General features: G+C 43.0%; 1 protein-coding gene across 1 annotated transcript; it reads right to left on the bottom strand.

Annotated features, from left to right (window-relative positions):
* Positions 1 to 22,895: 22,895 nt before the first annotated feature.
* Positions 22,896 to 63,277, bottom strand: LOC126146949 (invertebrate-type lysozyme 2-like). Its single transcript, XM_049915654.1, has 4 exons — positions 63,187 to 63,277; positions 35,541 to 35,720; positions 27,410 to 27,483; positions 22,896 to 23,237 (listed from the first exon to the last, which is right to left on the bottom strand). Exons 1-4 carry the CDS (start codon positions 63,257 to 63,259, stop codon positions 23,064 to 23,066), a joined length of 501 nt encoding a protein of 166 aa, XP_049771611.1. The 5' UTR covers positions 63,260 to 63,277; the 3' UTR covers positions 22,896 to 23,063.
* Between the last annotated feature and the right edge of the window lie 8,812 nt (positions 63,278 to 72,089).

Raw genomic sequence — 72,089 nt, 5'->3', positions numbered from 1 at the left:
AATTTCCTGAAAATTACCTAGAAACAGGAAAATAACATTGCTTCTGAAGGCAGTTTCTGGAAATGCTGTCTCCGCTGAGGGCAGATCAACAAATGTTTCAAATAGATTGCACCTGAACAACCAGCATTCGTAAACAAAACATGATTGAGCATATGTGCTAATGAAAATCAAACACTGTAAGATTAAAAAATTATTTTGTAGAAAAAGAATTCGTGAAGGTATAGAATTTAAACTTTTATTGTTCATAAGTAAGGCACAAAATCCCATGAATAAGACACAAAACGTCCGCTTACGAGCCATTTCGCTGTACTGAATCACACTTTTATAAAGGACTTAAAAATAGCTCCACATTCGTAATAATTGCCTTATTATTACTTAAAGAGTGGGAAATTAATGTGCAAAGCGACCAAGATGCTCAGATGATCCTGTGAAAAATAGATATTGATCTTCACGTATTCTACCAAAGACATGAATCGAACAAAGAGCTGTTATGGTTCAAGGGAATTCACAATTGAAAAGCGCGTCCTGTAAATGAAACTGAAAAATCATGTAACATAGAATTACGCCGATGCAGTACGAGCGAGCAACAGTCTCACCAAAAATTCTAGACTACATAGCTTTAAAATGCCCATCTCAATGTCACAAGACAAATGTTTATACTTTAAAAGCCGGCGCTAGCAGGGCAACGTTCATTGTTTCAGACGGAAATTAAGTGCTTTGTTTGCCCCCCAGGCTGCCCTATCGAACTCGAAACTCGGCGACAAACAATACAATTGACCAGCTAGACCTCACGTTCAAAATACTGTCTATATACACTGATCAGCTGAAACGTTATAACCCACCTAACGAATAGCCTGTTTGTCCACATTTGACACGGATAACACGGGCGACGCGTCGTGGCATGGAAGCAATGAGGCCTTGGTAGGTAGCTGCGTCTGCACATACAACTCACCTTATTGCCGTAAATTCCAGGGAGGGGGCATTGAGCTCTGATGCCACGCTCAATCACATCCCAGATGGGTTCGATCGGGTACATATCGGGCGAGTTGGGGAACCAGCACATCAACCGCAACTCGCTACTGTGTTCCGCGAACAACTCCATCTTACTCCTGGCCTTGTGGCATGGCGCATTGTCCTGTTGAAAAATGCAACTGCCGTCGGGAAACATGATCGTCATGAAATGTGTACGTGGTCTGCAAGCACTGTACGGTACTCCTTCGCTATCATTGTGCCTTGCACGAGCTCCAGCACTGGATACCAACATGACTGTTCCCCAGAGCATGAAGGAGCCGCCGCCAACTTGTCTCTGTCCTGCAGTACAAGTGTCAAGGTACGGTTCCCCTCGAAACGACGGATCCGCGCCCTCCCACCGGCATGATAAAGAGGGTATCGTGATTCATCAGACCATGCAATGCTCTTCCACTGCTCCAACGTCCAATGCCAATGATCACTGGACCTGACGGGATACCAATTCGATTCTACACAGAGTACGCGAAAGAACTTGCCCCCCTTCTAACAGCCGTGTACCGCAAGTCTCTAGAGGAACGGAAGGTTCCAAATGATTGGAAAAGAGCACAGGTAGTCCCAGTCTTCAAGAAGGGTCGTCGAGCAGATGCGCAAAACTATAGACCTATATCTCTGACGTCGATCTGTTGTAGAATTTTAGAACATGTTTTTTGCTCGAGTATCATGTTTTTGGAAACCCAGAATCTACTATGTAGGAATCAACATGGATTCCGGAAACAGCGATCCTGTGAGACCCAACTCGCTTTATTTGTTCGTGAAACCCAGAAAATATTAGATACAGGCTCCCAGGTGGATGCTATTTTCCTTGACTTCCGGAAGGCGTTCGATACAGTTCCGCACTGTCGCCTGATAAACAAAGTAAGAGCCTACGGAATATCAGACCAGCTGTGTGGCTGGATTGAAGAGTTTTTAGCAAACAGAACACAGCATGTTGTTATCAATGGAGAGACGTCTACAGACGTTAAAGTAACCTCTGGCGTGCCACAGGGGAGTGTTATGGGACCATTGCTTTTCACAATATATATAAATGACCTAGTAGATAGTGTCGGAAGTTCCATGCGGCTTTTCGTGGATGATGCTGTAATATACAGAGAAGTTGCAGCATTAGAAAATTGTAGCGAAATGCAGGAAGATCTGCAGCCGATAGGCACTTGGTGCAGGGAGTGGCAACTGACCCTTAACATAGACAAATGTAATGTATTGCGAATACATAGAAAGAAGGATCCTTTATTGTATGATTATATGATAGCAGAACAAACACTGGTAGCAGTTACTTCTGTAAAATATCTGGGAGTATGCGTGCGGAACGATTTGAAGTGGAATGATCATATAAAATTAATTGTTGGTAAGGCGGGTACCAGGTTGAGATTCATTGGGAGAGTCCTTAGAAAATGTAGTCCATCAACAAAGGAGGTGGCTTACAAAACACTCGTTCGACCTATACTTGAGTATTGCGCATCAGTGTGGGATCCGTACCAGATCGGGTTGACGGAGGAGATAGAGAAGATCCAAAGAAGAGCGGCGCGTTTCGTCACAGGGTTATTTGGTAACCGTGATAGCGTTACGGAGATGTTTAACAAACTCAAGTGGCAGACTCTGCAAGAGAGGCGCTCTGCATCGCGGTGTAGCTTGCTCGCCAGGTTTCGAGAGGGTGCGTTTCTGGATGAGGTATCGAATATATCGCTTCCCCCTACTTATACCTCCCGAGGAGATCACGAATATAAAATTAGAGAGATTAGAGCGCGCACGGAGGCTTTCAGACAGTCGTTCTTCCCGCGAACCATACGCGACTGGAACAGGAAAGGGAGGTAATGACAATGGCACGTAAAGTGCCCTCCGCCACACACCGTTGGGTGGCTTGCGGAGTATAAATGTAGATAAATGTAGATCACAAACTCATTTCAGTCGCAGTTGCCGATGTTGTGATGTTGACATTGGCACATGAATGGGTCGTCGGCTGCGGAGGCCCATCGTTAGGAGTGTTCGGTGCACTGTGTGTTCAGAAACACTTTTACGCTGTCCAGCATTAAAGTCTGATGTTAGTTCCACCACAGTTCGCCGCCAATCCTGTTTTACCAGTCTGCCAGACTAAGACGTCCGATATCTGTAATGAGGGGTTGGCTGCCCAATGCCACGACGTCTGGACGTGGTTTCTCCTTTGTTTCGCCACGTGTTTAAGGCACTCACCACAGCACTCCTCGAACACCCGACAAGCAGTACAGTTTCCGAAGTGCTCGTGCCGAGCCGCCGAGCCATCATAATCGGTCAAAGTCAAGACAGACAGCGCGCCTTCCCTTTCTACTCACGGACATCACGCTCACTGATGCTACAGGGTGTTTCAAAAAGACCGGTATATTTGAAACGGCAATAAAAACTAAACGAGCAGCGATAGAAATACACCGTTTGTTGCAATATGCTTGGGACAACAGTACATTTTCAGGCAGACAAACTTTCGAAATTACAGTAGTTACAATTTTTAACAACAGATGGCGCTGCGGTCTGGGAAACTCTATAGTACGATATTTTCCACATATCCACCATGCGTAGCAATAATATGGCGTAGTCTCTGAATGAAATTACCCGAAACCTTTGACAACGTGTCTGGCGGAATGGCTTCACATGCAGATGAGATGTACTGCTTCAGCTGTTCAATTGTTTCTGGATTCTGGCGGCACACCTGGTCTTTCAAGTGTCCGCACAGAAAGAAGTCACAGGGGTTCATGTCTGGCGACTAGGGAGGCCAATCCACGCCGCCTCCTGTATGTTTCGGATAGCCCAAAGCAATCACACGATCATCGAAATATTCATTCAGGAAATTAAAGACGTCGGCCGTGCGTTGTGGCCGGGCACCATCTTGCATAAACCACGAGGTGTTCGCAGTGTCGTCTAAGGCAGTTTGTACCGCCACAAATTCACGAAGAATGTCCAGATAGCGTGATGCAGTAATCGTTTCGGATCTGAAAAATGGGCCAATGATTCCTTTGGAAGAAATGGCGGCCCAGAACAGTACTTTTTGAGGGTGCAGGGACGATGGGACTACAACATGGGGCTTTTCGGTTCCCCATATGCGCCAGTTCTGTTTATTGACGAAGCCGTCCAGGTAAAAATAAGCTTCGTCAGTAAACCAAATGATGCATATCGCCGTCATCAATCCTGTGCACTATATCGTTAGCGAATGTCTCTCGTGCAGCAATGGTAGCGGCGCTGAGGGGTTGCCGCGTTTGAATTTTGTATGGATAGAGGTGTAAACTCTGGCGCATGAGACGATACGTGGACGTTGGCGTCATTTGGACCGCAGCTGCAACACGGCGAACGGAAACCCGAGGCCGCTGTTGGATCACCTGCTGCACTAGCTGCGCGTTGCCCTCTGTGGTTGCCGTACGCGGTCGCCCTACCTTTCCAGCACGTTCATCCGTCACGTTCCCAGTCCGTTGAAATTTTTCAAACAGATCCTTTATTGTATCGCTTTTCGGTCCTTTGGTTACATTAAACCTCCGTTGAAAACTTCGTCTTGTTGCAACAACACTGTGTTCTAGGCGGTGGAATTCCAACACCAGAAAAATCCTCTGTTCTAAGGAATAAACCATGTTGTCTACAGCACACTTGCACGTTGTGAACAGCACACGCTTACAGCAGAAAGACGACGTACAGAATGGCGCACCCACAGACTGCGTTGTCTTCTATATCTTTCACATCACTTGCAGCGCCATCTGTTGTTGAAAATTGTAACTACTGTAATTTCGAAAGTTTGTCCGCCTGAAAATGTACTGTTGTCCCAAGCATATTGCAACAAACGGTGTATTTCTATCGCTGCTCGTTTAGTTTTTATTGCCGTTTCAAATATACCGGTCATTTTTGAAACACCCTGTACATGCACCGTGCGTGTGTCTGACTAGCAGTCATTCCTCACCAGGTGACGCTGCTATCGCCTGGACGGGTTATCGATAGCACGTCGGTGGTGGTCATAATGTTCTGGCTAATCAGTGTACATGCCTTGCTCTACTCATCAAAGATAAGGCTGCTCTAGCAAACGAAAACATTGACTATAGAGTACTTTTGAGTCATCAAAGTGCTGTGCAACACACGCATCGAGAGTAACACTCATCTCACAATAATTCCTGCAAATGTCTTATCATTTTAACGTCACGTGCAATATCAACAGCCGCAGGAATTGCCATCGAATTTGTGACAAGGGAGAAAATGAATGTTATTGCTCCCTGTTTCGTTTCGATCAATTTAAACTGTCCCCTTAGTTTCCCTCCTAACCGCACACTCGGAAATAGATACGTATTCGGAAATAAAGAGCCAAACATTTGTGAGGAAGAAGAATGTTAATTTTAATGCTCTTCGTTTCACTTGCAGCAATTTAAGTTACTCTCTTAGGCTCCTGCCTAACCACATACTCGAAAATCACCAAATATTTATATCATCCTTCATTCTCTAATCAGTCGGAACTGTAAATAACAACGAGTACTGCAGAACATGCATGTATTACATTCGTAAGAAAGTCCCAGAAAGTGTTAACAACGCTAAGATGAAATAAAAAAACGATACAGTACGATGCCAACCCACAGCCTTAGACTTCATGAACCGCGGACATTATCCACACAGCGACACCATTTTAATCTCCTGTCTTGGTTATTAACGTATTTCTTGAAGGCTTATATCGTAGATGCGTTAATAACTGACATTTAATGGTAATGGGATGCGTCTGTGGTAAATTTTCAATAAGTCGTTGCTCTGAAGCAGCGTACTGCAAGCTATAATGCAACTATCTAAATATACCAAAATGAAAATGGCGCCTGCCGCATCGATTGTCGATAGTGCGTGTGACATCAAGATTTCACGTTTACAGAAAGTCTTGTGAGATGAGTGTTACCCACGAACTGCTATATATCATGAGAATCGCTTATATGGCTTCCAAGCTGATCCCATGCTCATGCGCACTTCCATCTGTAAGGAAATAGGCTGCGACAGAGTCGTTGGATGAAAGGTTTCCAGTGAACTTGCCCCAACAGATTCGAATAAAATTCCAATATTTCGCTGGCTACCTCGATTATCGTCATCAGAAACTATGTCTGACTATCGTGAAACTGACGAGGCTCCCACTTCTATGCCCAAGCGATGGCATCTAATTGGCTGGATTACGTCATGGTGGTATCACTAAAATGGCACGAACATATGCATAGATAATGTTTGCTCATTCTATCTAACGTCGACAGCAGCACCATCACCTGCATTGGCGGTAATCTACGAGAAGTCTTCCTCATTGTAAGCTTGATATACACTCCTGGAAATGGAAAAAAGAACACATTGACACCGGTGTGTCAGACCCACCATACTTGCTCCGGACACTGCGAGAGGGCTGTACAAGCAATGATCACACGCACGGCACAGCGGACACCCCAAGAACTGTGGTGTTGGCCGTCGAATGGCGCTAGCTGCGCACCATTTGTGCACCGCCGCCGTCAGTGTCAGCCAGTTTGCCGTGGCATACGGAGCTCCATCGCAGTCTTTAACACTGGTAGCATGCCGCGACAGCGTGGACGTGAACCGTATGTGCAGTTGACGGACTTTGAGCGAGGGCGTATAGTGGGCATGCGGGAGGCCGGGTGGACGTACCGCCGAATTGCTCAACACGTGGGGCGTGAGGTCTCCACAGTACATCGATGTTGTCGCCAGTGGTCGGCGGAAGGTGCACGTGCCCGTCGACCTGGGACCGGACCGCAGCGACGCACGGATGCACGCCAAGACCGTAGGATCCTACGCAGTGCCGTAGGGGACCGCACCGCCACTTCCCAGCAAATTAGGGACACTGTTGCTCCTGGGGTATCGGCGAGGACCATTCGCAACCGTCTCCATGAAGCTGGGCTACAGTCCCGCACACCGTTAGGCCGTCTTCCGCTCACGCCCCAACATCGTGCAGCCCGCCTCCAGTGGTGTCGCGACAGGCGTGAATGGAGGGACGAATGGAGACGTATCGTCTTCAGCGATGAGAGTCGCTTCTGCCTTGGTGCCAATGATGGTCGTATGCGTGTTTGGCGCCGTGCAGGTGAGCGCCACAATCAGGACTGCATACGACCGAGGCACACAGGGCCAACACCCGGCATCATGGTGTTGGGAGCGATCTCCTACACTGGCCGTACACCAGTACCAGTAGTGCACGGTACATCCAAACCGTCATCGAACCCATCGTTCTACCATTCCTAGACCGGCAAGGGAACTTGCTGTTCCAACAGGACAATGCACGTCCGCATGTATCCCGTGCCACCCAACGTGCTCTAGAAGGTGTAAGTCAACTACCCTGGCCAGCAGGATCTCCGGATCTGTCCCCCATTGAGCATGTTTGGGACTGGATGAAGCGTCGTCTCACGCGGTCTGCACGTCCAGCACGAACGCTGGTCCAACTGAGGCGCCAGGTGGAAATGGCATGGCAAGCCGTTCCACAGGACTACATCCAGCATCTCTACGATCGTCTCCATGGGAGAATAGCAGCCTGCATTGCTGCGAAAGGTGGATATACACTGTACTAGTGCCGACATTGTGCATGCTCTGTTGCCTGTGTCTATGTGCCTGTGGTTCTGTCAGTGTGATCATGTGATGTATCTGACCCCAGGAATGTGTCAATAAAGTTTCCCCTTCCTGGGACAATGAATTCACGGTGTTCTTATTTCAATTTCCAGGAGTGTATTATCCGAACTGGACGCAGCATGTTTACCAGGAACTTTTTGTCCAACAAAATAGGTGGTTTTTCTTTAATATTTATGATGGAAAGTTTCAGTAAACGTGGAATCACTTTATAAGGAACTTTATATGCTATGACTGTGTGAGATCGCTCTTTACCTTGCCAGTTTTGACAATCGAATCATTTGTGCTTCAAAGACTGTTGTGAACGAAAAGAGCTTCTTTTTTCCTGTGGGGCTAATCTGCACATTTCCGAAATCATGCTTTTATTCCATTCGGTAACAAAAGTTGGAGGGTCAAAGTCCGTTGCAATTTTAGGTTCCTGAGAACACTGTAGACCTACACAATATTTTCGCTACTACATAGCTGCTTTTACTTCAGAAGGAATAAGGAAGCTAAGTAGAATCGCTGGTCATTCGTTGCAGCATGGGTTGTATGACACTCTTTAGTGTACGGTATAACCATTCGATTTTTCCGTTAGTCTACATCTACATCTAAATTTATACTCCGCAAGCCACCCAACGGTGTGTGGCGGAGGGCACTGTACGTGCCACTGTCATTACCTCCCTTTTCTGTTTCAGTCGCGTATGGTTCGCGGGAAGAACGACTGCCAGAAAGCCTCCGTGCGCGCTCGAATCTCTCTAATTTTACATTCGTGATCTCCTCGGGAGTTCTGTGCGTGTTACGTAGCAGTTCTTGTTAGTCGGAGCCAAAAAGCTTTATAAGGCTCAGAACATATTAGACTTAAATTTCGGTTTGATTTGTCACTATCTGTTGCGGCGTTCCAAATCTGCTAATTCAAGATTTAAAAAATACAGGGTGAGCATGAAGTACTCCCCTGATTACAAGGAACTATGCTAGATACAGCTGTGTGATTTGTTGCAAATGGTAGTTTAACTCTTTCTATTTTTATTGATAAATTTCTACATGTATTCTGACAGCATCTGATTTCTGTTTTCTCTCTCTCTCTCTCTTATTACTCTCTGGTTACAAGTAACATAAATTAGGAGCGCTGCTGTGACAACGACATCTTATGCAGGAGAGATCGCATGTGTTTATTGGTTTCATGGAACATAGTCGCCTACTACAGTTCAGCGACAGTGTCTATATTCGAGTTCCGTCAGATGTGAAGAGCATCAAAGGATGACATGAGAAGTTGAAAGAGACTGGCAGTCTTGACGACAAGGCCAGAAGTGGTGGACCTGGAGTGAATGACGACACAGTTGATTCCGTGCGTGTAGCATTTCAGCGCATTCCACGGAAGCCGACACGTCGTCTTTCCAGAGAAAAATGCGTACCTCAGGGCACTGTGATGAAGGTTTTGCACAAACGGATGCATTTCGATGCATACAACGTGCAACTCCTGCAAACTTTGGAGCCAGTGATGTGCCCTGACGTGCAGAATTTATATATGAACATGCTCGAACGAATCGGTGCAGACAATATAAAATTTGTTTTGGTGATGAGACGACTTTCCATATCTCCGATAAAGTAAGCAGCCATAGTGTTTTGATATAGGGGTCGGAGAACCCACGTATCGTGGTACAGCAGATAAGGGACAGTCTGAAAACGAATGTGTGGCCGCGCCCGGGTCCCGGGTTCGATTCTCGGCGGGGTCAGGGATTTTTCTCTGCCTCCTGATGACTGGGTGTTGTGTGATGTCCTTAGGTTAGTTAGGTTTAAGTAGTTCTAAGTTCTAGGGGACTGATGACCATAGCTGTTAAGTCCCATAGTGCTCAGAGCCATTTGAAAATTTTTTTGGAATGTGTGGTGTGGCTTAACGCATAGCAAAAATACTGAATCGTTCTTTATTACTGGGCCTACTACCATTACGAGAACAGTTTTCCAAGACAAGTTGGAACTTTAGGGGTTGTACTTCAGGTACAAGAATTTCAACCGTGATAGTATTTCGACAAGATTGTGATCCGCCACGTTGGGGTTCATTTGTTCATAAGTTCTTGGATGGATCCGTAGAGATGGTCCAATAGCCAATAGCATGGCCATCACTTTCACTAAACATAACCGCTCCTGATTCTTTCTTATGGCTACATTACTGATAGTGTTCATTAACTGAATTTTCCGTCGGTAGTTGACAGAACATGATGGTAACATTAAATAGGAAACACTGCCTAATGTTCAACGAAATTATATTTATTTGTCAAACTAAACATCTTTCAGCAGTCTAGTTTAAACTCTATTTTATTTGGCAACCAGTTTCAGCGTTCTACTACGCCATCTTCAGGTCCCTGACCGACGTGTAGGTAGATTCTACCTCGTTTGTGATAAAAAAAGGAGCCAGTAATACTGGTGTTAGTAAATTTTTGCAATAGCGATCACTTCAACCTCATCTGAACAGTCGGCAGGTGACGGACGAAGTGATCGCTATTGCAAAAATCTACTAATACCAGTACAACTGGCCCCTGTTTTGATCATAAAAGAAGTAGAATGTTCCTACACGTCTGTCAGGGGACTGAAGATCGCGTAGTAGAACACTGAAACTGGTTGTCAAATGAAATAAAGTTGGAAACTAGACGGCCGACAGGTGTTTAATTTGACATCCTGTATCGAACAGCCGAGTCCCGCTTCCATCTCTAAAGAAAATGGACATTTTTTTTTTTTGGTCATCAGTCTACTGACTGGTTTGATGCGGCCCGCCACGAATTCCTTTCCTGTGCTAACATCTTCATCTCAGAGTAGCACTTGCAACCTACGTCCTGAATTATTTGCTTGACGTATTCCAATCTCTGTCTTCCTCTACAGTTTTTGCCCTCTACAGCTCCCTCTAGTACCATGGAAGTCATTCCCTCATGTCTTAGCAGATGTCCTATCATCCTGTACCTTCTCCTTATCAGTGTTTTTCACATAATCCTTTCCTCTCCGATTTTGCGTAGAACCTCCTCATTCCTTACCTTATCAGTCCACCTAATTTTCGACATTCGTCTATAGCACCACATCTCAAATGCTTCGATTCTCTTCTGTTCCGGTTTTCCCACAGTCCATGTTTCACTACCATACAATGCAGTACTCCAGACGTACATCCTCAGAAATTTCTTCCTCAAAGTAAGGCCGGTATTTGATATTAGTAGACTTCTCTTGGCCAGAAATGCCTTTTTTGCCATAGCGAGTCTGCTTTTGATGTCCTCCTTGCTCCATCCGTCATTGGTTATTTTACTGCCTAGGTAGCAGAATTCCTTAACTTCATTGACTTCGTGACCATCAATCCTGATGTTAAGTTTCTCGCTGTTCTCATTTCTACTACTTCTCATTACCTTCGTCTTCCTCCGATTTACTCTCAAACCATACTGTGTACTCATTAGACTGTTCATTCCGTTCAGCAGATCATTTAATTCTTCTTCACTTTCACTCAGGATAGCAATGTCATCAGCGAATCGTATCATTGATATCCTTTCACCTTGTATTTTAATTCCACTCCTGAACCTTTCTTTTATTTCCATCATTGCTTCCTCGATGTACAGATTGAAGAGTAGGGGCGAAAGGCTACAGCCTTGTCTTACACCCTTCTTAATACGAGCACTTCGTTCTTGATCGTCCACTCTTATTATTCCCTCTTGGTTGTTGTACATATCGTATATGACCCGTCTCTCCCTATAGCTTACCCCTACTTTTTTCAGAATCTCGAACAGCTTGCACCATTTTATATTGTCGAACGCTTTTTCCAGGTCGACAAATCCTATGAAAGTGTCTTGATTTTTCTTTAGCCTTGCTTCCATTATTAGCCGTAACGTCAGAATAGCCTCTCTCGTCCCTTTACTTTTCCTAAAGCCAAACTGATCGTCACCTAGCGCATTCTCAATTTTCTTTTCCATTCTTCTGTATATTATTCTTGTAAGCAGCTTCGATGCATGAGCTGTTAAGCTGATTGTGCGATAATTGTCGCACTTGTCAGCTCTTGCCGTCTTCGGAATTGTGTGGATGATGCTTTTCCGAAAGTCAGATGGTATATCGCCAGACTCATACATTCTACACACCAACGTGAATAGTCGTTTTGTTGCCACTTCCCCCAATGATTTTAGAAAATCTGATGGAATGTTATCTATCCCTTCTGCCCTTATTTGACCGTAAGTCCTCCAAAGCTCTTTTAAATTCCGATGCTGATTCTGGATCTCCTATCTCTTCTAAATCGACTCTTGTTTCTTCTTCTATCACATCAGACAAATCTTCACCCTCATAGAGGCTTTCAATGTATTCTTTCCACCTATCTGCTCTCTCCTCTGCATTTAACAGTGGAATTCCCGTTGCACTCTTAATGTTACCACCGTTGCTTTTAATGTCACCAAGGGTTGTTTTGACTTTCCTGTATGTTGAGTCTGTCCTTCCGACAATCATATCTTTTTCGATGTCTTCACATTTTTCCTGCAGCCATTTCGTCTTAGCTTCCCTGCAGTTCCTATTTATTTCATTCCTCAGCGACTTGTATTTCTGTATTCCTGATTTTCCCGGAACATGTTTGTACTTCCTCCTTTCATCAATCAACTGAAGTATTTCTTCTGTTACCCATGGTTTCTTCGCAGCTACCTTCTTTGTACCGATGTTTTCCTTCCCAACTTCTGTGATGGCCCTTTTTAGATATGTCCATTCCTCTTCAACTGTACTGCCTACTGCGCTATTCTTATTGCTGTATCTATAGCGTTAGAGAACTTCAAACGTATCTCGTCATTCCTTAGTAGTTCCGTATCCCACTTCTTTGCGTATTGATTCTTCCTGACTAATGTCTTGAACTTCAGCCTACTCTTCACCACTAGTATATTGTGATCTGAGTCTATATCTGCTCCTGGGTACGCCTTACAATCCAGTATCTGATTTCGGAATCTCTGTCTGATCATGATGTAATCTAATTGAAATCTTCCCGTATCTCCCGGCCTTTTCCAAGTATACCTCCTCCTCTTGTGATTCTTGAACAGGGTATTCACTATTACTAGCTGAAACTTGTTACAGAACTCAATTAGTCTTTCTCCTCTTTCATTCCTTGTCCCAAGCCCATATTCTCCTGTAACCTTTTCTTCTACTCCTTCCCCTACAACTGGATTCCAGTCGCAGTCGCCCATGACTATTAGATTTTCGTCCCCCTTTACATCCTGCATTACCCATTCAATATCCTCATACACTTTCTCTATCTGTTCACCTGCAGCTTGCGACGTCGGCATGTATACCTGAACTATCGTTGTCGGTGCTGGTCTGCTGTCGATTCTGATAAGAACAACCCGGTCACTGAACTGTTCACAGTAACACACCCTCTGCCCTACCTTCCTATTCATAACGAATCCTACACCTGTTATACCAGTTTCTGGACATACAGAGACTTATATTCGTTTGATCGCGAACCGACTTCCGGCTTGTTAGACCATCTCCAGGTGACAACTGAATGTCGCAAACACAGGTAAAATGATGTGTGACTTACATAGATGTTAAGCCCATCCGGTTAGCCGTGCGGTCTAACGCATTGCTTTCCGGGTGGGAAGGCGTGCCAGTCCCCGGCACGAATACGCCCGGCGGATTAGTGTCGATGTCCGGACTGCCGGCCAGTCTGTGGACGGTTTTTAAGGCGGTTTTTCATCTGCCTCGGCGAATGCGGGCTGGTTCCCCTTATTCCGCCTCAGTTACACTATACTTTAATTACTCTACCACGCAAACATTGGGGTTACACTCGTCTGGTGTGAGACGTTCCTGGTTGTGTGGGTAGGGGGGGGGGGGGGTGTCCACTGGGGGCCGAACCGCACACTGCGGGGACGAAGCCTCTCCGTCGTTTCTAGGTCCTCAGTTCACTACAATACAAATACATAGATGTCATCTGCATAGTAGATACAAAGATGACATAGAGTATTTCATCTGAAGACGCCATAAGAAGCTGAAAGCCGCTTCATGACCAAATAAATATAATTTCACAGAACATTAGGATGTGTTTCCTATTACGAGGAGAGTAACTGAGACATTCTATGGACAGCAAACGGATCACGTGTGGAAGTGTGTCCATAAACTATATGAGTCAAGCTATCATTTGCAACAAACCACTTAAGTGGGTGTAACATAGTTCCTCATAAATAAATTTTTATAGTGACGGGAGCTTTACACTGACCACGTATTACTGCTACCACCTCTGCTTCGAAATTTCAAAGGGACACAACTTCTGTTCAGGTGGAGAAACCTTCAGTACAGGGACAGTAAACGCAAGCATGTCCTGTAGTGCACACAGCGACCTGTGATGGTTTATCTGTTCATTACGTTCAGTACATGCAAAACAGCGAATCCGTCGGAGTCTATTAGAGGAACCGCTACTCCAGCATGTACCGTCCGAAAAACTTTCATTAGCAACTGGAAATTTTCCAACAGAATTTCTAGAACGCCTTGTAATTATTAATTTGGCGTTCTATATATGCTATAATGCGTGATTACACTTCTTTCAAGTTTGGCAAGACAGTACAGAAGGCAAGCTTTGACGGCCAGTAATTGTGATACGGGTGATATTTGTCTTATTGGCATTCGGCCCTGGTCAAAGGCATAAATCTCAGATTGACGTTTCGTCTTTCAGTGCTGGAGACATCATTAGAAGCTTTAACGGCGTAGAAGGCTGTTACAGACTCGAACAAGCTCACAACAGCAAGCTGACCTGTCTGTATGGGGTGGTCAGAAACAGTCGGAAAAGCTTGTAAGGGTGTTGCAGGGTAGATTGTGCTGAGAAGTGTTAAGAAAAAAATTAGATACGTTGAGCCGCTTCCGAGTAAATTTTCGTTCAAGTTAGCCAGTCAGGCCGTTGCGCACACAAATTCAAGCGGCCTGCCAGAGACAGTGTCGCCTAACGTGTTGTTCGTTTGGTTTCGTAAAACCGAACAAGAAAGCGATCAAGAACTGGATATGGGACGGTGGTAAGGATCGAATTCGAGCCACAGGCTGAGCAGTACGGTGCGCTTTCATCTACGCTACAAGAACAGCTGACACTAACTGTATCTCTTCAAAAGAATTCGCAATTTCGAATGAGGACTACCATCAGCGGTAGAGTGGAAGGACGACAATGAAAATTTGTGTCAGACGGGGACTCGAACCCCGATTTCCCACTTATCGCGTGCAGTCGCTTTACCATTCAGCTGCCCGTGCACGAGTTACGGCCCGACCCAGTCTTCCATACGCCGTCAACCACACGTCTACGACCTGTACTCTTACATCCATTATGTATATTCCCGTTCAGGTGAGACGTTGTACTTGAAAGTCGCTTGCCCGGTATCGGCAGATAAATACGATACTGCAGCGCCTGTGTTTTTCTGATTACGATGCGAAGCATGCATGCAAGCATGCATATCCAAAGGAACTTTGCATCGTAATCAGAATAATACAGCCCCTGCAATGTCGTATCTAACTGAATCTGGCGATCCGCTTGAATCTGAGTGCGCAACGGCCTGATTGACTAACTTAAATGCTAATTAACTGAGAAACAGCGCAAAATATCGAATTTTTTCTTAACAGTTATTTCTCAGTACAGCATGCATACCTTGCAACATCTTTACAAGCCTTCCAGACTGTTTGTAACCACCTTGCATATAAAAGCTGTTGCAATGGCTATTTCCATCTGACGATGTCTCCAGCGTCAGAAGACGAAATCTTAGGCAGGGAATTATGCCATGGACCACGACCTAATACCCATAATGCAAATATCAGCAACAGTGTAAGACAAGTTTGAAAGATGTGGTCTTGGCTGACGACCTCATATCTTGACATGCCATAACTTAACCATGCTCCAAAACTGGAATTCTAAACTGTTTTGAGTATGTGGACGACTGTTATCAATTAAGTCACTCCAGTATTTTCATCCACTAGGAGTAAATATGCTTCCTCAATGAAGCGCTATTTCTTTGAGATAGCATTTTCGTCGCAGTCTGTCATCTCTACACAGATGAATAGCTATGCCAGACATATAACGCGCGAAAATGTACTTCAGGTAAGAAACAATGCTGCAGTCATGTAGTACGCTCACGCTATATTTAAGGAGTCGTGGTCCGTGTGGCTATAAAATATTCTTACTTCGAGCAGATAATTTAAATATTTAATCGCTAAATAAATACTGAGAAGTTCCTGTACTAAGGCGAGTAATTCCTATCGGAAAGAGAAAATTTCTTTCAAAATAAATGAATAAACAACAGGCTTCCAAATTGAATTCTGTTTGTGTGGGACTATTCCACATATAGCGCAAGTTCATTCTTCATATTTCTGTAAGTTAGTAGAACTGAGAGTTACAGATTTTACTTACCTTCTTCAAACAGTTATGTTGCTGGTGGCGCTCTGTCGATTTTCCTTTTGCCACTATTTGTACTTGCTTTCGGATTATCGTGTAGAAGAGTTTAGTTTCGTGTAGTGTATTCCAAATAATGACAAAAGAAAATGATGGTACTGATCAATGTCCGTAATTTTTGCAGTTTCTGGACGAACCGCTTTTACATTACCTTTTGCTCTTTTCAAGTACATCTTGGTGCCATCTGATGGAATGACATATCCCAGCAAAGAAATTTTCGGAGTACTAAACATAGACCTTTGAAGATTAATTCTCCGACGGTATATTCGCAAAACAACGGAAAATTGTCCCAAGTGTTCCCTTTCTGAACCAGATGGAGTTAGAACGCTGTATATGGAGGGAAAACAGTAATATAGTCCTCGAAGTGCTTCGTTTAAAATCACTGAAAAATGATAGGTGCATTCCGTAATCCGAAAAAGCAGGAAATGAAATTCATATAGGCCAAACTGAGTTATTATTATAGATATTTGTTTATCTTCCACGGGAACGGAGTTTCATAACAAGTGTAAGTAGACTGTATAGGTTTTTTTATTGGTAACGCCACATAGCGCTCTGTATGAAAATCACTGGCTGTGCTGTGTGCAGTCTGTGGCTGGTTTGCATTGTTGTTGGCTATTGTAGTGTTGGGCAGTTGGCTGTTAACAGCGCGTAGCGTTGCGCAGTTGGAGGTGAGTCGCCAGCAGTGGTGGATGTGGGGAGAGAGATGGCCGAGTTTTGAAATTTGTAATACTGGATATCATGAACTGCTATATACATTATGACTTTTGAACACTATTAAGGTAAATACATTGTTTGTTCTCTATTAAAATCTTTCATTTGCTAACTATGCCTATCAGTAGTTAGTGCTCAAAATGGCTCTGAGCACTATGGGACTTAACATCTGTGGTCATCAGTCTCCTAGAACTTAGAACTACTTAAACCTAACTAATCTAAGGACATCACATACATCCATGCCCGAGGCAGGATTCGAACCTGCGACCGTAGCAGTCCCGCGGTTCCGGACTCAGCGCCTAGAACCGCTAGACCACCGCGGCCGGCAGTAGTTAGTGCCTTCTGTAGTTTGAATCTTTTATTTAGCTGGCAGTAGTGGCGCTCGCCGTATTGCAGTAGTTTGAGTAACCAAGATTGTTGTGAGGTAAGTGATTCGTGAAACGTATAGGTTAATGTTAGTCAGGGCCATTCTTTTGTAGGGATTTTTGAAAGTCAGATTGCGTTGCGCTAAAAATATTGTGTGTCAGTTTAAACACAGTCATGTATAATTGTTCTAAGGGGACGTTTCACAAGCTTTTTAAGACAGTGTTTTTTGGCGCGAAGTATTAAGTAAACAAAATGAACAGAGATATGTCAGTGTGCGATCATTTGAACGACAGTAATTTCCACGAACAAGTAAACAATCGTATTATTACTGTTGTGTGTTCACACCGAAGGCAGAGCTTCACAAGGTTGATCTCCAAGTCCTTCTGTCTGAAGCTGTTCTCTACATTTCCAAGAAGCTTCCACTTCCTTTAGTTTCATCCACGATTCTTGTGTCTTCTCTTTCCTTCCAATGCATTCAGCAGTCTCGTCTCAACATGTGACTAAGCTAACTCTTCTTTCTTTTTCTTATAACTTACAATAATTCTGCTCTATTCTTTCCAGCATCTCTTTATTAGTCACTCTCTGCACTCATCTAATTCTTACCATCCTCTTCCACTCCTAAAAACGATCTGGTTTTATAACCATATGTAGGAGATGGGCCTACTGTGATTTAAGCAGTTGAAAGAAGTGGTCTAACAAGTATTGTAATTCTAATGTCTCATTTTTTAATTCCTGTGGGTCTAATCCACGAGGCTTGCACAAAAATGAAGGGCTGCTAGATATTGAGACGTAATGCTTAACATCATACGATATTTCAGTGCCTCTTTTGTTCGGATGTACAGTGCGATGTTCCTACGGGGGGGGGGGGGGATAAACCGTACTTCTGAACAACACAGGCACTACAGTATCATGTGGAAGTGTGGGTCTGGCTGTGAAGTGTGCTCGGATAGCCTAATGGCAAGGCAGCTGCTCGTGATAAACGAGAAATCCGGGTTTGAGTCCCGGTCCGGTACAAATTTTCACTGTCCCCATTCCCTTATACAGTTGATACTTACCCATATTCGCAACTGCGAATACATTTCATTTAATGCTTAACATCAGGTTTATTGTCTTGTGGAATGACATAGAATTTGGTTAAATCTGGATTCTTTTTTTAAAATTTCATAACATGTACTGGAAATATGAAAACAATTTACTGTCTCAACTGCTTCAATACATGATACACCCCGTTTCACTTTCAATTGAGTGTCGTTATCAATGTCTTTTGAATTTTGGATCAATAAGAAGGGGAAAATGATAAATGTAGTAGGCATCTAATATGTCTGCGACAATTATAGACTTTGAAAACTTGGTTTTAATCCTGATTACATCCAGTAATTTTCAATCATTACATAATCTGGGAACTATTCTCTGCAAACGGGTTGTATTCAGTGTTTTTTTATATTTTGTTGTTAGTTAGGCAGAGAGCTCTGCCCCACTATTTTCGAAAAACTACTGCTCTGAGTTAAATCTGTGATAAGCAAACGATACCGGTTGGCTGCACAGACATACATCGCTAGACTGGCAAAGATGCATCTTTTACTGAAGCCTGAGTTTGGTGAGGTAAGATGGCGGCGTCAGCAAGTTTCTATATTGTACTACCAAGTTTTTTTGAGACAAAATGACGTTGTGCCTTTACAAGGTTGTCTAATAAAGTCCTGCAGTTGAGCAAATATTTGTATACTAGTTGAATCATACATCGTAGCATCATCCTGTTATGAGAAGAACGTGGTGTAGCATGTGCATGCTTTTAAAGCAGACTATTCAAATGAATAAAGAAATTGTTCTCAGCGACAAATAGCACGTTCTACTTATAGGAGCACTTTCATGAGGAGCATACTGCTCGAAGAAGAGCCAAAGTCGGTAAGAACTGGTTAAAGGCATATCATTAAGCTACGTCTGTTAACAATAGATTTATGTTACATCCTAAAATGTACATAAACTATTTAATCATTGCCAGTATTTCCGATAAGACAAACTGTAATGTAATTATTTAGGATTACATACAGCATAAAAGCAAAACTACGTAAGATGTTTCTAGTTATTCTTCATTGTGACATGTTCCTTTCCTTGTATCCTCCGTCTGCTGTACCAGAAATTACAACCAAACACGACGCATGTAATAACCATTTTGTCAAAGCTCTAAAGGTAACGTAGTTGTATCAGTTTATCCTCATTTATTTATCTCAGTATATAAACTGATTTTTAAGCGTCCTTTGCGCTTGTCACTGCATTGCTAGCCTAAAGTGCTGGCTTCAATAACGCCGATGGTACTGTATGCGGTAGTGTCAGTCTGTTACTGTATGTCTGTGGCTGCCTGTGATATCATCTGCGGAAGAATATATGGACGCTATTATATCTGCGTCTTCTAGTTTCCCTAATCAAGCGAGTCTAAACGTTGAACACATTTTTTTGGCCTACAGTCTGCATCAAAAGGATTTCAGCTTCTACTGCAAGAATATGGTCATGTCTTTTTTAGATAACTTTCTCTAGTTCTTCGCTTCACACAGTAACTCGTGCAAATGGGTTGCTGACAGTCATCCACCAGCTGGGGTACTCAAAGGTGCATGCCCGGTGGGTTCTCGCACCTTTTGGCATCCATCTGTTTGGCCCAATGAAGGATGCAGTCCGCGGGAAGTAATACGTGGATAATGGGAAGGTTATTCGTGCAGCAAGACGTTGGCTCCGATGTCGATCAGTATAATAGTACTGTGCGGGCATACAGACTCTCCCAGTTAGGTGACGTAAAGCCGTCGCATTGAACAGAGGTTTTGTAGCCAAATGATTGGGGAACAATATGGCGTATTGGAATTCTGAATAAAAACAACCTGCTTTCAGGAAAAAAGTGTTGCGTTATTTACTGAACGACCTTCGTACATTTTATGGAAGGCCCAACATTGTAGCCGGCCGAAGTGGCCGTGCGGTTCTAGGCGCTGCAGTCTGGAGCCGCGAGACCGCTACGGTCGCAGGTTCGAATCCTGGCTCGGGCATGGATGCGTGTGATGTCCTTAGGTTAGTTAGGTTTAACTAGTTCTAAGTTCTAGGGGACTAATGACCTCAGCAGTTGAGTCCCATAGTGCTCAGAGCCATTTGAACCATTTGAACCCAACATTGTAGATTGCATCCAGATCCAATGCAATACGGAGAATAAATAAGTACCTCCTTTCATGTGAGATGCAGGACAGGTTCAGCAATATCACCTCTTCGCTGCAGACGGGAAACCGTGATGGTTATACTGACTTCTGTTCAGTTGTAACTGTGGCCACTCCTGGGCTTAAAACGAACTTTTCGGAACCATGACGTTCGAAATTGTCAGAAAATGTCATTGTTTTCTAAATTCGTGACCAAAATTACTGTTATAACCCCACTATTCATTATTACCGGGAAAAGCATAGTACACTTTATTAAAATTACTTTTTTGTCACTGAGAGTAACAAATTATCTATTTTCTCTCTTCCACAGCACAGTACAACTGCTGCTGGACACTTTCTTGAAAACTAGCACTCACTTTCATAATCACTCTGATAAGTGATTATGGAAAAACGATTCTATTGAGCGTAGTATATTCTTACTGTGACTGCAAAAACTTTCCCTGTGTATTAGTTAATAATATTCTTGTAGAGCTGTAGACCAGACAAGAATATTGTAGTATATTCTTGTTTAGTGTGATAGTGGTGTCAAGATGCTGGTACGAATGCATATTTGTGAGTGATTCTCTTATGTCTTGTTTCTGTCTTCTTAACTGTTATTCTTCCTGAAACCTGTCTTGTAAATGACAGCTGTAAATAATGAATGAGAGCTTGTACAGTCTGGTGCTTCAGTTCCTGTCCTTTCAGTCTGCTTACGAGTCATATGACGTGCTTAGCAAGCTACAGATAGAGCTCAAATAGCTCTGAGCACTATGGGACTTAACATCTGAGGTCATCAGTCCCCTAGAACTTAGAACTACTTAAATCTAACTAACCTAAGGACATCACACACATCCATGCCCGAGGCAGGATTCGAACCTGCGACCGTAGCAGTCGCGCGGTTCCAGACTGTAGCGCCTAGAACCGCTCGGCCACCACGGCCGGCAAAGCAGATAGAGCTCGAGGACTCGTGTTATCTTGCACCTTGCTTAGTGAAGGAAGATGATGCGGACTTCAGCTAATAAGAATGTGGTGGTAGAGGAAAATAAATATTTTTATTGCCCTAATTTTTTCTTTTTCTTTGTCGCCTCAGTTGTGTTTATTGTTTTCAGCTTTACAAGCTATCGACTTCAAACACAACTAAGAAAGAACCCTCAACATGTAAGACATCGAAATTGTTAACACGTAAAAATGGCTGAATAGAAGGAAAGAGCAGAATAAAAAGTGTTTATCTTATTCATTTAGGTATAATGATATCTGTTCAATGCAAGTCGAGCAAAGTAGTATAGACATCAGTTCATTACATGAGGGCCGTGCAATAAGTCATGTAACACGTTTTTCTGAAAGCAAGTAGGTTTTATTTAGAATTCCATTACATCACATTATTCCCCAATCTTCTGGCTACAAAACCGTATTTTTCAACATAATCTCCGTTCAATGGAACGGCCTTACCCACCTTGCATTGTTTTGTATTGTATGTTAACTGGGGGCCTAGAAACGACGGAGGGGCTCCGTCCCCGCCACAGCCGCAGTGGTCCACAACCCCATGATGACTACCGCAGTCGACTTCACACCTTCACCGCCCCACACCGAACCCAGGGTTATTGTGCGGTTCGGCCCCCGGTGGATCCCCCCAGGGAACGTCTCACACCAGACGAGTGTAACCCCCATGTTGGCGTGGTAGGGTAATGGTGGTGTACGCGTATGTGGAGAACTTGTTTGCGCAGCAATCGCCAACATAGTGTAGCTGAGGTGGAATAAGGGGAACCAGCCCGCATTCGCCGTGGCAGATGGGAAACCGCCTAAAAACCCTCCATAGACTGGCCGGCTTACCGGACCTCGACACAAGTCCGCCGGGCGGATTCGTGTAGGGGACCAGGCGCTCCTTCCCGCCCGGAAAGCCGTGCGTTAGACGGTACGGGTAACCGAGCGGGCTACCCTACCTTATTGGGGGGGGGGGGGGGTCTATGTGCCCACATGGTACCACACTACTGGTCGACGTCGGAGCCAATCTCTTTCTGCATCAATAACCACCCCATCAGCGACGTACTGCTTCCCACGGGTTGCATACTTCATTGGGCGCAACAGACAGAAGCCGAAAAGCGTGAGATCCGAGCTGTAGGGTGGATGATGAAGAACAGTCCAATGAAGTTTCGTGAGCTCTTCTCGGGTGTGCAGATGTTCAGTTGCGCAGTGCTGTGTTTGATTGAGATTCATCGATCATCTCAAATGAGAGTGTCTGCGCGTTCCGATATTGCATGAGTCACAGTTGTGTGCGTTGGGCCGGCACGCGGCTGATCGGACAGGTATGCGCGACCTAGTTGCGATGATTACAAACATGTCTGCCAACGACTCACCATGCTTTTATTCGCTGCCAGGACTCTGTAGACATAATGCAAGAGCCTATGAACATATGCGATGCTCTGGTTTTCCGCCCAAAAAAACTCAATGACAGACGCCAGTTTGGAGTCTACGTATAATGCCGCCACCTATCGGAACTTCATGAAACTACAGGGGTTGTAGCGGGAATATTCCACGATGTTCCACAACGGATTCTGTATTTTCAACCGAAGTTGGCTGAGAAGAAAAAGTGTTGCATTACCCATTGAACACCCCTCATATTAATAGGCGATCCGTTACGTTAGAATAAGTACTTCGTCAATTCTCCCAATTTTTCATCTGTGTCGTTGTGAGCTTTCTTTGCGTTATGATAGGGTCAATATATTTTATTTTTTTGTGTACATGTAATTAATGTTAAATATTTGTTCATTGCACCAATGCTACATAAGAGAAATATAATGTAGTCACTGCTAATTAGGCAGGGCTTGACTAGTGATATTTGACGACTGTTTTTTGTACGAGTCCCAGCAGGAGATGAATATAGTGATTGGCCCCTGCGTTCTATCGCCATCACATCCTCCAGGTCCATACAGATGTATTAACATGAAGTCCATACAGTCCACTTGCCCGTCACTGTTGCAGTCCTGACAAAATAAAAAAAAATACGTGTCATTATACCAATATTCGTGCAACATTAAAGGTAAATGATAAAATGCTGAAAACCACCCAAATAAAATCTAGGAAGTAAACAGACATTGCAAAAGCAATTGCCAAAAGTGTGAAATCCAAGTTTACTAATCGGAAACACTATGGTTGGGAAAGCAGTGACAGTTGACGGAAATGGAAGTGAACTAGAAAATACTCTTTTCACTTTCATTTAGGACCAGTGCCAGATAAATAACAGCATAGACCCTTTGGCTTTCTGTCGGCGAATCTTGGCATGTGGTGCCTTTAAGCAGTCCGAATGACTCCCAATCTGGCCACCCCCTGAAAAAGGTACGTATTTATGGACAGCGATGTGTGGAGTAGAACTAGGGGAACATTGAAGGTTTGAGTGGGACCGATAGGTGTGGACAGATGGACAAGAGGATACACAGTGTTCGAGAAGAGGAGGTAACAGTGATTGCGTTCAATCCCAACACATAATCGTGATTCTTGTAGACATTCATAGCAATTTTAGGAAAGTTTATACACTCCTGGAAATGGAAAAAAGAACACATTGACACTGTGTCAGACCCACCATACTTGCTCCGGACACTGAGAGAGGGCTGTACAAGCAATGATCACACGCACGGCACAGCGGACACACCAGGAACCGCGGTGTTGGGCGTCGAATGGCGCTAGCTGCGCAGCATTTGTGCACCGCCGCCGTCAGTGTCAGCCAGTTTGCCGTGGCATACGGAGCTCCATCGCAGTCTTTAACACTGGTAGCATGCCGCGACAGCGTGGACGTGAACCGTATGTGCAGTTGACGGACTTTGAGCGAGGGCGTATAGTGGGCATGCGGGAGGCCGGGTGGACGTACCGCCGAATTGCTCAACACGTGGGGCGTGAGGTCTCCACAGTACATCGATGTCGTCGCCAGTGGTCGGCGGAAGGTGCACGTGCCCGTCGACCTGGGACCGGACCGCAGCGACGCACGGATGCACGCCAAGACCGTAGGATCCTACGCAGTGCCTTAGGGGACCGCACCGCCACTTCCCAGCAAATTAGGGACATTGTTGCTCCTGGGGTATCGGCGAGGACCATTCGCAACCGTCTCCATGAAGCTGGGCTACGGTCCCGCACACCGTTAGGCCGTCTTCCGCTCACGCCCCAACATCGTGCAGCCCGCCTCCAGTGGTGTCGCGACAGGCGTGAATGGAGGGACGAATGGAGACGTGTCGTCTTCAGCGATGAGAGTCGCTTCTGCCTTGGTGCCAATGATGGTCGTATGCGTGTTTGGCGCCGTGCAGGTGAGCGCCACAATCAGGACTGCATACGACCGAGGCACACAGGGCCAACACCCGGCATCATGGTGTGGGGAGCGATCTCCTACACTGGCCGTACACCACTGGTGATCGTCGAGGGGACACTGAATAGTGCACGGTACATCCAAACCGTCATCGAACCCATCGTTCTACCATTCCTAGACCGGCAAGGGAACTTGCTGTTCCAACAGGACAATGCACGTCCGCATGTATCCCGTGCCACCCAACGTGCTCTAGAAGGTGTAAGTCAACTACCCTGGCCAGCAAGATCTCCGGATCTGTCCCCCATTGAGCATGTTTGGGACTGGATGAAGCGTCGTCTCACGCGGTCTGCACGTCCAGCACGAACGCTGGTCCAACTGAGGCGCCAGGTGGAAATGGCATGGCAAGCCGTTCCACAGGACTACATCCAGCATCTCTACGATCGTCTCCATGGGAGAATAGCAGCCTGCATTGCTGCGACAGGTGGATACACACTGTACTAGTGCCGACATTGTGCATGCTCTGTTGCCTATGTCTATGTGCCTGTGGTTCTGTCAGTGTGATCATGTGATGTATCTGACCCCAGGAATGTGTCAATAGTTTCCCCTTCCTGGGACAATGAATTCACGGTGTTCTTATTTTAATTTCCAGGAGTGTATGACCAGAATCTCTTTGGTTTTTTTGTCAGGTTTTGAGATAAAGTTTCGTTGTGGAAACTATTAGAACCATGTCGCATTGATGTCCGCGCTAAATTTCGAACTCCTATAAAAGATCCCCAGTCTTTGGGATTTTGTGTTCGTTTAAATTTGGCATGCTTTTTTAGCTGCTTCCGCAACAGTGTTCTGACCAGTTTTGTGTACTAAAGGGGGTCAGCTCCGTCGTATGTTAATTTATTTGATATAAATCTCTCAACTGCTGTTGATATTATTTCTTTGAATTCAGGCCACAGCTGGTTTCCACTTACATTGTTAATTTGGAAGGAATGGAAATTGTCTATCAGGAAGTCGTCATGTTAATTTTTATCTGCTTTTCTTAGTAGGTATAGTTTTCGTTTATTTTTGGAGGATTTGAGAGTTACAGCATTCAGTTTCGCTACTGAAGCTTGTGTTCACCAATCCCTGTATGGGTTTTGATGCTCGTTATTAGCTGATGATTATTTTTTGCCAAGAGTTCAGCTTTGTTTTCGCAATCGTTTACTATTCGAGTGGGCTCAACTGCTGAAAATAATTTTCAGAGGATGCGTTTGGCACAATTTAGGATGATGTTTTAGGCGTGGCTAAGGCTGTGAACATATATTTTTGCCAACATATGGAGGGTAAATTGAAGTCACCACCAAGTATAACTGTATGACTCGAGTACATGTTTGAAATTAGGCTCAAGTTTTCTTCGAATCTTTCAGAAATTGTATCATTTGAGTTGGGAGGTCGGTAAAAGGACCCAATTATTATCTTATTCCGGTTATCGAGAATGACCTCTACCCATACTAACTCACAGGAACTATGTACTTCAATTTCGCTACAAGATGAACTACTTTTAACAGCAACCAACACGCCACCGCCAACTGTATTTACCCTATCCTTTCTGAACACTCTATGTCAGTCGCAAAAATTTCGGCTAAACTTACGTCCGGCTTTAGCCAGCTTTTGGTGCCTATAACGATTTGGTCATCAGTGCTTTCTATTAGCGGTAGAGCTACGAAAATTTACAGCTGTTATATCGATGTTTCCTGGATCTACGTCCTTATTGTATTCGACCTGTACCGTTTGAGACTGAAACTCTTTTTGTGTGTCCGTGAGACCCCTCCAACCTAAGAAAACCGCCCAGTGCACGCTACACAGCCCCTGCTACCCGTGTAGCCTCCTCCTTCGTGTAGTGGGCTCCTGATCTATTTAATTGATAATGAATTCCCAAAAAATTACAATCGTCAGATGGGATTCGTTGTTCTGTACATCAAGAAGCACTTAGTGTTAAATTTGCAAGCATGAAGCACATGAAGAAATGGGTGGTACAAATAGCAAAATTTATGAACTCGCACGAATTATTCCAGCCTGTTGCAACAGTTGTCGAGGGAACTGAATGGAGAGTATGCCTGGAACAATTTTGCTGCTAAAAATTCGCTATTGTCGAATTTATGAAGGAAAAAGGAGTCGTGGAACAAAAATTAGAACATCCGCGATGGATTGCAAACTTTGGATTTTAAGTGGACTTGAGTGCACTCTGCCCACAGTAGGACACTGCAGGGTGAGAAGCAACTTATTTCTGGTTTGATGGGTCTGAATTTAAAAACAAAACTGCATTGCACAAGGAACAAATTCTGGAAAACACAGTCCAGTTCCCTAACCAACTGGTGTCAAATAAAACGGAGAGTTTGAAGACTTCGTTGTGGCCTTGAAAGAATTACAAGAGTGGTTTTCTAAACGTTTTGAGGACGCTGCCAGTCTTACACCTGTGTTAGAGCTGTTTCCGAGACCGCTTGTGATCTGTGTTGTTGAGAAATACAAAATATAAAACAAAATCGTATGCAGTGTGACTGCGTAGCCATCTAAACATCGTGCATTCGCAGGTCCCCCTCTTGTCCCTCCACCCACTCAGAGTGGAGTGGTGGTAATGTGCAGACAGGCTGAAAGCTATGGCATGTGAGCCACGGCACATGTTTGAATGCTTCAGATTTTGGCTGCCTGATATTTTAAACAAGAATCTCAAGAACGAAATTTTCCCTCTGCAGCGGAGTGTGGGCTCATATGAAACTTCCTGGCAGATTACGACTGTGTGCTAGACCGGGTCTCGAACGCTGTCAAAAGGCTTAGGCACATGTTATGATTATATAAACATTAACGAATCTTACAAATTAAGATACCACCTACCTTTTGGTATCTCGTCATGTAAGCTTCTACGGCCTGGGCTGAACAAAATGGATCATCAGCACATCTTTCAAATGCTGTAAAGACAAAAATAACAATTGACGTCACAAACAAAACAGAAATTTAAGGAAGAAATTAACGAAGCAGTGAGGAGAGAGCAGAATATGAGGACTTCGTTATCAAGTAAACGAAAGTGGCCTGTAATTAATAGGGATTAAGTATGTGTCTAGGCGCTGCAGTCCGGAACCGCGCGACTGCTACGGTCGCAGGTTCGAATCCTGCCTCGGGCATGGATGTGTGTGATGTCCTTAGGTTAGTTAGGTTTAAGTAGTTCTAAGTTCTAGGGGACTGATGACCTCAGATGTTAAGTCCCCTAGTGTTCAGAGCCATTTGAACCATTTTTGATTAAGTATGTGAGAAGACTTTGTAGTATTAAAGGAAAACAAAAAAAGAAAGAAACAAAAAATAGAAGAAGAAGAATACCTACGACTGTCTTTTTTTCTTTTTTGGTGAATGCAGCTTTCTCTCTTATCACTATGTGAGTTACCACATTAAGCTCGGTCCTACATAAATATTTTAACTACAGCAGGGAAAATTAAAGAGCGAATCCATACAGAGTCACTAGCACTTGGAATTTATGGAATGAGCATCAGTTCACTTGTTTAGGCGTGCCTTCGTAAAATGTATTAACAACCTTCTGCAACTAAGCTATTAATGCATTTTTAAAGGGCATTATAATGATGGAGTGTCAAACAGTACCGTCGAACTCTCCCCCCATTCCCCCTCGAAGGTCAGACATCCATGGACGTGGAACAGCGTCAAAGATATCTGTCTGGATTAATATATAACTGTTCTTCCTCTAGTTACGTAGTAACGGAAAATGTTTCTCGGCCTAGCAGGGAAAGACTGTGAATTTCTGGTCAGAAATTCAGCTGTGTTTCGGAGTATGCCCCTTTCAGATGACATGCTGAAACTGAGTAAGTGTTTAAGGAGACCAAACAGCTGAGGTAATCAGTCTCCTATTCACTCCCCAGGACAGAAGTAGTGTACACAGTCTGTCTGCGTTCAGAGTAAGTTCTGCGTACTAGTGTGAGAAAGTTTTCTAAGTGTTTGTGTAAGTTGTATCTGATGCAGAACACGGGATCGAGCCCGGTATTCATGTAGTGGGATGAAGGAAACCACCTAACAATCACACCCAAGCTGGCCGGCACGCCGACCCCTCGTCCGTTAATCCGCCGAGTTGTTGGGGAGGGTGGGGGGTGGGGGGGGTTGGAGTTCCATCAGGGGCCAGGCCAGTATTCCTCCGTATCCCAGAAGCAGTCACATAACACGCATTGCTATCTGAGTGGATTTTTATTCCGTGAATAGAAGGCTCGAAGGCAGTACTGTAGCTTCTGACCGATTTTTCTCCAGTTGTATATTGAAGAAGTAAATGAATGAAGACTGTTTTGGAAGGTACAAAAAAATACTGATACTAAGGATCACAGAGGACGTAGCATATCTGGGCTGATGCAGGAAAGGCTTTTGGAATGGAAAGAACAGTAGGCTTAGCACAGAATATGGATCGAGGGTAAACGAAAGACGAAAAGTGGTACAGAGCGTAGTAACGACTTGCTTAACATTAAAACTAGAAATGAAACAGTATTAGAAGAAGAGAAACAATCGCTTTAACTTCGGAGCCGGAATGGTTCCTCTGAATATGAAACGACATTCACCACACTTCCCCAATTCGAGCTTTTTCTCTGCCTCTACTGATCTAAACGATAACCTTCCTTTCTTCCACCAAGCTCTTCATTTGAGTTAATATCTGTAATGTGGTATAACTGCAAAAGCCAAGTGAAAGCAACTAAACAAAAAAACTGATACGCCAGTATCGATTTTATTGCGAGTGTGTCATGGGTCCAAAGATTATGCGCTCGGTCCAGAAGAGGTACAAGAGCGGTGGGCTTTTAAGCAGTGCAGATCGCTGTGCTCTCTAGAAGGTCTCGGAGCGAAGGAGAGAGTGCGCTGATCGAGAACTGTGTGGACGGCCATCACTGTGACAGTTGCAAAGGAGACACTTGTACAGCAGAGTATAGTCGTCTGATGGGCTACTCAGTGGAAACGCTGCTATCTGGCGGAGGTACAACGCGACCGGCATTGACCGAGTTGGTGTTTGAACTTACTTTTCTGGGGGCCAGACCGGTCGTTTAAATAGTGGCGGGTTTTGACCGTCAAACTGTCGGACCATTTGATAGAATTATCTGGTGCCATGCGCGTCTTCTGAGGAGGTGAACCTTGTTCTTTAATGTACGGGGGTTTAGGTAAAAAGTTGCGATAATATGTGCCAGATTAATATGTGCCATATAGCCGGCTTGAGATTTCCAGTTAATGAAAGATGTTGTCGATATTTCATCCCTAATTGACGTTTTCCAGGGTTGCTGTCACCTTAGCAAATTTGTACGCCTAGAAGGTGGCCCCGCAGCAGTCGGAGAACCCTTAACTGGCATATTATTAACTGGAAGTTTTTCTACTGTAGGAATTTACACGTGCAGTCGATGTAGCACTGGTCTTCACGGGAGCCTACGCAGGAGTGGGCTGGGTTCGGACCTTGTAGACGAGTTCAATGTACCAGCCGTGAAGCAGTGGCCGTGTTGCTTCAGCCCCAGGGCAGCTCCAGAAATGTACAAGGGGTAAGACCAGGCGGATAAAAATATTAATCTATTTATCAAATTCAAGTTCTAGTTTGTGTTTCATAATGATGTGTGACTGTTTTCCACACATAATTGAGAGAATAGTTTGACATATGAACGAGTTGAATTCTTAGGTTTTGATTTGTGTCAACGTGCACTCCAGTGATGCCATTGGAATGATGTCATTGTAGGATAGAAAAATTTTACACTTATACCAAGACAGTAAGACCGAGATCCAATGGTGGCGCTGACCCCCACCTACCACACAAAAAAGAAAAAAAAAAAAAAACAAGTATTAGTCGTGTTCCGACTGCGCTCTCGTATTGTTAACTGTACGCAGAGTTGTTTGGTTCCTGACATTACTACATGTAGGCTCTCGATCTGGTTTACTCTCTACCCTTGTTATATGTCGTGTTGTCTTCGTTTTCGTCCGTCACGATTCGTCTCTTCCCGTGGTTTTCAGTGACTCACCGCCGACGCCCTCGGCCTGTCGGCCAATGTCTCTTTATCGTGTCCGACTCCGACTACTATAGTTATCATACAGTGACCTCGCGTAGCTTGTTTTGTCTCATTCCAGCTTGTTTGTGGGAAGGCCTTTGAGCAGATTCTTGTTGATACTTTTAAAACATTATTTCTTAATTTGCCAGGTTTTGGATTTGGTATCACAATACCTTTCTGGATTGATGTGCAACTGAGCTACGAGCTTCTTGTAAGCTTACTATCTGATAATACTCATAGTTCTGGATGACGTGTATGTGCGAGGAGGCAGGTTTTCAATTAGCGTAACAATCTGGCTCAGCATTGTGATGTACGATGCATTTTGTTCTACATAATTTTAGTACGATATTATCTTAGAGCTCTTAGGTTAGAATTTTAGTATTGACTTGTTGACTTATTCTGTCACTGAGGATTTCTCGTATGATTGAGCGACAATTATGAATTGTGAGATTTTGCTAGATACGTTGAAGACTGATGCAGTTTGACTGTTAACGAACTATGGGTAATGCTATATTTCTTAATATTTTGTCTTATTGTTTTGGATTTTATTGTTATTGATTCTGAATCAGATTTTTCTTGTAATTATTGTTCTGATTTAAAATAATTATTGTGGGACAATTTTCTTAATGTTTTAGTAACAGTGCCTGATAGCAGTATTGTTAATAAATGGTATCACAGCTGTATTATAGCTTTGTCTTCACAATGGCCAGTCATGTCCACTTCACAGCCTATATTCTTGCTAAATTCCATTTCCACTGCACTTATCTTTATAGATTTTGGTTTAGTTCTTCCAGCAGGAGTAATATTATATTTAATACTAAATGTATTAATTTATAAAGGATCCAAAATATAAATGGAATCAGCCATCCAAACTATTATCCTCCACTTCAGTACCCATTCCTAATTTACTTCTTCATAATTCTTCTAACAGCTGTAGCTTCTAATTTTTTCCAACTGAAACATTTGTGCTGTACAGCCTTCCTCCTGTTTTAACTTATAACATTTTATCTGCTTTATGTTTATGTTCTATAACTTTATGATGACTCTGTGAAATATTATATTTTTTGCTTTCTTAGCATAATTTTTCTTATAATTTAGTTCCTAGGCCATAGTAATTATAACCATAAATAAGCATTCAAAAGCAAGGTTATTGGTCATATAGTTAAATAATTCTTTGTCATGTTTCTTTGATTTCCAAAGTATGTATGGTAACTTGTTTAACAATGTAATCAAATATGTATCACCTTTAAGATTATTGATAATGAATTCACTGAAACTGATTGTTAAAATTTTAGTTATTCTCACCTTTTCATTCAGGTTATTTTTATTTCTGTCTCTTCATTCTCCATCAATAACCATAAATTTATCGATTAAATATCTAACATCATTCATCCAAACAAATTCAATTCTTATTTGTGCACACATTTTGACGAATTCTTCTCGTTTCTTCAGTCTATGCAATTAATTATCGGATGTCTATATGAGTCTACTTACTTTTGGACTGTAGTATTCAATAATATCTTTTAACAAAATTTCGTTTTTACCACCTTTACTAGACTTAATTCTGATGGGGATTTTTCAGAACACACTGGACCTGAATTGAGTAATGTACTTATATAATTTGATAAACCACAAAGGTTATGTTGGGTTGGGCTGGGTTGGGTTGTTTGGGGGAGGAGACCAAATATTGAGGTCATCAGCCTCATCGGATTAGGGAAGGATGAGGAAGGAAGTTGGCCATACCCTTTCTAAGGAACCATCCGGGCAAACCACATGCACCAGCTTTTATTTACAGGTCATGTATGACATCCGTCAATTCAATATTGTCTTGAAACGATACTCTACCAGTTGTTAATCTCTATTGAGCTCTATTGGTAAATAACAAACGTATTTAAAATATCTCTTACGACTTGTTACATGATTTTAAATGCACCAGAGAATTGACAAGCCATGTTCATGTGCATTTTATCACTAATTATACTATTTATATTTGTAACTCATAGGAAGAGCGTTTTATGAACCCACAAAAGACTATGAAACTATGTGCTCTTTCCAGTAATAAGATATCTGATACATTATTTTAAATAATTATGTATGAAAAACAAAACTTCTCTTACAATTCACGAGACAGGATATTTGCTGAAAATTTTTAAATAAACAAATGAATTAAATTATACTTCATTTCGAATGTTGAGAAAAATAAAAGTGAATGTAAAAGTAAAAAATAAGTCCTCTATAAATAATGTCCAGTATGAACAAGGAACTGTCCACTAAGCTAAATAACAAGAGTTTGAAAAACAAATGAACATGACTTACCAACTTGGATGTAGGCAGTACATATTACGTTAAGAAAGAAAATTATATTTGGGATTATGGGTATAATATTTCACAGTGTGACACATACATTTACGGTTTTTCAGTAAATGTGCTCTGAAGATGATTAATGCCAAAGAAAATATTTCATTTCTATACAAATGACTGAAAGAAATATAAAAACGAAAACTCGAAATACGAACTTCAATATGTTAGCATGATACGTAATTTAAGAGTAAATTATGGTTTTCTCATTTTGTAGAACATGTCGGATTTGATAAACTGTTATGTTTTAGTAGTACTTTTTCCTCCTGATTATTTTATACATGTTCAGATTTTTGAGAAATATGTAGCTATAATACATTAATAAGTTTTTTAATAGTGAATATTTAATTCAGGCAGATTTCTGAAGGTTTTTGAAAAATATACATCACTTCAATAATTTTGCACATATTTTGATGTTCTTCTTTTTAAATTTGGGAATATATTGTTCAGGTTAATTTTTAAAGATCAATTAAGTATTTTAAAATATTTGGTAGCTATATGAAATATAGTAGTTACACGCTTTCTAAGGAAATCAAGAAAAATACTTCAGTGTACCAGAACTCCCATTTTATATACAGGGCTAGTCACTAACTATTGACACCTAGAATAACTCCGAAAGTATGATAGTAGCCAAAACGTTTGTGGGACAAATGTTCCATGGGACAACGGGGCCCATAATATGAAGTTGATTTTTTGTTGCTAGGTAGGATCGCGTCAGAGATATGTTTTTTTTATGGGATGCTATAGTTTGGTACTTATTTTCTGACAGCGGCTATCGAGACGAATCCAATGATGTAAGGTCTTTGAAGGTCAACGAAGGTCAAAAAGGCGTCATGAACGTCCCTCTACAGAATGTGTTCGAAGTGATGAACATTGGTATCAGTGCAGTACTACAATCTTCTTATCATGGATTGAGTGGTATTCCTTATCACTTCGGTACTTTTCGAAGCACATGCTCTGTCAATTCTCTCTCCTATACCGTGCAAATAGTAAATATGCGCCGAATATGGTGTACCCATCTAACGTGCCATTGACACGTAAACGCCATTCGACGGTTTCGCAATACAACACTGATAAGAACTGTAAGACTAATATCGACGAATCAGGCGAATGTGAATGATGTATTACTTCGAAGAACAAGTCGATATGCTTCTCATTTACGGAGAATGCCAACGAAATTCAGTGAGTGGTAGAGATTTATACGCTGAAAGATATCCTCAACGTACTCACCCTACACGTCGCACATTTAAATATGTGTATGAAAAACTGAGAACAACTGGATCTTTAACGCATCGGAAACATATCCGACAAAGGAAAGTTACTAACGAGGAAACGGAAATTGGTACTCTTCGCCACTGTGGTTCCAGATCCTTCTGGTAGTTCGCGTCAACTCGCAACGGAATTTGGCACGAGCCAGAGTAGTGTTGTTCGTGTTCTGCATCGCCATAAATATCATCCTTACCATATCAGTCTCCACCAAGAATTAACTGATACTGATTGTATGCGTCGCTTTGAATTCTGCAGATGGGCTCTATTTCAGACTCAGAAGGATGACACATGTATTAATTTGATTTTATTTACGACAAGACACATTCACGAACCATGGAAATGTTCATTTGCATAACATGCATTATTGGGCAACTGAAAATCCATGTTGGCTGCGGCAAGTTGCACACAGAAAACGGTGGTAGATGAATGTATGGTGCAGGATTCTGGAGGACAGAATTATAGGTTCTCTGTCTCATCGAAGGAAATCTTAATGGTAGGAAGTACACCACATTCCTGCAAGAAACATTTTTCTCTGATGGCTAGAAATGAGTTGCAGAAACAATTACCAAATCGTAGGATTGGACGCGAGGAGATGTGTCGTGGCTGGATCGTTCGCCAGATTTGACGCCTCTGGATTTTTTCTTGTTAGGATTCGTGAAAGACATTGCTTATGAAGACGTTCCAACTACACCTGAAGATATACGAGAGAGAATTGTCAGAGCATGTGCTTCGATAAGTGTCTATGTGATAAGGAATATCACTCATTGCTTGATAAGAAGATTGCAGCACTGCATTGATACCAATGGTCATCTCTTAGAACACCTTCGGTAAATGGACGTTCATGCCACCTTTTGGACCTTCGTTGACCTTCAAAGACCTTACTGTTAAACATCATTGGATTCGTCTCGATAGCCGCTATCAGAGAATGAGCACCAAATTATAGCAACCCGTTTAAAAAAGCAAAGTTGATCTTCATATCTCTGACGCGAACCCACCTATCAACAAAAACCATGTTGTGAGAATTTCAATTATTTGAATTACTGTTTCTCCGTTTTAAATTTGCTTGTGTGGGTGAAACTTGTTTAAATTGATATTTCTTTTGTCTTAAAGACTGCTTATGTAAGAGACACGTTATTGACGTTATTGTATATCATGCGGAAGGGAAGATTGTGGTTTTTAATTATCGTTCTGATTTTCTGATTGTTGGCATATTTTTAAGTAAATGTGTAATTTCGTAAGGAAAAATGACGTGCTCAGCCTGGATTCGCCCTTCCACGTCTCCTATCCTTTTTTCCGTTCTATGCACGGCCATTTAAGAGAAAATAAGTTATACGTACCCCACAAATCTGTATGTAGATCACCCGGGATGACAGGCTGGTGTCCGTCCAGCCAGAAGGGCCTCGAGATCTGGAAGGGGCCGCAACTTATCGCTGCTTCTGTGCACACCTTTTCCATATCGCAGCCTTGGGCCAGGCATATGCACTGAAGGCACTCAGGGCTCACCAGCGGCTTCTCACCTTCAACAAAAAACCAGGAACTGTGCAACAAATGGTAAAAATCCACAGGCTGCTGTCATACAGGTCCTACTCTCGAAGAACTAGAACCACAATATACAGTTCTAAATCGTTTCGAAATTTCACTAAAAGTAGAAACTATTGGAGGCTTCTGTGCTTCGAGAACCAATGTATTTGTTACCCTTGTGGTGTCCGCCGGGCTGCCCCTTGCGTATTTCGGCCACCACACTTCGGTGATGTTCCGCGGGCCACGTAGTGTCCCTGCCTCACCTAGGAGGTTGTTTGTAAATGTAAGAGGCAAGGTACCGTGTACAGTCAAGCTGGCACAGCGTCCGGAGGGCGCCAGTCTCCCCATTATGTGACATGCAAGTCGCAGCACACAGCGCTGCAGTTGTGGGCACAAGTTTACGTCCTCGCGGTCACGTGCTCACGTGATACCATGCATGCATCTTTCTGCAGGCGTGTACGCGGGTCGGAGCTCCGTCTATGGAGGGCCAGTTACGCCACGAGCTCGGAGTAACCAACAGCCGCCTCAAGTCAAGTCTCTGCTAATGTCTCCACCACAGACTCGGCCTACCGCTGCCGCTGCCGCTGCCGCTGCCGCTGCTGCTGTACGCCGAGTTATCCTGCTCGTCCTGAACCACGTCCGACGCTTTGGTTTCACCAGTTGCTCTGAGAGCACCGTTCCGTAATATTCATTGGCACAGCCCACGACCTCATCGCCTCTTGGGATCGCGTCGCTGTAGCACCTTGCTGCTCTACAGTTGACTGCCCACGACTTACCAGGCTCGTGGAACCGTATCATCACTGCACTTGCTATTCATCAGAAGACTGCCTAAGACTTCCCAGGGTCGTGGGACTCTATCGTTGTGAATCTCACCTGCTGTTTGTTGTGCTCAAGTTGTGCAGACATTCCCAGAAGTTATATTTGGCTTAGTTCTTGTAATAAAAACTTGTTATTTTAAAGAATGTATTTCACTAGGATCCAGCCACACCACCCACATGGAAGCCCTTCTGTGTGAGGTCGCAAAATGCCATTGATGTTTACGGCATTCGACGCCCCACATACTATCATGCAACCACACTATTGGCTGCTGAGGGCATCAGGGACTGGAGGTATACCACTGAGAGCACAGCGTGAGGATACAGAACGTAGTTAAACTGCTTAGTCGGCGAGTAACTCACAACAGTGCTATAGTGCTAATAGATTTGATACAAAGCAGAGCAATTGCAACGATAAACAACGCAAACACTGCATTATATCTGCAACAATAGTTGCTGAAGTTTCTTAGAAAGTAACCCAAGGAATTTCACACGGTGAGAAAAAAGTGTGTAACGCCGGAAATGCATATCCTCCTATTTCCATCTATTGTACTATAAATTTGTTTTCCTTATTTTTGTTACCTGAATATATAACATTTCTTTGTCTTCGTATATTGTAATTGTTTTACTATTTGTATATATATATTTATGCATTTATGTCGATGTATAATTGGTTTGTTTCGTAAATATTATTTGTATTTTTGCGCTGGGTCTTGCCTAGGTAAAACTGCTATCGAACGATTACATCGATAGGTCGTGTGAAGAATCAAAGTGTGTAGGATCTTTGGGAGTGTTAACTCTGGCGCGTGGAGCGCGGGGTGAGAGGGTCTGGCTGGAGTAGGCAGTGGAGCAGGTGTGTTGTGTGACGCTCCCGCGACTTGCCGCGCTTTCGGGGTTGGGCAGCATGTAATTGCGCTCGACTTGCTACGATAGTTTCTGACATGGTGTCGCGGACGGGAAGCATTAGCTGGTGCACATCAAGAGCCCGTTTCGCCTGGTGACCGTGTCGAGAAGAAGGCGCGCCAACATCCAGCTTCTGCAACAGCGACGGCCGACAATGAGTGACTGTCGCCACCTCCTCGATCGACGGCTTCAAACCTTCAATCAACCAACAAGGAAGACTGGAAACACGTAAAGTTTTAGAACTGTATGGCAGACCTCAGCTTTTCAAACTGTACCATTTTCGTAACTATAATTACAGCAACTTAGCATGAACATTTGTTGCTCATTGTCCCAATTGCATTACCAAGCAGGGTCCCTTCCCTTTCCGGAATGAACCCGAGTGTCGTTGAAATTCAAATTCGATTTCACTGCTTTAATTTCACAGTTCAGTTAAAGTATTCATAGCTGGCTATAATATTTAGATTACACAAGCACAAATTAAGAGTGCGAGTTTTGTTACCGTATTTTAGTTACCTATGACTGCAGCTCAGCTTGGTACGTACTAAATTTTACTACTGTTAATTGTTCAGAATCATTTAATTCAAGTTCAAAGTTAAATCTCTTCTTTCTAAATTGCGTAGATTCAAGTAGCTTTAGAAATGATTGTTGAGGTAGTCCAAGACTAACTGTATTTTACTGAATTTCGATGTGCTTCAGAAAGAAAGCTCACTATTAACTTCAGTCACTAAATTAACTTTCGATTTTCCGGTTTTATTAATTCTTTTGCTAAATTAAGTCAGAGTGTAGCGAAACTTATTACTTCTGACAAACTTTCAGTTTTCACACTACACGTGTCAACCTTCAGTTGCCACGCTTCTAGTGCTAATTATATGTGTAATAACCTTTCTTTTTCAGTTACTATAGTAATTGTCCTTGGGACTGGCGACCATAATTTCCCCCAAATCTCAAATATCTAATTACCGCTAGTTAACTGTTAACGTAACGGCCGCACATTTACTTTCTTTATTAACTTTACCCCTTTTCAAAATTAATTTCCACCAGTTTCATTTGCATTTTTCCTTTCATTTAGATGTAACCCTTTCCTCCCTCTTTACCGACAGATTAACTTCGGTGACGATTGCTTTTCCCAAATTTCCATTAGGTACACGCGGTTTAATTTTTCACTGTCATTAAGGTCGATAAGTGAGGGGGAGGTTACAAGTGGCAGATGAGTCATTGTAATGTGTGGTGTCGTGAAAGCTCAACTGTGCGGACGACGTACTTGAGGAGTACAGTGATGACATAACTACTTAACAAGTAAAAGTGATACTGAAAAAAATTGAGTCATGCAGTTAATCATCCTTGTCGGACAGGGAGCCACAAATCCCGTCTCCAGGGAAACGCAGTAAGGCACAATCGTTGTCCAAGTAGCGAGTACTAAACATAATAACGTACATGGAAGATCATCCGCAGCATCGTAAAGAAACAGTTATAAACAAAAGCGAATAAGTCCGCAGAAATATGATGCTGTAGTGGATAAGAAAAGTTACGGATATTCATGGGAAGACAAGACGCACTAGTTACAAATACTGGTGTTTGCGCGCTTAAAGGATGCTCTATACTGTTTACAGGGTGAGCATGATAGTAACCTATTAAGTTATGCACATCAAATTTCACGCAACGCAGATTATAGTGATTTCAAGGGAAGCAATGGATGCTTGCACAACTTCTCAGTGCTAAAGAACTGGAAGACGTAAGATAACGAAATTTCAAACAAAACGACAACCTGACGATGCCCTGCAAACTACGGAATCGGCTCGAAAATTTGTAAACCAGAGAAACAAACTTATCATATCGTTCAGTAAGGAATTTGTTTTCAATTCCGACCAATCACAAACCTCACAACATCTTATTTTGTATACCCTGCATTGTTCAGGGCTTCCGGGAAGTAGGACTAATATTAAAGTGCTGTAGAACATGAGAATTTATTGAAAACGTAATTTTTTTTTACCAACACATTAAGTAACCTCTCCATTTTGTTGTTGTTGTGGTCTTCAATCCAGAGACTGGTTTGATGCAGCTCTCCATGCTACTCTATCCTGTGCAAGCTTCTTCGTCTCCCAGTACCTACTGTAACCTACATCCTTCTGAATCTGCTTTGTGTATTCATCTCTTGGTCTCGCTCTACGATTTTTATCCTCCACGTTGCCCTCCAATACTAAATTGGTGATCCCTTGATGCCTCAGAACATGTCCTACCAACTGATCTCTTCTTCTAGTCAAGTTGTGCCACAAATTTCTCTTCTCCCCAGTTATATTAAATACCTCCTCATTAGTTATGTGATCTACCCATCTAACCTTCAGCATTCTTCTGTAGCACCATATTTCGAAAGCTTCTCTTCTTGTCCAAGATATTTATCGTCCGTGTTTCACTTCCATACATGGCTACACTCCATAGAAATACTTTCAAAAACGACTTCCTGACACTTAAGTCTGTATTCGATGTTAACAAATTTCCCTTATTCAGGAAGGCTTTCCTTGCCATTGCCAGTCTACATTTTATAGCCTCTCTACTTCGACCATCATCAGTTATTTTGATCCCCAAATAGCAAAACTACTTTACTACTTTAAGTGTCTTATTTCCTTATCTAATTACCTCAGCATCACCCGACTTAATTCGACTACATTCCATTATCCTCGTTTTGCTTTTGTTGATGTTCATCTTGTATCCTCCTTTCAATACACTGTCCATTCCGTTCAACTGCTCTTCCAGGTCCTTTGCTGTCTCTGACAGAATTACAATGTCATTGGCGAACCTCAAAGTTTTTATTTCTTCTCCATGGATTTTAATCCCTATTCCGAATTTTTCTTTTGTTTCCTTTATTGCTTGCTCAATATACAGATTGAATAACATTGGGGAGAGACTACAATCCCGTCTCATTACCTTCTCAACAACTGCTTCCCTTTCGTGCCCTTCGACTCTTATAACTGCCAATACCAGTTAATATGTTTTCTGTCATAATTATTAACACAATACTTTCAAATGAACCTTACTAAAGATTGAACTTGCGACCTCGCACTCGAAAGATTCCTTGTTAGTCTCAGTTTGGATATACTTATCAGACCTTCTGGCATTCTTAGAAAGTATTCCACCATTTCTGGGTCATTGTCACTTACATTATTCATTTTGTTTATTGTTTTAGAAATAAATCACAAACGGTACACATTCAACAGTCAGCAGTTCTCGCAAAACAAAACGAAGTTTTAAACTAGAATGGAATTTAAAAAATCGTTCCAATACACGTGTTGACATAGCATTTAAACGAGTTAGCAAACGAACGAAACTGTTACTGCGAAACAGAAAGGAAGTAAGAAGGAAAAACAAATAGGAGAATGTGAAACAGCCAGAGGCAGAGACCCGCGGCGCTGTCCAAAGCGTGGGCAGCAGTGAATATCGGCCCCGCCCGGAACTGTCATGGACTGATAGGCGAGCTAGTCTTATCTTCCTGCGGTAAGTGCGTAGATAATAGGTACTTGCCAGCTGCAGCACAAAAGATTTGGCAATAATAACGGAACAAGGTTGAAATACGTGATAGAGCCTGTTCCAGAGGGACGTTTTTAAAATTATGCCGGAAATACTGGACGTGCCAGAAAGACGGACGTCTCGCAACACTAGTCTCAACTACAGGATTCGTCGACTCTGTGACGGTCTTGGCTGCAGATTTCTAGATGTGAGTTATCGGTCGTGTTTTATAGGACTCCCCGTGACAGATCAGGCAGAAAGTAGCTACTTGGGTAGCACAGTATTTGCGGAATGCACATGAAGGTTTTTTAGGTGAGGCGGTAGTTACATGTAATCTGATGAACACCCGCCAGTCGATACACGGCAAAGGAAGTCAGACCGCATTCAGAGTAAAGACATTTCGACATCAAAATTTTCTCAGTAACTGTCGAAGTATTCGTAACAATGTTCCTGAATTTTGTGCCTCGAGAAAAGTTATTGCGCTCAAAGTATTCTCGGGGCCGAGAGCTGGCTGAAACCCAAAATGGAAAGCTCTGAGATATTAAGTAAGTCATGGAAAATGTATCGCAAAGACAGGTTAGAGGTCATAGGAGGGGGAGTGTTCACTGCAGTTGACAAAAAAATTGTCTCTATTGAGGTCGAAGTTGCGTGTTATTGAGAAGTAACCTGCTCGCGTATAACAGGCCCAGGTGAAATCAAGTTAATCGTTGGATGTTTTTACCGGCCAACCGATTTTACTGTGACAATTCTATAGTCATTCAAAGAATGTCTGTGTCAGAAGCGCTTAGATGCCCAGCTCATGTGTTATTAGCTGGAGGCCACTTTACCTACCAAGTATAGACTGTGATGTCTATGGATTCAATGCAGGGGGTACAGACAGAAAGTCATGCGAAGAACTTCTTAACACATTTTTTGAAAATTGTATTTAGTTCGGTAGACCACACGCAATCGATATATCTTAGACATTGCTGCAAAAGGGGCCCGGACCTTATCGACATCAGTGTAGAAACAGGGATTAGCGATCATGCTGTCATTTGGCAACTACGGTTAATAAATCAGTTAAGATGGGAAGGAGAGTGTTTCTGCTAGAAAGAGCAGGTAAACAGTTGTTAGCATCTCACTTAGACTGAATTGACATCTCTTAGTTCCACTAAGCTGGACGTATAGGAATTATGGGCAAAGTTTAAGCAGAATGTAAATCATGGTATAGAGAATTATGTGCCTAGTAAGTGGATTAAGGACGGAAGAAACCCATCATGGTTTAATAACGATTTTCGCAAACTGCTGAGGAAGCAGAGGCTGTTGCACTCCCGGTTCAATAGAGAACACGCAAATGATGACAAGCAAAGGTTAGCAGAGATTCGTGCGTCTGTGAAAAGATCTAACTGCGAAGAATACAACTACTACAACTGTCATAACTTAGCAGAAGGTCTGGTAGGGAACCATAGGCGCCGACTTTTGAAAATCTTGGGGGTATGCTTATCATTTTAAACTTTAAAACTCGTAATTACCCTCTTATAATTATAGTAAATGTGAATGCTACAAAAGTAACTTTAAATACATGAGTATCCACCTAAATAGGCAGAGACTGTAACGTGCTCCTCCTGATAGTTGTTTTGGTGATGAATTCGTTGATTAGAGGTTCCAGGTTCAGTTCCCTCGCGAGATCAGAATGGATGTTCAGTAATGCTACGTGATTTAAGGTCTTGGTTTATGGTGACTGTGGTTAAGTTTTGTCTTCAGAGAATAGAAAAGAACGTTCTGCCATACACGTGGATACAGGTATCGTTAAAAGAAGTCGCAATAATTTTACATATGCTGGTATCATGTTCTCCAGAGCTACACACTTGTCATCCTCTGTCCTACTCAAGTATTGCACTACACTTTCAAAGCTCTCTAGGGTAGCTTTATGCTGTTTTACCATATCCAACAAAACATATCTACGAAGAGTCAGTCTTACACAGTCAAAATCGTCACCGAAAAAAGAAGTAACGTAACTATCTTCTTTGTCTAATGAAGGTGTGGTAGTGTTTAGGGCGGAAATATGATTTTAAACCTGCTTACTGTTTGATCCACTATACCAAAAAATAAAATTCGCAATTTTTCTTTAATATCTCATAAATTACGCTTGTCTCCATATCCTATTTCTAACGGCAATTTTCTAGGGCGTGAAACAATCGGGAGACTTAATTGCAGTGCAACCCTTGTCTTTAGCGTGTTCCCAAAGTGATAAAAATGTGTCTGTATTTCTGGCTCCTTTTATTGAAGACAAAAAAAAAATCTCCAGAACTGCAAGCAAGGATGAAATTCAATGACACTTTTTGAAGTACTGCATGAAGTTCATCTATTCTTTGGAATACAAAAATTAGCCTCTTGATATAAAACAGTTTCAAATTTTTGCAGACAGTTTATAAATCATTCAGCTTTTGCACCAGCATCATTCTTTCATCTTACGTATCATTAATAAACTGCAAAAGCATTTCATAATCATTACCTATGTGCAACAGAGACACAACAGAGATATAACACGCATGCACTATCTTGTAGGACAGAACGATGTTAAACCTGGCCGTGCTTCAAATTCATGAGAATCTGAAAGCAACTGCACAAGATTTAAGAATTTTCCTAGCCTCTTGGGAGAACCATGAATAAATGAAGTCAAATCTTTGGGAACTGACAGAATATCTCTTAATACTGGAATGTTTGTTGAGTCTTGAATAACAAAACTTGGAGAAGGAGCCAAGCAATGAATGTAAACAGCCCTCGGTTCAATTTCTTTTATCCGCGGCTGAACTCTTGTAGACAACCGCTGACCTTTGTTGCGCTGCATAGCATTGCCCACGACAATTGTTCACAGAAACGGAATATCTTAACAATATATCCTTCACAAATTTAAACAGGGTATCTGAATCAGTTAAGGGGAGCTAATAAAAAACACAAAACATCTCATGAACAGCAAAATTTTGGTCTACATCACGAAAACAAAAAACAGGTATCCGCTTCCTAACTGATATATCGGATGTGTCGTCCAACATTAATGTATAGAAATGATGTTTTCTTTTATTTGTTGAATGAAATTTTTCTGAAGAGACATGTTTCTGAATATTATAATTTCATTAATTAATGTCTTGAGACATCCACTTGTAACTAATCTGTTTAAACCATAGTTTCAGTTCGAGTACAATCCCTGGCAAATCGAGAACAATTTTGATGTAAAAATATTTCTTAAACGAACAGTAGCGGCCTGCATTTCGTTTGCTGTGGAATGTATAACTGATGACAGAATATTTACTCCTTTTTTCTTAGAATTATTCGTACTAACAGCACATATGCAAATTACTTTTTTCATGTGATTTGAATCGTTTTAGAGCAACAGACCAGTTCTTGAACTATGCAATTAATCCATTGTAGGTATCTTTGTTCGCAGTAACTGTTTTTGGAGGCAATTTCTTGTTTTCACACACAGACTTATACAAAAAATAATAAACTCTTTCATCTGAATCCATGTATACGTTTTTACCCAACGTTTTTGGAAAGTCTAGCCTTTACGGCTGCCACTTCCAGTACCAGTATCATTTTTCGTGGAATTATCAGAAACAGTAACTGGGATTTCTTTGTCACGAGATGCTGGGGACTGATCAGCTTTATTGCAACAGGCTTTTGATTCGATATCACCATCACGATTATTAGTCGAAGTCCTTTTGTATTTCACTATATACTTATCCTTTTTAATGGTTTTAACACGCAAGACATGAAGACGTAATATAATTCCAAGTGCACGTAACACAAATTAACGTGTAGCGGTTTACATGTTCTGACTACTTCGTTGTTCATTCAATTGCTGAAGTCTAGAAATTCAAATTCAATAGATATTACACTATATCCTACATGATTTCAGAAGAAAATTATCTCTCGCTGTCTGTTTCCTTCCGTAATTGTTAGAGAGCTGCCAGTTAAAGCACAAAGTACTTCGCCAAGTTGTTATAAGTACTGTCCATTTACTGAATGTTTTAGTAAGAAGGGATGGGGAACTTTTCGCAGCAGGTTATGTCGGCTCACTGGTAACATATGTTGTTGTGTCGAAAAGTTATATTAGAAGTCGCTAGTTAAATTCGTATTTCGTAGTATAAAAATTTTCATCGTGTCGTACCCAACCGGCTTCATTTCTAGCTATTTTGTACAACAATAATAATTAAAGGTTACCGCCTTCAGTTTACTTATGGAATTAAAAAGAGGCATTCCCTTAATATTCGGACTTTTACAAAACGGTCACTACACCTACATGTCTACATGGATTTTAATTCCTACGAATTCAATTACCCGTTTGTTTTCAGATAACCTTTTTACGGCGGTGTGTTACAAAAGCCAGCCGCCCACAAAAGCGATACGTGAGTCGATTTTAATTAATACCAAGAACCAAGCCTTTATAGTGCCGATTGGGTACGATGAAAACTTACAGAATAGTAACGTAACGAAAAGATAGTGCGATACTACAGTTTTCACTGTGCACGGCGACTCACAATTTGGGGTTTGCTTGAGCGACCGATCATACCCATAGTCGGCGCCTATGCAGAGGACCCGAGAAAATTATGATCCTATATAAAATCGCTCAGTGGGTCTAAGGCTTCCATCCACTCACTTGTTGATCGGTCTGGCGTGGCAATTGAAGCCACGAAACCGAAAGCCAAAGTTGTAAATTTCTAATTAATGATATCTTTGAGCAGGAAAATCGTACAAACATACCGTCGTTTGACCTCCAGCATGGACTACATAGTAATAATAAGCATCCCTGGCGTAGACAAAGGGCTGAAGTAGGTGAAAACAAATAAGTCACAAGGTTCTGATGGATCCCCAATTCGATTTTTCGACGGGTATTCTACGGCATTGGCCCCTTGCTTAGCTTGTATTTATCGCGGTTCCGTTGTCCAGCGCAAAGTACCAAGCGACTGTACAAAAAACGAAGGTGAATCCTGTGTGCAAGAAGGGTGGAAGAACGGTCCCGCCAAATTACAGACCAATATCCCTAACTTAGGTTTGCTGCAGAATCCTTGGACGTATTCTCAGTTCGAATATAATAAGTTTCCTTGAGACCGAGAAGCTTATGCCCACGAATCAGAATGGTTAAACATTGCTTGCGCGAAATTCAGTTTGCCCTTTTCTCATATGATTTACTGCAAACTATTGACGATAGGCAAGAGGTAGTTCCCATAATTCTAGGTTTCAGGAAAGTATTGTACACGGTGCCCCATTGCAGTCTGTTCAGACAGGTACGAGCATATGGACTAGGTCCACAGGCACGTGAGTGGCTCGAAGACTTCTCAAGGTATAGAACCCAGTATGCAGAAGGCAATGGAAACCACTGCATTAAAGACACGTAACGTGTATCCACAGGACATGTGGCCTGTAATTGAAGAAGTGTCATGATGATCTCTCCATTGGCAAAAGACTCCGGAATAGTCCCCCATTCGGATCTCCGGGAGGGGACTGCCAAGGGGGAGGTTACCATGAGAAAAAGATTGAATAATCTACGAAAGGATAACGTTCTACGAGTCGGGGCGTGAAATGTCAGAAGCTTGAACGTGGTAGGGAAACTAGAAAATCTGAAAAGGGAAATGCAAAGGCTCAATCTAGATATAGTAGGGGTCAGTGAAGTGAAGTGGAAGGAAAACAAGGATTTCGTCAGATGAGTATCGGGTAATATCAACAGCAGCAGAAAATGGTATAACAGGTGTAGGATTCGTTATGAATAGGAAGGTATGGCAGAGGTTGTGTTACTGTGAGCAGTTCAGTGACCGGGTTGTTCTAATCAGAATCGACAGCAGACCAACACCGACAACGGTAGTTCAGGTATACATGCCGACGTCGCAAGCTGCAGATGAACAGATAGAGAAAGTGTATGAGGATATTGAAAGGGTAATACAGTACGTAAAGGGGGACGAAAATCTAATAGTCATGGGCGACTGGAATACAGTTGTAGGGGAAGGAGTAGAAGAAAAGGTTACAGGAGAATATGGGCTTGGGACAAGGAATGAAAGAGGAGAAAGACTAATTGAGTTCTGTAACAAGTTTCAGCTAGTAATAGCGAATACCCTGTTCAAGAATCACAAGAGGAGGAGGTATACTTGGAAAAGGCCGGGAGATACGGGAAGATATCAATTAAATTACATCATGGTCAGAGATTCCGAAATCAGATACTGGATTGTAAGGCGTACCCAGGAGCAGATATAGACTCAGATCACAATATAGTAGTGATGAAGAGTAGGCTGAAGTTCAAGACATTAGTCAGGAAGAATCAATACGCAAAGAAGTGGGATACGGAAGTACTAAGGAATGACGAGATACGTTTGAAGTTCTCTAACGCTATAGATACAGCAATAAGGAATAGCGCAGTAGGTAGTACAGTGGAAGAGGAATGGACATTTCTAAAAAGGGCCATCACGGAAGTTGGGAAGAAAAACATAGGTACAAAGAAGGTAGCTGCGAAGAAACCATGGGTAACAGAAGAAATACTTCAGTTGATTGATGAAAGGAGGAAGTACAAACATGTTCCGGGAAAATCAGGAATACAGAAATACAAGTCGCTGAGGAATGAAATAAATAGGAAGTGCAGGGAAGCTAAGACGAAATGGCTGCAGGAAAAATGTGAAGACATCGAAAAAGATATGATTGTCGGAAGGACAGACTGAGCATACAGGAAAGCCAAAACAACCTTTGGTGACATTAAAACCAACGGTGGTAACATTAAGAGTGCAACGGGAATTCCACTGTTAAATGCGGAGGAGAGAGCAGATAGGTGGAAAGAATACATTGAAAGCCTCTATGAGGGTGAAGATTTGTCTGATGTGATAGAAGAAGAAACAGGAGTCGATTTGGAAGAGATAGGGGATCCAGTATTAGAATCGGAATTTAAAAGAGCTTTGGAGGACTTACGGTCAAATAAGGCAGAGGGGATAGATAACATTCCATCAGAATTTCTAAAATCATTGGGGGAGGTGGCAACAAAACGACTATTCACGTTGGTGTGTAGAATATATGAGTCTGGCGATATACCATCTGACTTTCGGAAAAGCATCATCCACACAATTCCGAAGACGGCAAGAGCTGACACGTGCGAGAATTATCGCACAATCAGCTTAACAGCTCATGCATCGAAGCTGCTTACAAGAATAATATACAGAAGAATGGAAAAGAAAATTGAGAATGCGCTAGGTGACGATCAGTTTGGCTTTAGGAAAAGTAAAGGGACGAGAGAGGCAATTCTGACGTTACGGCTAATAATGGAAGCAAGGCTAAAGAAAAATCAAGACACTTTCATAGGATTTGTCGACCTGGAAAAAGCGTTCGACAATATAAAATGGTGCAAGCTGTTCGAGATTCTGAAAAAAGTAGGGGTAAGCTATAAGGAGAGACGGGTCATATACAATATGTACAACAACCAAGAGGGAATAATAAGAGAGGACGATCAAAAACGAAGTGCTTGTATTAAGAAGGGTGTAAGACAAGGCTGTAGCCTTTCGCCCCTACTCTTCAATCTGTACATCGAGGAAGCAATGATGGAAATAAAAGAAAGGTTCAGGAGTGGAATTAAAATACGAGGTGAAAGGATATCAATGATACGATTCGCTGATGACATTGCTATCCTGAGTGAAAGTGAAGAAGAATTAAATGATCTGCTGAACGGAATGAACAGTCTAATGAGTACACAGTATGGTTTGAGAGTAAATCGGAGAAAGACGAAGGTAATGAGAAGTAGTAGAAATGAGATCAGCGAGAAACTTAACATCAGGATTGATGGTCACGAAGTCAATGAAGTTAAGGAATTCTGCTACCTAGGCAGTAAAATAACCAATGACGGACGGAGCAAGGAGGACATCAAAAGCAGACTCGCTATGGCAAAAAAGGCATTTCTGGCCAAGAGAAGTCTACTAACATCAAATACCGGCCTTAATTTGAGGAAGAAATTTCTGAGGATGTACGTCTGGAGTACAGCATTGTATGGTAGTGAAACATGGACTGTGGGAAAACCGTAACAGAAGAGAATCGAAGCATTTGAGATATGGTGCTATAGACGAATGTTGAAAATTAGGTGGACTGATAAGGTAAGGATTGAGGAGGTTCTACCCAGAATCGGCGAGGAAAGAAATATGTGGAAAACACTGATAAGGAAAAGGGACAGGATGATAGGACATCTGCTAAGACATGAGAGAATGACTTCCTTGGTACTAAAGGGAGCTGTAGGGGGCATAAACTGTAGAGGAAGACAGAGATTGGAATGCATCAAGCAAATAATTGAGGACATAGGTTGCAAGTGCTACTCTGAGATGAAGAGGTTAGCACAGGAAAGGAATTCGTGGTGGGCCACATCAAACCAGTCAGTAGACTGATGACCAAAAAAAAAAAAAAAATGTTGTCCTCGACTGCGAATGCTCATCACAGACATGGGTATTGCCAGGAGCGCTCCAGGGAAGTGTGACAGGACCACTATTATTCTCTATATACGTAAATGACTTGGTGGACAGGGTGGGTAGTAATCTGCGGTTGTTTGCTGATGTTGCTGTGGTGTACGGTAAGCTGTCGGAGTTGAGTGGCTGTAGAAGGATACAAAATGACAGAAAAAATTGCTAGTTGGTGTAGTGGATGGCAGCTAGCTCTAATTGTATAAAAATGTGAGTTACTGCGGATGGGTAGTAAAACCAAACCAGTAATGTTCGGATACAGCATTATTAGTGTTCTGCTTGACACAATAACGCCGTTTAAATATCTGGGCGTAACGTTGCCAAGCGATATGAAGTGGAACGAGTATGTGAGGATTGTGGTAGCAAAGACGAGTGGTCAACTTAGGTTGATTGGGAGAATTGTAGGAAAGTTTGGTTCATCTGTAAAGGAGACCGCCTGTATGACGTTAGTGCGTCCTACAGGGGATAGGCAAAATAATGTGAACAGTGATAGTAATGGGATGGCTATGTTTGACGGCCAATAACGCAGGAAAGGCACGTGTCGTGCTGGACTGTGCGTGTTCAGTACGGACTATGCATCAGTGTAGGTTGTTTGCGAGTAGTGCACACTTCATATTTGCTTGCAGAGGCCGAAGTCGACGTGCAATGAAAGACCTAACAGAGTTCCAAGGAGGGCAGATTGTGGTGGCCCAATTAGCTAGAGCATGAATAACAAAGACAGCCAACTTATTGAATGTTTGAAGAACAACTGTTTCAACAGTCGTGACTGCCTACACAAAGCATGGAAAGACATTATCGTGTAAACAACGTAATAGTGGGCAAAATCAAAACTAAATGACAGAGATCGTCGTACGCTAATACGAATTGTGTCAAAACAACACAAAACTACAGTGGCTAAGGTGACTGCAGAGCTCAATAGCTGTCTTAGAGACCCCGTATCTATCGACACTGTCCCCGAGAACATAAAGCGAATATTCGTGGACGAGCTACTATGCCGAAACCATTAGCGACTATAACCAACGCAAAGAAGCTTAAAACGTGGTGTTAGGAACATAAATCCTGGTCGGTTGATCAGTGGAAACACGTCATATTGTCCGAAAAGTCTACTTTTTCGTTATTTGCAACACCGAGCCGCGTCTACGTATGGAGAACGCCAAAAGAAGCGTACAATCCTGACTGCTTTATTCCAACGGTTAAGCATGGAGGTGGGAGTGTAATGGTGTGGCCAGCCATATAGTGGTTTCCTGCTGGTCCCATCATCAGTCTCAAAGGCCGTTTCACAACCAACGATTATTTGAACAGTTTAGGTGATCAGGTGCACCCCATGATTCAAATGTTGTTCCTCAACAATGATGATTTATTTCAGGACGATAATACACCCATTCACACAGCCAGGGCAGTCCAATCGGGGTATGAGGAGCATGGAACTGAACTGCAGCGTCTTCCCTGGCCAGCACAGCCCCGAACTTTAAAATCATCGAACCCTTGTGGGCGGTATTGGAACGCAAAATCTGGAGCAGATTTCCGCCTCCCGTCTCACCACAGGAATTAGAAGAAGTTATGATTGAAGAGTGGCTTAAGTGGACACTATACAATCATTATATGCCAGTATTCGAAGAAGAGCCACAGCTGTATTACGGGCAAAAGGGGGTCCAACCCCTTATTAATAAATCATTCCCAAGTAAGTGCAGGTGTTCACATTATTTTGCCTATCCCCTTTGAGTACCGCTTGAGTGTTATGGTATGCATATTAGGTTGGATTAAAGGAAGACATCGAAGCAATTCAGAGGCGGGCTGCTAGATTTGTTACTTGTAGGTTCGAACAAGACGCAAGTGTTTCGGACACACTTCGGGAATTAGAATGGGAATCCCCGAGGGAAGGCGACGTTTTTTTCGGGGAACACAACTGAGAAAATTTAGAGAACCGGCATTTGAGGCTGACTACAGAATGATTCTGTTGCCTCCAACGTACATTGCGCGTAAGGACCATGAAGATAAGATACGATAAACTACGCCTTACATTGGAGGCAAACAGACCGTCGTTTTCCCCTTGTTCTGTTTGCGACTGGAATGGGGACGGAAATAACTCATTCGGGGTACGCTCCGCCACGCGCCATAAGGTATATTGATGTAGATGTGGCGGTATCAACAAATTAATCTCTCTTTGGAAGAAATGTGATCGTCGCCACGATGATTTTGTTGAGAAATAAATATGTAGACTTGAAGAATAACCGTTTATAATGTTAATAAAGTTTGTTTGTTTAGGAAGCTGTAAGAGTTTTCAGATAAAAACTTCGGAAGCATTACTTTTCAGCAAGCCCTCGTAATTTTACAAATATCGCAAGGAAACGTGACAGGGTTGGTACTATTTTATATATAAAACGTACTGCGGATAAACAGGAGAAGAATTCAAATGCTGCTGGATTATACTTTTGATAGAAAATCGCTTCAAACAGTTTATAAAGTAAAATACCTAACAATAACCATGCGGAGACAACTAAAGCACAAAAACTGAGATTAGGCTACTATCGGAAAAGTATACACGGGTGGATTCTGAGGAAGAATCTTAAGTGAATGAAATTCATCAACGACGAAAGTGGTTGACAAATCGACATTTGAACCGACTCTTGCGTACTGCGGATCAGTCTGTGACGCTTACGATGTAGGATTAAAAGAAATACAGACTCTCCAACAACGTACGGCGTGTTTTGTCACGGCATCGTTTGGTCAGATCGAGAGCGTTGCGGATACAGCCTCTACAACAGAGGCTTTGCATATCGTTAACAGCTTTACTATCGATACTCTGAGAGTGCAATACGGGAAGTGTCGAGAAACATGTTACTTTACTCCCACAAACGTCTCGCGAAGTGATCAAAAAAGAAAAACAAGAGAAATTAGAGCTAATATGGAGGTTCATCGGCTTCTCACGTGCCACTCGCGAATGGAAAAAGGAAGAAGAGAAGAGATGGTGGCACTAGGAGCACCCTCCACCACAAATCTCAAGGTGGCTTGTGTAGACGTGGAAATTTTGAGAAGTAAAGTTACTTCATAAATCGCCATTACCGTGGAATCTGTGAGCTCTTAGAAAATTTTCCTACTAACACAGATACAAAATTGGGAGGTATGTAAAAGAAGGTTAATTACTCCTGCTTTAGAGGTATGCAGGTAGCGTTCGAAGGCATCCATAACCAGGTAGGATAGACAACTAGACAAGCATAACTTGCTGTTTAGAGGGAAATGTATTCAAAGAAACTAGATCAACAGGGCAGCGTCGTCCCACAGGACGAGGATTCTCTTTCGTCCCCTCAATTTTTGGCACAAATTGGAACGTTGAAACTCCAACGAATATTCTCCCATCACGAGTCTCATTGTGGGGGGTTTCATTTCGATGGGGGAGGGGGGGGGTCCGAGTTTGGCATTATCCGGATTTTCTGGAGCTTTCGGATGTGAGGGAAGCTCGATGTAGGTCTGCATGGGAACGTAGGGGCAACCCTACTCGTGTCAATTCCCAGTGACCACGTCTGACCACAGCCGTACTGTCCACCAAGCACATCGTAGTCCCTTCGCATCTGAGTCTGCTATCCGAGAACAAGTAATGCAACATTCTGTGTCATCCCACACCGTTGGTCACTAACTAGCAACACTCGGACTAGGAAGTTACCGTACCAAACGTAGGCTGCCGTTAACAACGCAACACCAATGACTGCGTGTGGAGTGATGCCGCGACCGGGAGGCATGGACTGCCGCTGAATGGCGTCGCATTGTTCTCAGCAAGTCTCCACTGTTCAATTCCTCACTATCCTGGATGATCATCGTCGGCAAATATGACGGCAACCTGCGGAAACGTCCCTCTATTCCAATGTTTTGGAGAGGCACACGGGTGTTACTCCTGGCTTCGTGGTGTGGGAGCCATCGGGTAAGACTTCAGGTCGGGGCTGGTAGTGGCTGAGGGAATGCTGACAGCACGACAGTACGTCACTGATATCCTGCTTCCTCGTTTGATATACGGTATCGTGCTATGGTATCGTCGTGCCAGTTTTCAATAGGACAATGCTCTTCCACATTTGGAACGTATCTCTATGAATCATCTGATACAAACTGAGATAGTCCCATAGCCAGCAAGATTCCCAGATCTAAACTAGGTAGAATTTGTGTGGGACAGTGTCAGTATCCAGTAAATCAAAGACCATTTACAACAGTTGTGGGCCAGCTGGGCTCAGGATAAGATACAGCGTTTCGCGACCGAATCATTGCATACAATCAAGCCAAAGGGGCGCAACGTAATACTGATAAGTGGCCTCATACTGCCAAGCTCTTCATAAATCTGAATCGACTATTTAATCACTGAAATAACGTCACTTGCCCTCTTCACCTGTGAAGTTTCATTTCATTTTTCCTTCCCTTTTGGGTGTTTTACTTTTTTTGTCCGGTGATGTATATTTACTCATCCAGAGGATGTAGAGGTAACTTTCTGTTGAAAATTTATGCAGGATTATATGCATTCTAAATGGGCTGTGGCCGTGTTATATGATACATCACCACAGGTGTTCACCTCCACGCTGTTATTTTTATTTCTTAGTTTTTTCTATGTGGTAGGCTCAGATAATGCCCTATGTTTATAAGCTCCCTTACAGATTCGATCATCACATGCCCTTCAGTCGTCTAATACTGAAGATAGGATACATGCAATCAGATTACACCGACAGTGGAAGATGTTCCTCGGCACACCGAAGAAGAAATAGGATTTCAATGTGATGGCACGTCAACACTTTCTGCAGTTCTGTTTTGAGATTTCCTCAACGCAACAATCGTGAAAGGTATGCAGACTGGGACAGACAAACTGGTTGGAAGATAAGGTTCCTGAATAAGACTGTTTAACATTTCCCCTCGTTGGGGTTACACGAAGAGTCTTATTTACAGGGAAAGCCCATATACACTCTCAGAAAAAAAAAAACCTCACGACGAAGGAGTCATGCAAATTGGACGGAAATTGATATTCAGGCAGGAAAGTGCAAAACTTTGGCACCCGGTGGATGAATGCGTGACGCTGCACAGCAGTTTCACTACGTAGCTGACAAGGATAGTAAACGGAGGACATGTTGAAACTAGAGCATAAAAGCTTTGCCAATTTCATTCCTTGAACTCAGATAGACAGTAACTGTCCCTCGTAGACGGGATGCCACTATTCGACGATGCTGGCAGAAATGTGTGAACCATGGCCGAACACATCGTCAAGAAGGAAGCGATCGACTTAGAGAGGGAACAGAAAGTGAGAAACGAGCACTAGTGAGACCGGCATTCAGAGCCCCAGATTCAGCATTATCATCGACTTGTCGAGCAACTGGTGCTTCAATGACCACAAAGACCATTAACTGGTGGCTCAAAGAAAGGTGGCCGAGCTCACGGCGCCCTTTACGCCGACTGATCTCTGTAGGCCAAGAAGTTCGATTGCTGTGGAGTCGGGCACATTCGGCCTGGAATCTCATTGACTGGAGTGGAATTGTTTTCAGTGATGAGTCCCGCTTCGAATTGAGCTCCGGCGATCATCGAAGATGTGTCTGGAGACGCCCCGGATAACGATGGGATGTCGGACTGACTATCTTCCGCTATACGGCCCGACAACCAGGGTAGGCTCACTTTTCAAAAGGTAATGCCCGTCCGCACACGGCGCAAATTTCTACTGCTTGTATTCGTGCTTGCCAAACCCTACGTTGGCCAGCAAGGCCACCGGCTCCCTCCCCAACTGAAACCGTTTGGAGGTAATGGGCAGGACCCTCCAACAAGCTCGGAATTTTGACGATCTAATGTGGACGTCCAACAACATTATCCACCAATGGCAAGCCGTATAACGGCTTGCTTAAGGGCGGAAGATGGAACAGTGCTTTATGGACGTCCTCAATATGTGAAACTCTTTCTGTCGAGTAAATCGTCCAATCTTACTAAAGATGTTTCTTTATTATCTTAATACAATATACTGACTGCACTCTTCTGTAAGATAAACAGTTTTATTTTGTCTACACTGTCACAGAAGATTGTGGCAAATCAACGTAATGAGAGAGATTTCTAAGCTCAAAGCGAGTAGAACTAATAATTTTGCTTAATTCCGCAACTATTTTTAAATTACAGTTTTCCTGTTTGAAATGGGGTGTCGTGCTTGTCTTCTCTATTAAAGAATTAGAAGCAGCTGCTTCCTCATCTCGAACCCTTTACTGCATAATTGAATGAATTCGGAAGTGAACTCTCTAAAGCACTGACACATATCAAACGTTTTAGAATCCACTGTGTAGCCAGTGGCGTGGAATACCAGACTGAACAAATAGCTGACTCCAACAAGTATCGCGCGCCCATCTGCAGCGATTTCCCATCTACACACTACGATTTGCCTGCGCAGATGTTAGTTGCCCCCACAGATTTGAGCAGTTTAGTTCAAAAGTCCAACCCCAACTTCCAGGTTTGCACACCTCTTACCTGCGCAAATCTCACGTCCACATACTACGATCAGTCAGCGCAGATGTGATGCGCACAAGACAGATCGTTGTGTGTGGGGGGCTAAAATGCAACGGTGACAACTACAGAATTAATCTCAAGTCAAAAATTGCCACTGAGAACTGATACGAAAATATTTGAATTAACAAGTGAATTCAAACGAAATGCAGTGACACAATTCAACCGGAATTGAAACTAATTAGGCCATCCCAGGCCTCGACGATCAGCCGAAACCGTCTAAATATATATTTTTAAAAATATGTAACAACCAATATATTTTCAGCTTGGCGTGAAAGTTACTTTTTGAAGTATTGCAAACATTTTCTTTGTTTAATAGCTAGCAATGGAAAAATTATGAGAAACATTCTCAGACATAGAACAACTTTTTCACTCTGCAGCTAAGTCTGCGCTGATGTGAAGCTTCCTGGCAGATGAAAACCGTGTGGCGGACCGAGACTCAAACTCGGGGCTCATGTCTTTTACATCAGCACACACTCCGCTGCAGACTGAAATAGTCATTCTGGCTAAGCCATGCCTAAGTAATGTCCTGTCTTCCATGAGTGCTAGTATTGCAAGTTTCGCAGGAGGACTTCTGTGAAGTTTGGAAGATAGGAGATGAGCCGATGCCTGAAGTAAAGCGTGAGGACGTACTGTGAGTTGCGCTTGTTTAGCTCAGTTAGTGGAGCACTTACCTGTGAAAGGTAAAGTCCTGAGTTTGATACTCGGCTTAGCATACGGTCATCTGGTAGGAAGTTAACATAGTTATGACCGGCAGTTGTAAAGTATACATATGAAAAATGAAACATTTGCAAACACAAAGGGCTGAATGGGAGTATCTTCTATGGCAAGACGCCTCTACAATTTAGACAGCAGGCTGACAACACATGTCCCGTCAGTCGTGGCGCACCTATTGGGTAAGGCATCCACATTCTGCCACGTACGACTCTTTGCCAGCCGTGGGTGGGTCTTGCACATATCCTATTAATTGTGGCGTATGTCAACCAGAACTACAGAGCAATGACGGCGCTGACGTACGGTGTGGTATGAGGTCCAAAAAACTGCTTGTACAGGCGTCCGGAGCAACTTTTCCGCCTGACGGAGGTGGGAGGGGGGGGGGAGTAGGGGGAACGAGGGCAAGGCTCTAAAATTACTAGAATGATCACTTTCGAGACATTTCAAGCGATAAATACTAAATTTTATAGATGACACATAAAACTTATTACATTCCAGCGAATTGATGGTTATCCCGCTGAATATATGTAGATACCAACGCTGTACTCCAGATTCCACTAGGGGAGGGGGCGCATGTGCTCCCTCCTACTCGCCCCCCCCCCCCCCTCCTCCGTACCCCTCCCAGGCCACCTACGGACGCCTGTGGGCATGAGAGTGGCTGTTTGCACTCTTTAAGCAAATAAGCGCATTGTGACTGTGGCCTAGGCAATTGAATATTGTAAACATATATAAAGTTTCACTTTTTCTGTTACTTTCTTTCTTTTGCTTGTGCCGTTTTTCCCGCGGATACGCAGAGTCGGCTTAGTTAATCGGATGTGACAATGTTAGTTGTGCCATTCCTGCCGCCACCCGGTACCCCCCGGGAAGGAATTAGCGTACCCCAACTATCTGCGACTAGTGTAATCCATGGAATAGTGCGAAAGTGTTCAGATGTCTGCGAGCCGTGTAACTGAGGCGGGACGTGGGGACCATCCCGGTATTCACCTAGGGGTGTGTGGAAACCCGCCTAAAACTACATCCAGACTGACTGGCACACCGGCCTTCGTCGTTAATCCGCCGGGCTGATTCGACCCGGGGCCGGCGCGCCTACCCGAGTCCAGGAAGCAGCGCGTTAGCGCGCTCGGCTTACCTGGCGGGTTTACTTTTTCTGTTACTACTTTGTGAAAATGCTCAACACCAAGTGATCCTTCAACAACAATGTCCTTTGCGAGATGGTAACCGCTTGCCGTTGGAAGTTCTTTCCTAGACTGAAAGATGGCGGGCCAACAGTAGATTGAAACTGTGACGTGTGGACGCACATTTGCAGCGATTTGTTGCATGCGCAGATACCTGCGTAGACCGATAGTTGCGTGTGGGCCGGCCTTTCAGTATCTTGGCGAAGTCTTGTGTGTGCAAAACCAGGTTCGCAGGAGAGCTTCTGTGAAGTTTGGAAGGTAGGAGATGAGGTAAGGGCGGAAGTAAAGCTGTGAGGACGGGGCGTGAGTCGTGCTTGGGTAGCCTAGATGGTAGAGCACTTGCCCGCAAAAGGTAGAGGTCCCAAGTTCGAGTCTCGGTCCGATACACAGTTTTAATCTGCCAGGAAGTTTCATATCAGCACACACTCCGCTGCAGAGTGAAAATCTCATTCTGGAGACCCTCCAGATTGTTCAACGGTTCCCGTCCGTCAGTGTTTAAGGTCGGCCTTGGTTTTACTGGTTTAGCTGCGTTTGTTCTTTCACGTTTCCCTTTCACAATCAGAACGCCAACAGTCGAATTGGGCGTCTTTAGAAGGGCTGAAATGTCTCCAATGGACATGCTACTTTTTCTGTTACTTTTTTGTTCTATAATAAAAAATTGTAACAGTCGCAGCGGTCTTGTTTATTCAGATCGTGTCTCCCATGGATTGTTAGTCATGTGACATCCAGGGAATAGTCCACGTTGTAAACTGTGCCCTTCTGACCGACCCATTCAGCAGCTACTGACAACACAGCGCTCCCCGCCTCCTTTTATACTGGCGAGTTTGCCACTAGTGGCATCTGGTGGTCAATTCTGCTTTACATAGGTGTTTGGATATCTTAGATCAGATAGTGTAGACCTTCTGGCAGAAAGTAACTACGATTTGTTGGCAAGAACAAATAGCAAACAATAAAACACAATACACAGAATATGTGTTGAGGGTAAAAAAGCGAAGACAAAGACGATGGAAACTACTAGCAAGGAGAACTTGCCTTGTTTAACTTCAACGTTAGGAATGACATACTGAGTGAAGAAGTCATGGAATTCTCCTACATGGGCAGTGAGGATGGTTGAAGGATAGAAGAAAGATGTCAAAAGCAGACTGTCACAGGCGAAGAAACTTTTTACGTGGAAAGATCTCTTATTAGGTACTCGTATTGAAATGAGGAAGATGTGCCCTGAAACCTTAGTTCTGTTGCACAGGAGGGAAGAGAAACGTGTACCATTGTAAAACCGGAGAGAAAACGGGGATCACTTGACACACAGTGCTGTCGAAGAATATTCAAGTTAAGAGGACAGATAAAGAACGAAATATACAGAACAGAATAAACGACAAAAGAAGCTACATGTTAATGGGACCGGCCGCTGTGGCCAAGCGTTTCTAGGCGCTTCAGTCCGGAACCGCGGTGCTGCTACGGTCGCAGGTTCGAATCCTGCCTCCCTCGGGGATGGATGTGTGTGATGTCCTTAGGTTAGTTAGGTTTAAGTAGTTCTAACTCTAGGGGACTGATGAAAAAAAATGGCTCTGAGCACTATGGGACTTAACATCTTAGGTCATCAGTCCCCTAGAACTTAAAACTACTTAAACCTAACTAACCTAGGCACATCACACACATCCATGCCCGAGGCAGGATTCGAACCTGCGACCGTAGCAGTCACGCAGTTCCGGACTGAAGCGCCTAGAACCGCACGGCCACCGCGGCCGGCGGGACTGATGACCTCAGATGTTAAGCCCCATAGTGCTTAGAGCCATTCGTTAATGGGTCTTCCATCAGTGGTTAACGAAATTTTAATAGTCGGAATGAACTTCATCAACTATCCCCTCCACCCCCACCCATTCGCAACGCAGCCATAAAAATTATGTTTCCAGTTTTGAAAACTTGTGAAAAAATTCACAATGAGAAATAATTATTTACAAAATAATTTTTTGAAAGTCAGGTTTTTATAACAAAATTTCTGATAATCAAAGCAATAAAAACACAAAACTTAATATAAAGAACAGGCGCTATCGTCTTTCCCCGTATCGCGGAGTACGGTCACTTTGCTTCCTTGTTCTGCTCGATAAATATCCCCACAACTCGGCAGTCTTCTCGACGATGACGTCATATTTTCAACTGCTGCCAGCCGCTACATTCAAAGAGTTGCACTGCAGCTGCTGTGTGAAGCGGAATTTTCGGGTGTACACGTGTATTCCTAGGCTTTAGAAAAGCTCACCAAGGCTTTTCTGAAAACTTTAACTCTCTGGCTGAAATATTTCATTAGCTAACATATTATTCTAGTTACACATTACTTTTTCCCACGTCCCTGCCCGTTGCATCCCGTTGGTCACCCACTGTCACGTTCGCAGTGCCGGCATAGGGGCAAATTATAGTTACGTTTGGATTTAATACACGTGTTCTGCTTTAAATCTCCGTTACCGACTTGTTCCTACAAGCTCAGAAAAAAAAAGAAAAAGAGGAAAGCATTGATCGGTTCCAGAACGGCGTTCCGGCCGAAATTAAGCCCTGGCATGTAGAGCTGAAAAGATTACGAGAGACTCGGAGAATAATGGCGCAAAAGTGTTAAATTACACAGACGGGCAAAAAATCGCAACACCTAAAAATAATTAATGTAGAGTAATGAAATCTCGGGAATATATTTCTCTAACTAACATTACAATATCACAGTTTCATGCAAGCGTGAGGTAAGCCACTGAAAATGTGAAATGCTAGTGCATTAATAACCGGTGTAACCGCCAGGGTGTTGAATGAAAGCATGAAAACGTGTATACATTGTATCTTACAGGTCTCTGATGTCAATTTGAAGGATGGAGTTCCATGTCTGGTGCACTTGGTCGGTCAATACAGGGGCAGTTAATGCTGGTTGTGAATGATACTGGAGTTGTCATCTGATGAATTCCCATACGTGCTCGATTGGTGACGGATCTGGTGATCGAGCAGGCCAAGGCAACATGTTGACTCCCTGTAGAGCACGTTTGGTTTACAGCAGCGGTATTTGGGTGAGTGTTGTCCTGTAGGAAAACAGTTCTTGGAATCTGTTCATGAATGGAAACACAACGGGTAGAATCACCAGACTGACGTACAAATTTGCGGTCATGGTGCGTGGGGTCAATTAAGAGAGCGTTTCTTCTGCCATACGAAATTGCACCTCAGACCTTAACTCCAGGTGGCGGTCCCTTCTGCCTAACACGCAGACACGGGCAGACAGGGTGTTTGAAAGCCCTCAAGTGGCCTCCTGCTAACCAACACACGGCCATCACTGACACAGGGGCAAAACAAACGGTCATCAGAAAACACAACAGACCTCCACCCTGCCCTCCTAATGGCGGTGGTTTGGCGTCAGTGAAATGCACGCTACTGTTCTTGAAGTAATCGATCTGTATCAGTTCATTGCGTCACTTTGGTGCTAACTGCTGCTCAGATTGCTGCTGCAGATGCAGTACGATGCGATAGAGCTATATACCGTGTAAGTAGGCTGTTTATGTTTTCTTATCGGCAACGTTACGTAGCGCTCGGTATGAAAATCACTGGCTGTGCTGTGTGCAGTCTGTAGCTAGTTTGCATTGTTGTCTGCCATTGTAGTGTTGGGCAGCTGGATGTGAACAGCGCGTAGCGTTGCGCAGTTGGAGGTGAGCCGTCAGCAATGGTGGATGTGTGGAAGGAAATGGAGGAGTTTTGAAATTACATATATTATGACTTTTGCCTTCCACAGAGGTTATCTTACAACAAGACGCACAGTTTAGCGCTACAGTACACGTATTTGAGTGATTAATTTTGTACTTAAAACATTTATTTTTAAAGATTTTTGAATTACGAAGAAGGTTTTCCGTGATACATTTCATTCCATTGCTGTAATCTGTGACACCTGAGGGTATAATTACATTAATCCTCAGGGTGGTACACGCCTACTTTGTGTACCATGTGTTTGGCAAGCACAAGGAGCCCTAGCTAATATGGTATTTGCCTATACAACTTTACACATCGGTAGCATATTCCTCTAACACATAAATTACACAGCTATCTGATCATTTAACTGAGAGAGACAAACTTTTTTTACTACATCAGTGACAGATGTTTACGCATTTACACAGTTGGATAACTTCACACTTACGAAATTGTATTTTGTCTGTACTTTGTGAACTGTTCATATTTTTTCAGACCCATTGCGATATTATGAGAGCTTTGAATGATACATTTGGTATGAGATCATGATTTTTAAAGTACGTTTGAGGTAGATGACACTATTAAAATGAGCAGAGAATTTTTTTTTAGGTTTTGACATTATTGCAGAAAGCTTTGAAATTACATATATTATTTGTGATGATATTAAGGTAAATACATTGTTTGTTCTCTATTAAAATCTTTCATTTGCTAACTATGCCTATCAGTAGTTAGTGCCTTCCGTAGTTTGAATCTTTTATTTAGCTGGCAGTAATGGCGCTCGCTGTATTGCAGTAGTTCGAGTAACGAAGATTTTTGTGAGGTAAGTGATTTGTGAAAGGTACAGGTTAATGTTAGTCAGGGCCATTCCTTTGTAGGGATTTCTGAAAGTCAGATTGCGTTGCGCTAAAAATATTGAGTGTCAGTTTAAGCTCAGTCTTGTATAATTTTTCTAAGGGGACGTTTCATAACCGAACACGGTGGGCTTCCATCCCGGCAGTGCCACGTGGTTGTCTGAGGCCCGGTCTTCTTGTGACTACGTTCCCGTGGTCATCGCTGCCAGCTATTATGAACATTGGCTACATTCTCTCCAAGTCTCTCTGCAATATCACAGAAGGAACATCCAGTTTCTCGTAGTACTAGGACCTCTTTCAAATTCAGTGAGGTGTTGATAATGGTGTCTTTGTCAAAAAAATGTTCAAATGTTTGTGAAATCTTATGGGACTTAACTGCTAAGGTCATCAGTCCCTAAGCTTACACACTACTTAACCTAAATTATTCCAAGGGCATTTACACACATCCATGCCCGAGGGAGGACTCGAACCTCCACAGGGACCAGCCGCACAGTCCAGCGTCTTTGTCGCCTTAAAGGCATTCTTGACTTACATCAACTCACCACGTCCAACAGCAAAGGTAATTAACGCTCACGAGCGTAACAGCGTGTATTTAAAGTAAACCTCATTTGTTTCCTCATAGTGGCGCTGCTAGTGTTATTCTTATACGACTTGCGCGAAATTTTAATGAACATGATCTTCCAGATGTAGAAACACGTCTACCAACTTTCGTTCATGTCGTACAACTCCTTCTTGGTGTTGATATTTTTTTTCGTCAGCGTATTTCGAGACAGTAACTGTGGACTCACGACACTCGTGGTTTAAGCGGAATCTGTGTTAGGTAGTTTGTCAATTAACATACCCTGCGTGGCGGCGAGAGCTGAGAGAAGCAGCAGCAGCAGCAATGGTGGCGTATGGCGTGCTGTGGTCTTCATGTCCTTCCCGCATACTGTCAGACGCTGTCAGAAGCGAAAACGCAGGCCACAGTTCCTGCCTGACACTTGCCCGCATCCTGCTTCCTGCATCCAAGAGGTACAGATAAATCCCCGCGACGAATTATTTTTCCTGCTATGCCAAGCGTGTCAGTGCTTTTCAGTCTGCTTTATATTTGCAGTGTAAGACCAAACGAAAGTTGATCATCATCCATTAAGCACACTCGTCATTTATTTGGATTAACGTTAAAATTTTCATCGATCGCTGATGTAACGCTGGTTTTTACAGGGTGTTTCAAAAATGACCGGTATATTTGAAACGGCAATAAAAACTAAACGAGCAGCGATAGAAATACACCGTTTGTTGCAATATGCTTGGGACAACAGTACATTTTCAGGAAGACAAACTTTCGAAATTACAGTAGTTACAATTGTCAACAACAGATGGCGCTGCGGTCTGGGAAACTCTATAGTACGATATTTTCCACATATCCACCATGCGTAGCAATAATATGGCGTAGTCTCTGAATGAAATTACCCGAAACCTTTGGCAACGTGTCTGGCGGAATGGCTTCACATGCAGATGAGATGTACTGCTTCAGCTGTTCAATTGTTTCTGGATTCTGGCGGTACACCTGGTCTTTCAAGTGTCCCCACAGAAAGAAGTCACAGGGGTTCATGTCTGACGAATAGGGAGGCCAATCCACGCCGCCTCCTGTATGTTTCGGATAGCCCAAAGCAATCACACGATCATCGAAATATTCATTCAGGAAATTAAAGACGTCGGCCGAGCGATGTGGCCGGGCACCATCTCGCATAAACCACGAGGTGTTCGCAGTGTCGTCTAAGGCAATTTACCGCCACAAATTCACGAAGAATGTCCAGATAGCGTGATGCAGTAATCATTTCGGATCTGAAAAATCGGCCAATGATTCCTTTGGAAGAAATGGCGGCCCAGACCAGTACTTTTTGAGGATGCAGGGACGATGGGACTGCAACATGGGGCTTTTCGGTTCCCCATATGCGCCAGTTCTGTTTATTGACGAAGCCGTCCAGGTAAAAATAAGCTTCGTCAGTAAACCAAATGCTGCCCACATGCATATCGCCGTCATCAATCCTGTGCACTATATCGTTAGCGAATGTCTCTCGTGCAGCAATGGTAGCGGCGCTGAGGGGTTGCCACGTTTGAATTTTGTATGGATAGAGGTGTAAACTCTGGCGCATGAGACGATACGTGGACGTTGGCGTCATTTGGACCGCAGCTGCAACACGGCGAACGGAAACCCGAGGCCGCTGTTGGATCACCTGCTGCACTAGCTGCGCGTTGCCCTCTGTGGTTGCCGTACGCGGTCGCCCTACCTTTCCAGCACGTTCATCCGTCACGTTCCCAGTCCGTTGAAATTTTTCAACAGATCCTTTATTGTATCGCTTTTCGGTCCTTTGGTTACATTAAACCTCCGTTGAAAACTTCGTCTTGTTGCAACAACACTGTGTTCTAGGCGGTGGAATTCCAACACCAGAAAAATCCTCTGTTCTAAGGAATAAACCATGTTGTCTACAGCACACTTGCACGTTGTGAACAGCACACGCTTACAGCAGAAAGACGACGTACAGAATGGCGCACCCACAGACTGCGTTGTCTTCTATATCGTTCACATCACTTGCAGCGCCATCTGTTGTTGAAAATTGTAACTACTGTAATTTCGAAAGTTTGTCCGCCTGAAAATGTACTGTTGTCCCAAGCATATTGCAACAAACGGTGTATTTCTATCGCTGCTCGTTTAGTTTTTATTGCCGTTTCAAATATACCGGTCATTTTTGAAACACCCTGTAACTACCTCGTACTTCATAGCTTAATGGCTGACGCGCAGTGGACATGCTAGAGCTGGTTAGGGGATCTGGTTAACCGGTGAATATGTCAGAGTTGCGATTAGTGCACCCCGTCAGACTATCTCCGCTACTATCGAAAGAGCGAAAGAGTGATGGCGCTCTGTCGAAGCCGACAAGAGGGCTTCAGTCGTTCCACAGAGTCACTGTTAGTTATTGAATCCGGTAGACAGGCGCGAAAATCGGAGCTTCTGACTTGTCCACTGTCTCCTGTTATCTACAGTATTATCACAGGAGGCGACGAGGAAACAGATGGAGTCATATGGCTAAAGGCTGCGGACGGACAGTGATACTGTGCGTTTTAAAACATGGCTCAAATGGCTCTAAGAACTATGGCACTTAACATCTGAGGTCAACTGTCCCCTTGACGTAGAACTACTTAAACCTAACTAGACTAAAGACATCACACACATCCATGCCCGAGGCAGGATTCGAACCTGCGACTGTAGCAGCAGCGCAGTTCCGGACTCAAGCACCTAGAACCACTAGGCCACAACGGCCGGCGTGCCTTTTAATACATTTTGCGTGTCATCCAGACAACCAAGTCTACTGAAGTTTATATGTGTTTGTGGATTATTGTAAAAGTGAGTTATCTGTAAGCATTATTACATTTTCAACCCCGAAAAGTAAATATTTTCAAAATATTTCCGATGGCAGTGTTAAGTTATTTCAAGGCGGGGATCAGGTATCTGCAGTTTTGGAAAGAGTGGAGAACAAGTACTATAACATGTGCTGTCCTATGCCATATGTCGAAGCACGTATTATGCCACAAGGATTATTAATTATGAGGGGTCAATTAGGCAACTTAAAATCGTATAGACCACATATTCTTTATGAAAAAATAATAAATATACTCTATGCTGTGGAAGCACACACACTGAAGAACTAAAGAAACTGGAACACCTAATATCGTATAGGGCCCCCACCAGCACGCAGAAGTACCGCAGCACGACGTGGCATGGACTCGACTAATGTCTGAAATAGTGCTGGAAGGAATCGATACCATTAATCCTGCAGGACTGTACATAGATCCGTAAGAGTACGAGGGGGCAAAGATGTCTCCTGAACAGCACGTTGCAAGGCATCCCAGATACGCTCAGTAACGTTCATCTCTGGGGAGTTTGGTGGACAGCAGAAGTGTTTAAACTCAGAAGAGTGTTCCTAAAGCCACTCTGTAGCAATTCTGGACGTGTGTGGTGTCGCATTGTCCTGCTAGAATTCCCGAAGTCCGTCGGAATGCAAAATGCACACGAATGGATGCAGGCGATCAGACAGGATGCTTACGTACGTGTCACCTGTCAGAGTCGTAGCTAGACGTATCAGGGGTCCAACGTCACTCCAACTGCACACGCTCCACACCATTACAGAGTCTCCACCAGCTTGAACAGTCCCGTGCTGACGTGCAGGGTCCATGGATTCATGAGGTTGTCTTCATACCCGTACCAGTTCATCCGCTCGGTGCAATTTGAAACGAGATTCGTTCGACAAAACAACATGTTTCCGGTCATCAACAGTCCAACGTTGGGGTTGACGGGCTCAAGCGAGGCGTAAAGCTTTGTGACGTGCAGTCATCAAGGGTATACGAGTGGGCCTTCGGCTCCGAAAGCCCATATCGATGATGTTTCGTTGAATGGTTCGCACGTTGACACTTGTTGATGGCCCAGCACTGACATCTGCAGCAATTTGTGGAAGGGTTGCACTTGTGTCATCTTGAACGATTTTCTTCAGTAATCTTTGGTCCCGGTCTTGCAGGATATTTTTCCAGCCGCAGCGATGTCTGAGATTTGATGTTTTGCCGGATTCCTGCTATTCACGGTACACTCGTGAAATGGTCGTACGGGAAAATCCCCACTTCATCGCTACCTCGGAGATGCTGTGTCCCATCGCTCGTGAGCCGACTGGAACACCAGGTTGAAACTCACATAAATCCTGATAACCTATCATTGTAGCAGCAGTAACCAATCTAACAACTGCTCCTGACACTTGTCTTATACAGCCATTACTGACCGCAGCGCCGTATTCTGCCTGTTTACGTAACTCTGTATTTGAATTCGCAAACCTATACGAGTTTCTTTGGCGTTTCAGTGCATGTTTGTACGTATTTTCCACATCTCCTAAACATATCATTCACTGTCTCAAAAGAATCGCTGTGGGATAGGAACCATATACCTAATAGTGCGGTTGATTGTGGAGGATACGGATGAGAAAACAGTGAAGCTGAAACGTCCCCTTTGAACAATTTATACAAGACTGTGCTTAAACTGACACACAATAATTTTAGCGCAACGCAATCTGACTTTCAAAAATCCCTGCAAAAGAATGGCCCTGACTAACATTAACCTATACCCTTCACAAATCACTTACCTCACAAAAATCTTCGTTACTCAAGCTACAGCAAAACAGCGAGCGCCACTACTGCCAGCTAAATAACAGATTCAAACTACAGAAGGCACTAACTACTGATAGGGATAGTTAGCAAATGAAAGATATTAATAGAGAACAAACAATGTATTTACCTTAATAGTCACAATATATATATAGCAGTTCATGACAAATTACAAAACTCCGCCATCTCTCTCCCCACATCCACCACTGCTGGCGTCTCACCTCCAACTGTGGAACGCTACGCGCTGTTCACATCCAGCTGCCGCTGCCCAACACTACAATGGCAGACAACAATGCAAACTAGCCACATACTGCACACAGCATAGCTTTGCTGACTTTCAAAAATCCCTGCAAAAGAATGGCCCTGACTAACATTAACCTATACCCTTCACAAATCACTTACCTCACAAAAATCTTCGTTACTCAAGCTACAGCAAAACAGCGAGCGCCAGAATGTCGACGGGATCCGGCTGCATACCCGGAAATTATTAGAAGCATAGCCAGTGATTTTCATACAGAGCGCTACGTGGCATTACCAATATAAAAATCTAAACAGCCTACTTACAAAGCCCATGACGCACAAATAACCATACTTTACTTGTCCAATATCTGAGACTGAGAGTACTTAGAGACTTCCAACGATGGTTTCAAACGTTTGCCAAAGTTCTCAGTGACAACCCCCAACATAGTGATGAAAGGAAAAAGTGATCGCTTACTACATTTTTGCTGTTCACGCAGTAAAACTGCCGCATGAAGAATGGCGTTTTAATATATTATTACTAGCTCTAATCACAACACTTTTGTAGACAGCATTCACATACACCGCTGAATACACCAGCAAAATTACATCACTGTACAACACATAGTTCAGGAGATATGACGTCATAAACACTGAAATTCGTGAAAACTGCCGTATCATGCATGCCGTTTGAATTTATTACTTCTTTACTACCAACTCTGTTCGCAACAAATTTCGCATACAGTATTCATATATGCCGCTGAATGTACCGACAGAGTATATGTGTATAGTTCTGGATATACAATGAGCTTAGTGAAAATGAAACTGCAGGGTGCGATTCGCAGGAGTTACAGGTGAAATATGTGCACAAATACGCGTGAAATATTTTAAACCCATGTGAACTATATCTGACATGTGCGCACGCGGACAAAGCCTTGGGTAAAAAGCTCACCTTAACCCTTGGAACGATTTCAGTCAAATTTGATACACATATTAGTTACGGAGTGGAAAGATACATTGTGGATGTAAGCGTCATTTCGGGATGTGGGAGTTGCCTATAGAGAGAGGGGAGAGAAGGAGGTGGGCAGACGGAGATGGAGAAAGAGTAGATGGATACAGATAGGGTGGGAGGAGGCGATGAATAGCCAGGGGGGGGGGGTAGGAGGAGATGGACAGGGGGATGGGGTAGGAGGGGATAGACAAAGAAAGGAGGAGAAGGAGATGGATACAGAGTGGGGGAACGAGGAGAAGGACTAATAGATGACTGGAATACATGTCCAGGCAACACTTGATGCTAAGGTAATACGTATGCAAAAGCATTCCGAACAAAACATTAGTCGTACCCAGGAGACATCACTTTAATATCATGTAAAACCGCTCTAGCTTTGATAGTAGACTCATTACGCGAAACAACGAGAAAGAGAGTCCATAACGTTGGTTGAAAATACCACATCCAGGTGAAGAGATTCATTGATGCACAGCTTTCAAAATAAACATATATTAATTAGTGCGTGTTACCTGCTCTGGCAAATAGCCAGCTATTCATCCCATCATCCTTGTCTGCCAGTGGCCAGTGAGCCACAAATCCCGTCTCCAGTGAAACGAAGAAAGGGGTAATTGTTGTTAAAGAAGTGGGTACTAAACATAATTACGTAAATGGAAGTTCATCCGCAGCATAGCAAAAAAATGAATGAATAAATAAATAAATAAATATAAAACAGCTTCAGAATAAGTTCAAATGGCTCTGAGCACTATGGGACTTAACATCTGAGGTCATCAGTCCCCCAGAACTTATAGCTACTTAAACCTAACTAACCTAAGGACATCACACACATCCATGCCCGAGGCAGGATTCGAACCTGCGACCGCAGCGGTCGCGCGGTTCCAGACTGAAGCGCCTAGAACCGCTCGGCCACCCTGGCCGGCTCAGAATAAGTCCGCAGCGATATGACCGTTTAGTGAATAAGAAAAACTGCGAATATTCAAAGGAGGGCAAGGCGCACTGGTTACAAAAACTGGTGTTTGCGCGTTTCAAGGATGCTCGCTACAATATACAGGATGTGGATGAGAGTGACTACTACGTTAGGCACGTTAAACTGCGCGCAACATATATTTCAATTATTTCAAGGGACACAGTGGATGGTTGCAAAACTTCAAACGGTACTACAGAATTGGAAGACGTAAGATAATGAAATTTCAAACGATGCGTCAACTTAATGATGCACAGCAAACTGCTGAATCAGCCCGAAAAAAAATGTAGATGAGATAATCAAATTCATCCAATCGTTCAGAAACGAATTTATTTTCAATTGCTAGCAGTCGGGATTTGAAGAAGAAATGCATATGAAAGGAACTCAGGAAATTGGAGGTACTAAGAGAGTTGTATCAAGATCAACTAACACCAATGCCTTAACGCATTCGCATAAAATTATGCCGACTGTTAGTGTGGATGGTAAATTGGCTGGAAAGTTATTTATTGTGTTGCGAGAAGTTGGAGGTGTTCTACCAAAACGATTCTTCCACGTGTGTGTGATTTTGCGAGGGCAGTAGGGAATATATAGGTTACGACAAGCAATAGTAGCAAAATGGACGTAAGAGAGCTACAACTACGGTATGAGCGCTGCCTTTGGTCAATAGCTGAGCGAAATAATTTGCATTTGCTTGATTCCTGGTGTAATGTCTCTTGCAGCGGTCTCTCCGTGATATTTTCAGAAATTTTATAGATTATATAACTCAGTACATATCTCGAAATATCTCTTCTTATCTTACCGATTATCAATGCAAAGTAGTTTCAAGCCCAATTATTCCTTGGAGCGTCCATTTACTCCATGGAATAGCTTCTCTGCTATCTATGTTTTCTCTTAGGAAAAAGAATAGAGACTTCTTGCCGATGGGTCGTGAAAGAAGGATGTATATGTATGTATTGTTGAGCTAGTCGCCATCTTGATGAGATTCTGTATGAGAAGGAATTTAATACATGAACTAAACTAAAGTAAGTGTGTTCGCGTATTATTTAACGGATTATTATTATTGACAGTGTCTGCTTACTACGCTGTGTTGCACGGGATCAGTGGGGAACGTCTGATTTACACTGGACGAACCTGCCGTTTTGTATGCTCAAGATATCCAGTTACTTCAAATAAATAGGCTAATACGGTCTTACCAGCAGATCTCCGGTCTTCCTCATGTGATCACCGAAAGTTAAGAATTATTACAAATGTTTCCAGGAGATCGACTGACAATTTTCGTCGCACCGAGACTTCGAAATTGCTTCACTGCCTTATGGAATTTAAGTTAAGCTTAATTTAATCAGGATAGAACAGTATTGAACTGTGTGAATGTGATAAGCCTGCTTTGTCAAAGAAAATTCCCTTAATATACGCATGTTTTTACTATCCTGATGAGTGAAGCTAAATCAGGCCCGTGTGAGAGAGGTTTTTAAATTTTTAGATCCCATACAAAATATATTAAACTGGTATGCGTGTAAAAATCATACTCCTTAAGAGCAAAGTATCCCTCCTGAAAACTATGTGACATTGCAATTCATATCACCTGGAACTTGTGCTCCAGATGTACATTCTCAGAAATTTCTTCCTCAAATTAAGACCTACTTCTATGTTCGATACTAGTAGACTTCTGTTGGCCAGGAATGCTCTTTTTGACAGTGCTAGTCTGCTTTTTAAGTCCTCTCTGCTCCGTCCGTCAGGGACTACTTTGCTAGCTAGGTAGCAGAATCCCTTCATCTACTTCGTGATCACCAATTCTGATGTTAAGTTCCTCGTTGTTCTCATTCTGCTGCCTCTCATCACTTTTGTCTTTCTTCGATTTACTCTTATTCCACGATCTGTACTCATCAGACTGTTCATTCCATTCAGAAAATCCTGTGATTCTTCACTTCCACTGAGGATAGCAATGTCATCAGCGAATCTTATAAGTGATATCCTATCACCATAAATTTTAACTCCACTCCTGAACCTTTCTTTTATTTCCTTCATTGCTTCTTTGATGTATAGATTGAACAGTAGGGGTGAAAGACTACATTCCGGTCTTACATCCTTTTTAATGCGAGCTCTTCCTTCATGGCCGTCCACTCATTATTCTTTCTAGGTTCTTCTACAGTTTCCATATTACCCGTTTTCCCTATAGTTTATTGCTATTTTTCTCAGAATTGCACCAATTAACACTGTCGAAGGCTTTTTCGAGGTCGACCAATCCTATGAATGTGTTTTGATTTTTCTTTAGTCGTGCTTCCATTGTCAACCACAGTATCAGAATTGCCTCTCTGGAGCTTTTCCCTTTCCTAAGGCCAAACTGATCGTCATC

This window comes from Schistocerca cancellata, chromosome 2 (assembly GCF_023864275.1).
Source record: "Schistocerca cancellata isolate TAMUIC-IGC-003103 chromosome 2, iqSchCanc2.1, whole genome shotgun sequence".
Classification (NCBI taxonomy): Eukaryota; Metazoa; Arthropoda; class Insecta; order Orthoptera; family Acrididae; genus Schistocerca; species Schistocerca cancellata.
Note: the sequence above shows the minus strand (reverse complement) of the source record. Positions and strands in the feature narration are given on the sequence as shown.

Excerpts from the sequence above, each read along its gene's own strand:
- LOC126146949 (XM_049915654.1), bottom strand. The coding sequence starts at position 63,259 with ATGAAGACCACAGCACGCCATACGCCACCATTGCTGCTGCTGCTGCTT. Across the intron at positions 35,721-63,186 it reads AGCTCTCGCCGCCACGCAGG|GTGAGAAGCCGCTGGTGAGC; the intron begins GTATGTTAATTG and ends TTTTTGTTGAAG. Across the intron at positions 23,238-27,409 it reads ACATGACGAGATACCAAAAG|GACTGCAACAGTGACGGGCA; the intron begins GTAGGTGGTATC and ends TTATTTTGTCAG.